This window comes from Palaemon carinicauda, chromosome 18, assembly GCF_036898095.1.
Source record: "Palaemon carinicauda isolate YSFRI2023 chromosome 18, ASM3689809v2, whole genome shotgun sequence".
In the NCBI taxonomy this organism is placed as follows: Eukaryota; Metazoa; Arthropoda; class Malacostraca; order Decapoda; family Palaemonidae; genus Palaemon; species Palaemon carinicauda.
Window position 1 is genome coordinate 64,505,062 of NC_090742.1, and position 71,770 is coordinate 64,576,831.

At 41.4% G+C, this 71,770-nt stretch overlaps 1 protein-coding gene and 1 long non-coding RNA gene across 4 annotated transcripts in view; one reads left to right on the forward strand and one right to left on the reverse strand.

The window, feature by feature from the left end:
* Window positions 1-11,304, reverse strand: part of LOC137657867 (uncharacterized) — a 23,104-nt gene extending 11,800 nt beyond the window's left edge. Inside the window, exon 1 of one of the 2 annotated variants that reach the window (XR_011047228.1) lies at window positions 1,081-1,120. This is a non-coding gene — a long non-coding RNA (uncharacterized lncRNA). Of the gene's footprint in view, window positions 1-1,080; window positions 1,121-11,218 lie in introns of those variants that run through there. The other variant, XR_011047227.1, reaches the window with a different exon arrangement.
* An 8,115-nt stretch (window positions 11,305-19,419) lies between these two features.
* LOC137657097 (ribosome biogenesis protein SLX9 homolog) lies at window positions 19,420-53,275 on the forward strand. 2 transcript variants are annotated; one of them, XM_068391461.1, is made up of 5 exons: window positions 19,420-19,494; window positions 22,052-22,231; window positions 23,198-23,373; window positions 34,281-34,482; window positions 53,114-53,275. In XM_068391461.1, exons 2-5 carry the CDS (start codon window positions 22,086-22,088, stop codon window positions 53,265-53,267), a joined length of 678 nt encoding a protein of 225 aa, XP_068247562.1. In that variant the 5' UTR covers window positions 19,420-19,494; window positions 22,052-22,085; the 3' UTR covers window positions 53,268-53,275. The 2 variants fall into 2 exon arrangements, with proteins under 2 accessions (XP_068247562.1, XP_068247563.1); XM_068391462.1 differs by lacking the exon at window positions 19,420-19,494 and adding an exon at window positions 19,598-19,665.
* Window positions 53,276-71,770: the final 18,495 nt, after the last annotated feature.

A 71,770-nucleotide genomic window follows, 5' to 3' on the forward strand; every position in this document is an offset into this window, starting at 1 on the left:
CAGACACTGAAACACTTTCCACAGTTCCGACAGGATCACGGTTTTTCAATACCTTTAACTCAGAAAAAATTGTATTTCTATCGGCTGCTAAGGACTCAACTTTCTCACCAAGAGTCAAAATAGCAGTAAACATGTCTTTCATAGTAGGTTCCTGATCTACCACCACAGGGGAAGGAATAGGATTAGGAACAGGTACATTAGGTAAGGCTCTATCCACAGATCGGGAAGAACTACGCCTAACTCTATCTCTCTCTAGTCTCCTAACATAACGATCGAAAGTAACAAAATCATCATCAGTTAAGGAAAGACACTCATTACACCTATCATCTAATGAACAAAATTTACCCCTACATTTCACACAAATATTATGAGGATCAATAGATCCTTTAGGAAGTCGAGTACGACAACCTTCACTAACACACCTACGCTGAGCAGGGGAGGAGTCGGCCATTTTGAATGGTAACGTGAGAGACCGACGAGCAAAAAGTAAGGGAAATATCAATAAAGAAAATCTCAAACAAAAAGATTTCAAGACAAGAAACAAGAGAAAATAATCAACGATAGCTTAAACTCAAAAAAGAACGTTGTACATCACCAAACAACTTCCCAAGAGAGTAAAACCACGAGAGCGAACTTCTATATGTCAGCCAACTATGACGGCAGAGAGAAGAACTGGAGATGGTGTGTGGTTCCACCTGTTCTACCGCTAGAGTGCGGTTGGTACACCTGCCGTATCTTCGATAGCGCGAGATTTGAATTTTCTGCCCTGGCGTCAGGGGACTTCAGCTCTTTTATATAACCAGCGGGTAAGTTTTATATTCAAAAATCCAGGTTAATCACGAGTGAATTCCTTCTATGTTGCCAGAATGGCGGCAGAAGAAAATCTGGTGCTAGATAGAATAGTTCGGCCTAGCTACCGTGGTGGCGCTAGTGTACACCTGGCATATCTATGCGATTGCCGCGAGTTTTGAATTTCTGCTGGACAGAAGAATAAAGCTATTGTTATATAACCAGCGGGTAAGTTTAAATGTTTAAAAAATAATGGCTTGGCACTCATCCTTGACGAACACCAAAACTCACCGGAACATTCCCGTGAAGGAGAAATTTGACGAGAAAAAGCTGAAACATGTTATTTTCATTAGTAAAATAAATTTTTGAATATACTTACCCGATAATCATGTAGCTGTCAACTCTGTTGCCCGACAGAATTCTATGGAGGGATACGCCAGCTATCACAATACTAGAAGGGGGTGTTCTTACCAGCGCCACCTGTGGCCAGGTACTCAAGTACTTCTTGTTGACACCTCCTCAATTATTCCTCGGTCCCACTGGTTCTCTATGGGGAGGAAGGGAGGGTCAATTAAATCATGATTATCGGGTAAGTATATTCAAAAATTTATTTTACTAATGAAAATAACATTTTTCAATATTAAACTTACCCGATAATCATGTAGCTGATTCACACCCAGGGGGGTGGGTGAAAACCAGTGTACAAGATTAAAGGATAGCTAAGTATCCCATATTTCATATAACAGTTATCTCAAATAACAATGAAATAATAAGTACCTGGTAAGGAAGTCGAATTGAACCGTTACTCTGTCTCTTTTTTAAGTTCGTCTTCCTTACTGAGCGCAGCGTTCCTCTTGGAGGCTGAATCAACCCAAAGGTGCTAAAGTATACAGGGCTGCAACCCATACTAAAGGACCTCATCACAACCTTTAACCTCGGCGCTTCTCAAGAAAGAATTGACCACCCGCCAAATCAACAAGGATGTGGAAGGCTTCTTAGCCGACCGAACAACCCATAAAAAGTATTCAAGAGAAAGGTTAAAAAGTTATGGAATTATGGGAATGTAGTGGCTGAGCCCTCGCCTACTACTGCATTCGTTGCTACGAATGGACCCAGGGTGTAGCAGTACTCGTAAAGAGACTGGACATCTTTGAGATAGAATGATGCGAACACTGACTTGCTTCTCCAATAGGTTGCATCCATAACACTCTGCAGAGAACGGTTCTGTTTGAAGGCCACTGAAGTAGCCACAGCTCTCACTTCATGTGTCCTTACCTTCAGCAAAGCAAGGTCTTCTTCCTTCAGATGAGAATTTGCTTCTCTAATCAGAAGCCTGATGTAGTAAGAAACTGAGTTCTTAGACATTGGTAGAGAAGGCTTCTTGATAGCACACCATAAGGCTTCTGATTGTCCTCGTAATGGTTTTGACCTTCTTAAATAGTACTTAAGAGCTCTAACAGGGCAAAGTACTCTCTCTAGTTCGTTCCCCACCATGTTGGACAGGCTTGGGATCTCGAACGACTTAGGGCAAGGACGGGAAGGAAGCTCGTTTTAGCCAAAAAAACCGAGCCGCAAGGAACATGTAGCCGTTTCAGATGTGAAACCTATGTTCCTGCTGAAGGCGTGGATCTCACTTACTCTTTTACCTGTTGCTAAGCACACGAGGAAAAGAGTTTCTAATGTGAGGTCCTTAAAAGAGGCTGATTGGAACGGTTCAAATCCTGATGACATTAGGAACCTTAGGACCACGTCTAGATTCCAGCCTGGAGTGGACAACCGACGTTCCTTTGAGGTCTCAAAAGACCTAAGGAGGTCCTGTAGATCTTTGTTGGAGGAAAGATCCAAGCGTCTGTGGCGGAAAACCGCTGCCAACATACTTCTGTAACCCTTGATCGTAGGAGCTGATAGGGATTTTACGTTCCTTAGATGTAACAGGAAGTCAGCAATCTGGGTTACAGTGGTACTGGTTGAGGAAAACTGCATTGGCCTTGCACCAGCTTCGGAAGACTTCCCATTAAGACTGATAGACTCTGAGAGTGGATGTCGTCCTTGCTCTGGCAATCGTTCTGGCTGCCTCCTTCGAAAAGCCTCTAGTTCTTGAGAGACTTTCGATAGTCTGAAGGCAGTCAGACGAAGAGCGTGGAGGTTTGGGTGTACCTTCTTTACGTGAGGTTGACGCAGAAGGTCCACTCTAGGAGGAAGAGTCCTGGGAACGTCGACCAGCCATTGCAGTACCTCGGTGAACCCTTCTCTCGCGGGTCAGAGGGGAGCAACCAACGTCAACCGTGTCCCTTTGTGAGAGGCGAACTTCTGAAGTACCCTGTTGACAATCTTGAACGGCGGGAATGCATACAGGTTGAGATGGGACCAATCCAGCAGAAAGGCATCCACGCGAACTGCTGCTGGGTCTGGAATCGGAGAACAATACAAGAGGAGCTTCTTGGTCATCGAGGTAGCGAATAGAACTATGGTTGGCAGACCCCACAGGGCCCAAAGTCTGCTGCAAACATTCTTGTGAAGGGTCCACTCTGTGGGGAAGACCTGACCCTTACGGCTGAGGCGATCTGCCATGACATTCATATCGCCCTGAATGAGCCTCGTTACCAGCGTGAGCTTTCGATCTTTGACCAAATGAGGAGGTCCCTTGCGATCTTGAACAACTTCCTCGAATGAGTCCCTCTCTGCTTGGAGATGTAAGCCAAGGCTGTGGTGTAGTCGGAGTTCACCTCCACCACCTTGTTAAGCTGGAGGGACTTGAAGTTTATCAAGGCCAGATGAACTGCCAACAACTCCTTGCAAAAGATGTGAAGTGTCCTTTGCTCCTGATTCCATGTTCCCGAGCATTCCTGTCCGTCCAGTGTCGCACCCCAGCCCGTGTCCGATGCGTCCGAGAAGAGACGGTGGTCGGGGTTCTGAACAGCCAAAGGTAGACCTTCCTTGAGAAGAATGCTGTTCTTCCACCACGTTAGAGTAGACCTCATCTCTTCGGAAACAGGAACTGAGCCCGTCTCTAGCGTCATGTCCTTTATCCAGTGAGCAGCTAGATGATACTGAAGGGGGCGGAGGTGGAGTCTCCCTAACTCGATGAACAGGGCCAGCGATGAAAGTGTCCCTGTTAGACTCATCCCCTGCCTGACTAAGCATCGGTTCCTTCTCAGCATGCTCTGGATGCATTCTAGGGCTTGGAAGATCCTTGGGGCCGACGGACAAGTCCGAAAAGCTCGACTCTGAAGATCCATACCCAAGGAAACAATGGTCTGGGATGGAACGAGCTGAGACTCCTCAAAATTGACCAGGAGGCCCAGTTCCTTGGTCAGATCCATAGTCCATTTGAAAATCTCCAGACAGCGACGACTTGTGGGAGCTCTTAAAAGCCAGTCGTCTGACGGAGCCGGACACAAGATCATGATACTGCTGCACAGTCTGTAAACTGACAATCATGGGCAAGCGAGGAAGTACAGTGACAACCCGAATCTGTCTAGACTATCTGGGTCGTACAGACAACTCCTTAACGGGTTGCTGAGGTTGCCGCACTGAGTCACAACAAGTCCCTTCTGTTGGTTGTTGAACGTCTTCCCCGTGACACATTGACTTCGTAAACAAAAATCCTCTAACAAGGACTAAGCTTGGACTGCATGTCATGCAACACAGCTCAAGGTCTATGGGAGCAGGTGTGGTAACAGACGGGATTAGCGGCTGAAGTGGAACCATTACCTTCCCTGTAAGCATGTTATGCTTAAATAAAAGTCCATAAGAGGTTATGCAGCTAAAGGCTCCCTCCAAATGACAGAGTCCTCAAGGGAATATCAGAAGGAGGGAGAAAAGAACTTTCTCATCTACAGGGACCTTATCCTAGAAAAGCTAAGTTCTCTGAGTGAGGGTTCACTGGTGCAAAAGCAGCAGACTAGAAGGCAACGTTATGAAACTGCTTGACAGTCTAGTGAGTTGGCAACAACCCAAGATATGTTGAGAAGCATGCGGTAAGGTATGCAGAGCATGATGAATGCAGAGTATGCTGTATGCAGAGCATGCTGTATGTAGAGCATGTGTTGTATGCAGAGCATGCTGAATGCAGAGCATGCTGAATGCTGAGCATGTAGTAAGCAGAGCCTGCTGTAAGCAGAGCCTGCTGTAAGGAAAGCAGAGCGTGTGCATGGCGTTTAACATTCCTCAGAAATTCCATGACCAGTGCTAGAGTGCTTTATGCATGCTTGCATGGGGTTTAAAAAATCAACATAATGTTTACCTTACATTCATAACTCATGATTCATATTTTTGCCATGGTTTGAAAATGGAGGTAAGGTATGCTGAACAGCAGAGTCAGAACGAGCTGGAACAACAACAGTGGAAGGTGCAGAAAGTTCCTGTTCCTGTGGTATGAGTGGAGCGTGAAGAGACCGAGGTTGCGCAGAACAAGGTAAAGTTCCCGCAAGCAGAGGTGTCTGAGGCGCAGGATCAGGGTGCACGGGTTGAGCTCGGTGCAGCAGCTGAGGAGACTGACTCACAGGTGGAAGAGGTTGTACCTCCACCGAGAGTTGCACCACCGGTGGAGCAGCCAGGGGAGGAGGAGGAAGAGTGGGGTAATCCTCCTGATCCCAAACCGAAGGTTGCCTTAAAGAAGGCTGAGGCTGAACAACACTGGGAACAGCGAACACAGAAAGAGGTTCAACATCGTACGCCTGGCAGATGGTGCTGCGACTGGGTGCAGCGAGTGCAGGCGGGTTGAGCACAGGCTGAACGGGTGCAGGGGAGGTGCAACACTCTCAGCCCGACACTCACACAACAGGTCCGAAAGCTGTGCTTGCATGGACTGTAGTAGAGTCCACAACATCGTACGCCTGGCAGATGGTGCTGCGACTGGGTGCAGCGAGTGCAGGCGGGTTGAGCACAGGCTGAAAGGGTGCAGGTGGAGGTGCAACACTCTCAGCCCGACACTCACGCAACAGGTCCGAAAGCTGTGCTTGCATGGACTGTAGTAGAGTCCACAACATCGTACGCCTGGCAGATGGTGTTGCGACTGGGTGCAGCGAGTGCAGGCGGGTGCAGCACAGGCTGAACGGGTGCAGCCGGTTGGTGCACCACCGGTGCAGGCGGGAGCAGCACAGGCTGAACGGGTGCAGGCGGTTGGTGCACCACCGGTGCAGGAGGAGGAGGAGGTGCAACACTCTCAGCACGACACTCACGCATCAGGTCCGAAAGCTGTGCTTGCATGGACTGTAGTAGAGTCCACAACATCGTACGCCTGGCAGGTGGTACTGCGATCAGGCGGAGCGAGCATAGGGGGGGGGGGGAGTGTAGGCGCACTCTCAGCCCGACAAACTGATGACTGAGGAGAGTCAGAGCTAACCCAATGACTGCATCCGGGTTGTTGAACTTTACTTCGTACGTCTGGCATAGGTCTGGACTTTACGTTTAAGAGGTCTTGAGACCTGAGACCAGCGTAACTCTGCCTTTATTTTCTCCTCTAAATCTCTTCTGCAGACGAGCAAAATAAGGGCTCAATCGTCTGCGGGTGGGAGTGACGGTCTCGGTAAGACACGCCCACAACCACCGAGGATACTTCTGTGCGCCGATCAAGGCCTGCCGAACCCTTTTGCCCTTCGACATTGCTTCTCCCCTGGGCTTGGGAGCTTGCAAGAGGTCCCGGACTGGGAGGACGACTGGCGCGCACAAAAGTACCCTCACGCATAACACTGACATACTTTGCACTAATCACTTATCACTTTGATTTCTGTTTGCACTTATTTCACTGAACTCGAAACTTTAAGTGGTTTGTACCTGAAACACGCAATTCTATCCTTCTCAAAAGTTAGTAATTGCGAAAACAGAATTACAATGTAACAGAAAAATCTAATGAAAGAAAATTCAGTGGCTGGAAAGAGACTAAACACTAGATCACTCTAGAAACGTTTAGTTTCTTCCCCTAAAGAGACTAGGGATAAGAGCAAAACGATAACGACGTTACTCGTACGCCTGGCAGGCTTGAGGGAAACGTTTATCCTCTTTCTCCCTCCGTCTCTATCTCTCTCTCTCTCTCTCTCTTGACTTAGAACCTGAGAGAAGAGCCCAATCATATATATCGTTAAAACATATTATTGTTAAAGGAAAAAACTGAAATATTTCCCAAAAAGAAAAGTTCCTTATTAGGATCAAAACCATTAAGTTAAGAAAGAATGAACAAAACGCTAGACACGGTTACTCTTACTGCAATGTGAAACCGTGAACATTCTTTCTCTATCGTAACGATAGAGTGCAAGTTGAAACGTTCTGAACGTCAACAACTGCCGAGACAAACAAAACGTTAGTTCAACTTTGAAAAAGTACGAGACTATCAAAGAAATTCTTTCAAAGACCTTAAAATAGCATAATATGTTAACAGGTAAAACCGAAATGACGGGCTCACGATAATTAACTTCGGTACCAAGAAAAGACCGCCTACTATTAGGAAGGTCGAATATAAACAAATATAAAAATTAATTTTAATAAGTTTATAATAAAAGGAAGTTAATCGAAGAGGCGGAGAGATATAAAATAAATCTATAACTTTTGTTAAGCAAAATTAAGAAAGAGAGTCTATACTCTCTTAGACACCAACACTTCCGTCTAAGGGAAGGGTCGGCCATTGAAAGGTGAACGAGAGTTCATACTCTCTTCGTCACCAAAATTAATCAAATTAATTCCAAAAGCTAACTAAGCTAAAATAGAAGTTTCCAGTAAAGCGACAGCCGAAATCAAAGAGAAATACTTCACCAAAGTCGTGAAAATACTCCAAGAACATAAGCGTATCCCAGAACGTCTTGTCAGAAGCACGACAGAGGAATAATTGAGGAGGTGTCAACAAGAAGTACTTGAGTACCTGGCCACAGGTGGCGCTGGTAAGAACACCCCCTTCTAGTATTGTGATAGCTGGCGTATCCCTCCATAGAATTCTGTCGGGCAACAGAGTTGACAGCTACATGATTATCGGGTAAGTTTAATATTGAAAAAAAGCAGATGGTAGAAGTTCAGGATCTATTTTCAAGCTTGAGAGATCATTCCTGTTTCACATGCTTTCATGAATTTGATAAACTGTAATTGGTTCTCTCCTGTACAGTACATCTTGACTTCAAACACGCGTCCTTTTTAGATGTTTCCCGCATACTGATTCTGCAACGCTTCATCTCCACCGTGACCTGAAATAAGACCAAAAAAGTCAGCCGTAAATCAGATTTACTAATAATGTTGAGAAATTAGCGTTAAAAGTACCTTGCATGCATACTAAGTAATGCTCCGAATCAAATACTGTACCTAATTTTTATCAAAGATTAGTATTCTGTGAGTAATTATTAATTATTCAATCTTCAGTTAATATTAATTAATCAATGTTTGCCTTTATAATCTCAGACACGAAATAATTGAAAATCAAAATCAAGATATTTTGTTGTAATTTGTATTTTTCCTAACAATACAAACTTGAGTTCTATAATAGGAGCTGAAACTTGACTGTCAATACTTATAAAACGGTGTGGGTAGTCACTGCAAGGAGGCGGGTGAGTTCCGCCCACCAGACAAGCTACTGAGAAGCAACTTTGACCTTAACCTAGGACTAGTAGGGTAGTTGAGGAAGAAATTTCAAGGTTTCAGGTTTGTGAACTTAAGAATCGTGATTTGTTCCTTCACAATTACAAATCTTCCTCATCTAACAAGAGACTTGAAATGAAGAAGCAGGCAGTCCCTATTACCAAACTGGTTGGTTTAGTTCATTGGATGCCAAAGCGTTTACATAGGTAAAGGAAGCCAAAGTTTGACCCCTGCCGCTCTTATAACAACCTAAGAAAAAGATGTCCCAGGTGATAAGCCTGGTTTCTGCCAAAACTTGACAAAAGGTTATGAAAAAATTCTATCCATACGGATATGGTCTGTTAATGCACAGTATGGATGAAAGAAACGGATTTGCGTATACCTCTATCAATACTCAAACTCGTAAGTTGCTTGGTTGGGAGGCTTAAATGTATCATAGTCCGATCCGGCAAGTAACAGCATGACCGCCACATTCCAAGGGAAGGGAAAGAAAAGAGGAAAAATACTCTGCCAAATCCGTCGTCCTATGCTTCGGTGACACCTTTCTGCTCTTCGAGCGAATCAGAGCGCTGAAAATGAACTGGTAACAAGAACAGATGAACTAGTTACCTAGTCACTCAAAGACAATGATACACTGAAGAACGAGCATAACTTCCTAATCATGTGGTTCTGACTATGTAGTTCTTGATTACATGGTTCCCGATCGGGGATGATCGTCGCAAAGATTCAGAGAAGACGAGACAAGGGAGAAGGAGGAAATTGAAGTTTTTCTTCTCTGGAGACATGCAGGCAAATGACGGCCCAGTCACTGGGAAGAGAACACAAAAGCCCCGTCATGTGATACGTCCTTAGCGCCTTCCGGGATTGGCAAACACTAAAGGAATGAATAATGCCAGCGTCTCTTCCATTACACTCAACAGTGGAGGGACTCCTAGAATAGCCACACTCTCGAGGGATAGAATAACGACAAACATGCCGCCCAACAGGAACAACTATGTTGGATGACAGCAGGTAGCACAGAAAACAAGTACATATATCATAAATCACTGTGTATATTTGGCTGCTTCTGTTAATATTCCTCGAAAAGCACTGTCTGCAAGATAATTTATTCAATCTTAAAGAAAACAAAAGACCAAAATAGCGAGATAAGAAAGCCAAGAAGTACAGAAAGTCCTCAACTTACAAACTTAATAGGTTCCAAGAAGCTATTTGAAGCTGAATGGTTTGCACGTCAAATTCTGTCCAATTTTGGCCTACGGTAGCCCTAACCTAACTCATATGCCAGTAATTTTCAGCTGGAAAATTTGCCAATTAGTCCCGTTTCATATTGAAAACGTCGTATTACTTACTGCATTAAATTATTATCATTATTACTTGCTAAGCTACAACCCTAGTTGGAAAAGCAGGATATGCTATAAGCCCAGGGGTTCCAACAGGGAAAGTAACCCAGTGAGAAAAGGAAACAAGAAAAAGTAAAATATTTAAAGAACTGTAACAACATTAAAATAAATACTTCCTATATAAACTAAAAAAACTTTAACAAAACAAGAGGAAGAGAAATACGATAGAATAGTGTGCCCGAGTGTACCCTCAAGCAAGAGATCTCTCATCCAAGACAGTGGAAGACCATGGTACAGAGGCTATGGCACTACCCAAGACCAATATTTCATTATGAGCTTTTGAAACAATATCTGAGATTAATGATTTCAATTGAATTTGCACTTGCATCTCCAAACGTATGTTTGTATTCTCCAACGGGCAGAAACATAGTGAAAGTTACACTACTTGGTGGGTGGGAGGGTCCTAAACAGACTTTCAAGCTTTGCTCATAATATCATCAATAATAAAAAGGTTGCATTATGTTAAGGAACAAACACAAAGATAACTTGGACCAATGCCAGGTTTACTATGAAAAGAAAAAAAAAAACCTATAACAGTATGCCTATTTCAGGCAGTTCCTCATCATTTTAGGAACCTCAATACAGTCAATCTGAGAACAACGAAACATCTTGTCAACACCCAATAGTTTTATATCTGTAATTCATTTAAGAATATATTCCGTTGCTATATGTATATTTCATTCCCTAAACTATAGATTGATTCACACAGTTAATTTCTTTATTTGTACTCCCCAAGTCAGGAGACCAGGGAGACTTTGTATATCAGAGGCCAGTTCCTCCCGTGTGGATTAAAAATGGACATCAACTAACCTAAACTTTACCCCCCAACCTAACGTACAAGCCGTGTCCTCTGCGACCCCCAGCACACTGCTATATTCTAAGTTAGCCATAATACTGTACAGTTGGCCGCTATCATACATACACCCCTAGACCAGTTCCTGACAAGAAAAAAGAATGGCCACCTTTCTTGTTTACGCATACACACACCAGTTACGCAAAGCTCTCCATGTTCCTCGGGTAGTAGGAGAGGAAGAAGCCATACCCTGGTGATAAGAGGGGTGGAAGTGTATGCATACCTACCTAAATATTAAGGTGTCGTTTTTGTCAGGTCGCATAACCTGTTACAGTAAATAACTACCCACATTTTCATTACTGACACAGTCTGGCCTTACGATCTGCAGTCATATTATAGTTACAGACGGGAAATGCTTTTCTACTATGGGGTTAAATTTACACCAAATAACAATGACTCCTTTAGGGCGGTGAGTGCCCTGTAACTTCAGGTAAGCCATGCAAATTGAAGGTTATTACTCGATAAAATATATATTCTGTAATTAGAACTTTTTGAGTTTTTCAAGTTTCGAAAAGATAAACCAAATTGGGGATATGCAGATTACGGTATATGCACTCAAGTCTATGTACCCCTATTATACAAACAAGGGATATTTAATAGTATATCAAGTACCTACCATATGATAATGTTCAACGACTTTTTTATATTACAATTTCACTGTCTATCAAAATATTTAAACACTTTTCTTTGTAGTTTTGACATAATGACATTAAGCGTGCCCTACTGCTTTTAAAGGGACAGTAGTAGTAGTAGTAGTAGTAGTACGAAAGATAACGTATACCTATGTAAAGGCTCTCCTTTCTTTGAGATGGATTATTTCAAAGATTATTTTATCTGCAAAATATAACTAAAATTATTTAATACTTAGAAATTGGGTGTAAAACCAGCTCTCGAAAGGTACCAAACTTAAAAGAACTACAATATATATTTAAAAATCCTACAAATAAGTATGAAATTTATCTATGTAAAATATTTGCATTTTATAAATCATTACTACTGGAAAATCGAATGCAAAGTCTAGCCACTAGACAAATGATATTATATCAAAGATTTTTCTTCCCAAATAAAGATATAAAATAGTGCTTTTTTATACGTTAATGTGGAAACTGATTTTCTGTAGTAGAAACAAAACAATGGATGGCCTTTGGTTTTTGGAAAAGCTGTATAACTATATTTTACATTATTTTTTTTTCATATTAACTAAGAATAATTGTCTTATACCTCAACTATTTGTACACACACACACACACACACACACACACACACACACACACACACACACACACACACACACACACACAGTTTACCATATGTTCAATGCTCACCAGGTTATCAAAATTGGACGTCCAAAACAATATCTAAGAGAATTGCTGCTACATATGGTGTCGACAAGAGAATATGTATGCAGATGGCTTTAAATTATTGGTTCTAAGTAAGATATATGTGTTTAATATAAGCTACAGAATATTCGAAGATATTAAGGCTTTCAAGTTTCGACAATTTCAACATTTTATATTTTAAAAAGTCTGTAATTGCTCGAACAATTTGATAATATGTAAATAAATGTATATGTAAGAAATTAGAAAATAGTCTTCCCAGGTTGCGTAATATAGGTAAAAAAATACTTACGTGAATTTGTTCCTTTGTCAACAGCAGCCCATAAACCAGAGGAACCTTCTCAAGTTCTCGCGTTATGCATTTTATACCGGGAAATATCTGCTGTCTCATTGGCTGGTTGTATGTGACGTCAGACCCTCGTATTTATGAATGAATGTTATGTATAAGGCAAAGGGGTGAAAAAAACTATACGTATTTTAGATTACCTAGAGCTTGAAAAAATAAATTTTACAAAAAAAAAGTCTTAGTAATACTATTAATTTTAAAACAAAATAAATAAAGAATCTTATTAAAGGCCGTAAATTAGAAAAATAAGTCATATTCGGAGGTATAATTGACTAACTTTCTGGCTACGATGATATATGTGTGTGTTCGTTTGTGCATAAACACGTAAAAAACCTATACGTATTTTAGATTAATTAGAGCTTAAAAAAATTGATGTTACAGAAAATAATCTTAATAATACTATTAATTTTGAAATAAAATAAATAAGGAATCTTATTAAAGACCGTAAGTTAGATAAAGAAGTCATATTCGAAGGAATAATTGACTAACTTTATGGCTACGATGTTTTATGCGTGTGTTCGTTTGTGCGTGAAACCGTAGTAAACGAAGGCAATAACCAATCAGAACTGGGGAAGATACAGCCAATCAGAAGACTAGAATGTACCACCAACAGTTACGAGACTTATGAGTTGCTGTTGGAGAAACCTGCCCAAATATCAGTAAATTTACATTAAAACGCTTAAACATATCAGAAATAGGATGAAAAACCCTCAGCTAGAGCGTTTGCGCGAAATGACTCCCCGTGAAGCTGACTTTTTTGTCAACAGCAGCCCATAAGTCGAAGGAACCCTCTCACCTTATACATTTTTTAGCGCGAAATATCTGTCGTCTCATTGGCTGAGACGTTCTCTGCTGTGATTGGTGGTTGTATGTGACGTCAGACAATAGTATTTTATGAATGAACTTGACTCGGTAGGAGTGAAATGTCTATACGTATTGCACATAAATTAGGTCTTATAAATTATATTTTTTCATAAAACCAAACTTGATGAAATCAATTCACTAAAAAAAATAGATAATGAAACTCGTTCAATTGTTTAAGCTGAATAAATACATCTTTTTTGAAGAAATAATTAACTAGGTTTTGGCTACGATGTTTAACTGGTATGTGGGAATTTGTAAACAAATGTAACAACCAATCACAGCTCAGAAGATACAGCCAATCAGAGGACAGGAATATCCCGCCAAGAGAGAAATCCTGCGATTTATGAGCTGTTGGAAAATACCTGTTACTTATTCCATTAAAAACTCAAAAAGCTTTACCAATATTTATTTGTTTGTCAACAGCAGCCCATAAACTAGAAGAACCCTCTTGCCTTACGTATATTTAGCGGGAAAATCTGTTGTCTCGTTAGCTGATTCGACCTCTTCTGTGATTGGTTTGTATGTGACGTCATACACCTGTATTTTTATGAATGAAATTACGTGTCAGACCTAGAGGGGGAAATACCTATACGTTCATCAGACGAGTTAAGACTTAGATAATTAGATTTTACAAAAATAAACTTATAAAAAGCTATTACTTCTTTAACTAAACAATTAAAGGCTCTTATTAAAGGCCGTAAGTTAAATAAATACGTTAAATTCGAAAGGATAATAGACTGTTTCTGGCTACGATGTCTAGTTATGAGAAGCGGGGCTGAAGATTTATTATTTTATGGGAAATTAAAGATATATATCAGCAAAATATATAGAGACAGTCCTTATAAGATGTTTATATAACATAATATATCAAAAGGATACATTTTAAAGACTAAATCAATCTTTTTTTTATTAAGAAAATACGTTTTAGTGACGTCATGAAGAGTAGGATGCATTTCACAGATTGCTTAAATGACTGAATAATTTTGTTTGCTGGTTTAAGGTGTTGAAAATCGCTAATGTTGAATATTCAATAGATAGGCCTATATATATATATATATATATATATATATATATATATATATATATATATATATATATATATATATATATATATATATATATATATATATATATATATATATATATATATATATATATATATATATATATATATATATATATATATATATATATATATATATATATATATATATATATATATATATATATATATATATATATATATATATATATATATATATATATATATATATATATATATATATATATATATTTCCTCTTAGTAAGGGTAAAAGAGACTCTTTATCTATGGTAATCATTAAGCAGTCTTCTAGGAGAAGAACACTCCAAAATCAAACCATTGTTCTCTGATCTTGGGTAGTGCCATAGCCTCTGTACCATGGCCTTCCATTGTCTTGGATTAGAGTTCTCCTGCTTGGGAGTACACTCGAGCATGCTGTTCTATCTTATTTCTCTTCCTCTTGTTTTTTAAAGTTTTTATAGTTTATATATGAAGGATCTAATTCAATGTTGTTACTGTTCTGGGAATATTTTATTTTTATTGTTTATTCTTCCCTTGTAATTTCCTTTGCTTCTCTTAAGTATTTTGGACGACTGGTTCTGATAACTTGGTGGGTTATTGTACATATTTTAAATTCAATTCTCGCTTTTATCGGCAGCCAGTGTAAATCGATTAGTATAGGGGTGATCCTTTTTCTAGGTGGGACACTTTTTATCAGTCTCGCTCATCTGTTTATTATGTTTAGTAATTTCTTAAGTTGCACTTTTGGTAAATTGTAATAGATGGAGTTGCAGTAGTCAATCCTGGTAATAACATCGCTTATCACAAGTTTCTTTACAGAATTTTCGTCCAGGTACATTTTTATAAACGCAATATTTCTTAGATGATAACCAACAGTTCTTATCAAATTATTTATTTGGGCATTTAGAGGAAAGAGTATAGAAATGAAAAAAAATAAACATTTTACAACTGATGTGAAGAAACGAACAAAATAATATAAAAGAAAGGTAAAATAAAATCTAAAATACACCGTAAGATTACTAGAAGCACCGTTGCAAAGGCTACACTTGGTTTGAACTGTCCTGAATCGGTGAAGTGTCTAAATATTTCATTCGGTCAGCAACTCCGGAAGATTACAAAGCACATGATTCTGCTACATGGAAACTGTTGAGTGTACGAGAAACGTTCTTATTTCGGGGCATAGGTGAGGTTCTTTTTCACTTCCTTCAAGTTGAACATAAAGAAAATGAGGTAAAATATTTGTTAAATTACTCTTTTGATAATACTCGACCCTCCTGCCCAACCTAAGGGCTCGGCCAGACCAAGCGCGGCTAGCGGCGAGGTTAGCGGCAAGAGGTTCCAGCTGATAATTGAAACCTTAGGTATCTTATGTAAGTGACCAGATAGGAGTCGCGAGGCTTCCCGCGACTCCTATCTGGCCACCTACATAAGATACCTAAGGTTTCAATTATCAGCTGGAACCTCTTGCCGCTAACCTCCCCGGTAGCCGCGCTTGGTCTGGCCGGGCCCTAAGATTCTCTTCATCCCGTGGTTATTGATGTCAACAGCTGTCAAAGTTGCATCATTCGAGGGTTGGTGTTAAAGTAGGATGTAAACCCATTTGGATATGGGTTAAAGTTACCTTAGGATATATATATATATATATATATATATATATATATATATATATATATATATATATATATATATATATATATATATATATATATATATATATATATTAAATTTGCTCTTAGATACGTGAAATCTTAAGTCTATCCTTGGTAAAGTCTAAATATTAAGAGAAATGTGTACTTCTAAGGCTATCTTTAGGTACCCACATTGCCCGTGAAATATTTTGAATTTCAATACCAAAAATTAAGCTTATTACCAAAGTCTTACCTCCAAGGTATTGGGAAACAGTAGATTTGCAGCGCAAAATTCCAGTTGATTTGCAACACAAAATTCTATATAAAAAATAGGTTACTGTTACCAAACAAGAAGAGAACTGGAATTTGGAAACATTTTCCAGTGTTGCCAGATGGGTTACTATAAAAAATCCCCAAAACTCAAGATAAAAAAATCCCCAAAACTCAAGATAAAAAATCCCGAAAACAACATAAAAATTCCAATTTCCACAAATATATTCTCTTCTGTCTTGATCATGTAGGCTTTACTTATACAGATATTACTCAATTTACTTCATATAAGCACAAGCAAACTAATTGCAGCAATATAAGGGTTTATTCATCTTTGTTTCTTCATAGAAAGTTGTACAGAATATCCCCATCACACCACCAAATTCTCCAAATCTAGGGATAAATTTCCATAGCTGGCAACACTCACATTATCCCTCTTCTTCTTCTGTTTTCAGTAGGATATCTTGCCCAATCTTGGAGCCAATGAATATGATACGAAATTAAACATCAAAATTTAGTACAGTTAAGAAAATTTAAATGCCAGTCCGTTAGTAAATGTTAAATCATTCACTGAATGGAATGAATGATAATTGTAACTACAACAACTGTTTCAAACTTATAGAAAAACAGCTTCCGTCACAAAAAAGGTTTCATACTGATTAGCTAAATTAAACTCTAATAACTCCAATAGTTTATATATATTTACCAAAATATTATGAACACTATGAAAAATACTTGTTTCCGTTAAATCAATATCATTAATATTTACTCTACATTTCGATTCAGAAATATCCAATAAGCTGGACTCTACTTCATTTCATGAAATGTTCTTCGTTCAATTATACTTACATATTTTATATTTCCATTAAATGATATATCATTGCTTATCCTTTCATTCACCAGTCTCCTTTTTATACTAAAAGTCATCCTTACTTCATAATTATTTAGATTTGAATTGGTTTAAGAATTTTAGCCATCAAAACCTGCTCTAAATTATCGGTATAACATGGAACTACATCTTGCAATAGTGAGGTTGATATATATATATATATATATATATATATATATATATATATATATATATATATATATATATATATATATATATATATATATATATATATATATATATATATGTGTGTGTGTGTGTTGTATATATGTGTTTATATATATATATATATATATATATATATATATATATATATATATATATATATATATATATATATATATATATATATATGTGTGTGTGTGTGTGTGTGTGTGTGTGTGTGTGTGTGTGTGTGTGTGTGTGTGTGTGTGTGTTAAATGTCGTTCATGAATGGCAGAGGTAAGGGACAGTGACAATACCCTATCAAACAGGACAATGTCCTAGATACTGACCATATATACATAGGATCAGCACCTAAGCCCTCTCTCCACCCAACCTAGGACCAAGAAGGGGCAGGCAATGGCTGCTGATGACTCAACAGATAGACCTATAGGCTCTCCCAAATCCTCCATACCTACGAAGAGATGGGGAATTCCATAGCCTACAATTTGTAACATTCCATGTTCCAGGTTCCAGGTTCCTCGTTCCTCTCTCCACAACACTGTGATTGTAGTTCACTTATTTCTTCATTTCCTTTCCTCACTGAGCTATTTTCCCTGTTGGAGCCCTAGGGCTTATAGCATCCAGCAGTTCTAACTAGGGTTGTAGCTTAGATGATAATAATAATAATAATAATAATAATAATAATAATAATAATAATAATAATAATAATATAAACGTTGCCAGGCCTTTACCGTTTTAAAAACGGATATATTGACGTAAAGAAGTGATATTACGGTCACCAACCCTTAAAAAATAATAACAAAGTAGGGTGAAATTACGGTCGTCTGTATTTTACTGAAATACGGCTGAGAACGGTATATTTTTTACCGAGAATTTCAGATTAAAATTAAGGGTTTTTAACAGTGTAGTATTACGAGGAGGGTAGTAATTTAAGATTTTTAAACGCGTGACAGTAAAGTAAAAAGAAATTCAACAATATCATTCAGATGTGGGTATAGTTATTTTTTTTTATTATCAATGACGCCCACAGGGACTGAGTCTATTATTATTATTATTATTATTATTATTATTATTATTATTATTATTATTATTATTATTATTATTATTATTAAATGCTAAGCTACAACCCTAGTTGGAAAAGCAGGATGCTATAAGCCCAGGGGTCCCAACAGGGAAAATAGCCCAGTGAGGAAAGGAAATCAGGAAAAATAAAATATTTCATGAATAGTAACAATATTGAAATAAATATTTCCTATTCAAACTATAAAAACTTTAACAAATTAAGAGGAAGCGAAACTAGATAGAAATATGTGCCCGAGTGTACCCTCAAGCAAGAGAACTCTAACCCAAGGCAGTGTAAGACCATGGTACAAAGGCTATGGCACTACCCAAGACTAGAGAATTGATGAGATAATGACTGAAATAAAAACATGGATGCAGAGGAAAAAGCTTAAATTAAATGATGATAAAACAATGTATGTGTTTTGACACAAAGGTGGCTTTGAAGAATTACCAGTTATTTCCAAGTATAAAAATTGGTGACGCTGATGTTAGGATTGTGCCTGTTGTGAAAAATTTGGGTGTACTGTTAGATTGTAATTTGTCAGTGAGGGATCAAATAGTGAACACAGTGAAAGTGTGAAACTATCACCTGAGAAACATAGCATTTATTAGAAAATATTTAACAGAGGGCAGTACAAAAATTTTAGTGACGAGTCACGTAATAACAAGGCTTGATTATTGCAATTCTCTGTACTATAAATTGCCCAATACACTACTAAGAAGTGATCTGAAAACTATTAAGCCTGAATACAAATGCTAGCGAATAACTGAAAAGATACAGAGCAAAATATTAACTGGAAAGAAATTATTTTCACACACCAAGGCCCGCCTGAACAGACTCTTAGTGTCTGGTGGAGGGCGAGAAATAAACCCCTAAAAGTAAAAAGTAAAAGTAATGGTTTGATTTTGGAGTGTCCTTCTCCTAGAAGAGCTTCTTACCATAGCTAAAGAGTCTCTTCTACCCTTACCAAGAGGAAAATAGCCACTGTTCTAGTTCTTGGTATGGAACTTATATTTTTTTAATTCAACAGGAGGATTTCAATGTTACACAATTCTTTATGTGAACTAGCAACTTGCAGAATTTGTGCTTCGTTGCTTAGAAAATAAAACAATTTGAAAAACGTGAAAACACAAAGGAATAAGAGGAAGAAAATGAAGATATATTTGGTGTGCCGTTACAAAGTAAATCTTATAAAAAACTAATACTGTATCGAAACAATATTAGTCCGTTATTATTTACAAAGGCTGTAACCTAGAACACGAGCAAGGTAACGTGCTATTTTAAGTAACACTGTTACTGTTATTACTTACGTTATTTATATGTTTATTTATTTATCTATCTATTTATATATTTAGTTGTTTGTTTGTTTTAAGAGCTGCTTTCCTGGTCACTACGCACTACAGGACCTACGAGATCAGTTCATCGTATACATTCTTGGGTATTTGTGTAATTAACATCCATTATACAGAATAATTGATGTTAATTACCAAATCCTCATTATCGAAAGACTTAGAGAACAAGAAAGTCTTAAGCTTCTTGTTGAAAGTCTTAATATATTCAGTCTTTTGGATGTCTAGAAGGAGCCTGTAGTATAGGCCTGGGGTCGGCTATTTACAGTTTATCGGTTCATTCTAAAACTGTTAGTATGACGTTATATATTTTTATATTTAATGTTTTTCTATGGTACTATTTTGCGTTTTAGTTCCATTTGTAATTTATTGTTAAACCACTGCAATTGCCTTAACCCCATACTGAATGATAATTGGTACGATTATAGTTATGGACAGAACAGTTTGAAACGAAAAAATACTTTTTCCTGTAGTAAATATGAGGTGTATGTATGATAGCGGCCACCTGCATGTACGCCTACGACTAACTTAGAATACGGCAGTGTAAGGGGGGTCACAGCGGGTATTAGCCCCCCTCATTAGGTAAGAAGGTAAGGACTTTGCTTGTAGGTTAGGTTAGGGGGAAAGTTGAGGTTAGTTGATGTCCATTTTTAGTTCACAAGGGGGGAACTGGCCGCTGATATACAAAGGCTCCGTAAATATTATGCTTTCAATGAATATGACCTTCATTTCAAGTGCTAATAAACCGAAAACTGTCTGAAAACGGGGATATTTTTTAGAAACCCAATGTTTTTTGCTCTGCCGTGCGCTCGCGGATAAAGAAAATCATCAAGGTCCTATGTACTGGCAAGCGATACGTGGTGAGCTGCGCATGCGAACCCCATTGATTATTATTTCTCAGATAATTAAGTTTTTCTCTGCAGTGAAAATAGGTATAATTTTAGAAAAAAAATGGACGTTTTTCTATGGTAAACACCTTTTCTTTACTAGGAAAGCTTTTTCTGTCCATAACTTTAATAAACCCTGATAATCAGCCTTCAGTAAGGACAATTTGGTTTTGTAGATATAATATTGACTTGTACTCTGTTCAGAGGTACTGTAATTTGATTAATAAGAGCATAGCTTCATAGGCCTTTGGTACATAGGCTGAACTACCTGTAGATGTGGCCCAGTTTCCCTATTGTCAGATGAGTAAGACATAACAGTTAAATTATAGATCGGGTCAGAATAAAATTTTGGAGTATATCTCACTAATTATTTATTAGTATAGAGAAGAGAAGATTTATTTTACTATTATTTACCATTTTTCCAATGTATTTTCCTCATCTTAAACCCCTGTTTCCCACTGGGTGTCCCCCAATAGCCGCAGATATATCATGGCATATCTCACTAATTATTCATCAGCTCCCAAAATAAACATCAATTTCGAATTAAACGGGAGATTTTCTATAGGAAAAACATCACTTTGTTAGAAAGTAATGTTCTGACCGGAACTATAGTAAAACCAGCATAACGTAGAATCGATTACTGTAGTTAGTAACATGATGTTTCAGTGTTTGGGGTGTACGTAGTTGGTTGGGACAGGTGTACACTTTCTTAATCTTTGACAAATTTATTTTCTTTATGGAGACAATGTTTATTTTGGTCTTAAATGCATATTATAATGCTAGTCTAATTTGTGAAATATGATTTAGTGTTACCTTACGAATACTTTCTAAGTTCCACCCGGTCCGCACACAAGTCCTGGGTAGCTCCTCCATGGTTTACAAGGTTCCCCATAGTTTGAGACTCCGTCATCATGAATTAAATTTGTAGTTGGTTGGAACATGTCATGTAAATGCGTAATTATTGCTCAATGTGTTGAAAAAGGTTAGGTTGCTATGAAACCTGTCTTAATGCATAGGTCGATAAAGCCGAACCAACTTGCATGTTTCTCGAACGTCAGGATTAGTCATTTACTGTATAAGCTTATAGTTTTTATTATTTTAAGTTTCAATCCTAGATTGATTACGGTATGAGACAATATCGCAATTACAATACTAAAGCCATGGCCAACTTAAGCATTCAAACATTGTTAAAGAGAGCGTGCTTGTATTTATTTGGACTTGCTCACTTTTTTAAATTTTTTTTTGGAAAATAAGTAAACAAGATTTTGAAGACATTTATAGTAAGTAAGGCTTTTGCGGGTATAACACCCACAATACAGTACTTGTAAGTTACCTTTCTGTACACATTTCCTGTTACTTTGATGTCTGGAAACCTCAGTTTAGATAAATTCTTTTATTAAATTAAGGCCTTACCTATATTGTTATGTAGGCTTAAGTGTTTGTTAGGCACTCGCATGTTTTAAAATGGTTATTTTATTAAAAAATTTGTATTTTTCTGTAAAGTTCTGTACTGTCACATCATCTTGTAAACTTTGTTATATCATGTCTTATTTTTCCTGCTTTATTATATGCTCTGTATTTCTTTCAGGTTCACATTTATTATTTGAAGAAAGATTTCAATCATGGGAAAGATTAAGCGAATCCGACAGAAGTACCACACTACTCTTAAGAAGGAAGGTGGAAGTGAGCATCAGCCCTCTGTTGAAGCTGCGAGTAAGCAACAGCTCAAGCCTGTGATAAAAGCAAATGATGCAGTCTCTCCCAAAAGGTAATTTATCATCCCTATTTTATGATTTTTTAATACAATACTGTACAAGCTTGTATTAGGAGTACAGTACTGTACAGTAGTTAGAAGTATTTTAAAACCTATGGATTGCTTTTTAAACCCTTGCTGCACTTTGCTGAAGAGATTTGGTTTTAAATGGGATGCACTGTATTGCTGTACAATATAATTTTGAATGTTGTTAGCGATTAAGAAATTTAAGATCTCTTTATATGTGAAATATTTTAGTTAAAAGGTACTATTATTTTTGGTACACAATATTTTTCTTATAAAAAAACCCACGTCATGTAGCTTAGATGGTGATGATGGTGGCAATCAATAAATTATTTAATTGGAGAAAGAAAGAAAAAGTCATGAAAAATTTGAAAAATAGGTGGAAGAATACTGTATAAAGCCTGATGACTTGTTAGAAAAAGGAACTCGGAGCATTCACGAAGCATGATACACATTTTAACGTTACATTAAATACTGAGTTATTAAGCATTAAAAAATAACCACAAATATTCAAATTTCAAACATGATAACATCAGAAAGGAAGGTACAAATTATAAAAATAGCTTTAGTCTCATTTTATTTTATGATGTAAAATGAGAAATGGAATTCTAATTTTAAAGTTTTTATAGTTTATATAGGAGATATATATTTTAATGTTACTGTTCTTAAAATATTTTATTTTTCCTTGTTTCCTTTCCTCACTGGGCTATTTTCCCTGTTGGAGCCCCTGGGCTTATAGCATCCTGCTTTTCCATCTGGGGTTGTACCTTAGCAAATGATAATAATATTGGTTTTTCACAAGTTCAAAATAAGGTTCTGTGTACATCATCAAAGTACTGGTCCGACTTACCAGTACAGTACTGTACTTAAAATTCTTTATTATGTAGCAGTATAGAATACCAGTAAATCATCAAATACGTAGGACGATATGTCTGAGTTGTTAATTCTTCTTTTCAGTGATAATTTGTTTGCCGGGATCCAGATTAATATGGAAGAGGTGAAGACGTCGTTTGATCCTGCTGCCGAGGATGATTTTGACAAAATGAGTATAGCCGGAGCCTTAGGAGCTACAAAACATGAAGGCACAACTAAAAAGGATCGGAGAAAGCAGAGGCGGAAGGAATTACTAAAAAGTACAGTATATTCTTCAAGTTATTAACTTAATTTATTTACTAGAAATTTGCCATATTATTATTCCCTGGTCCCAATGCCTGGCCTCTGTCCTAAAATTTATAATTCAGTCGTCTTGCAAATCATATTTGTATGATGGATCAGAATCCAGAAACTCAAACCTGAGGTTGAATATTATATCTATTTTTGTATGCTACAATCAATTATCTTTATACAGAATTCCGTATTGGCATGTGACGAATATTCTTGTAAATGCTTTCGATGAAAAAAGACCTTTTTCAATATTAAACTTACCCGATAATCATGTAGCTGTCAACTCCGTTGCCCGACAGAATTCTATGGAGGGATACGCCAGCTATCACAATACTAGAAGGGGGTGTATTTACCAGCGCCACCTGTGGCCAGGTACTCAAGTACTTCTTGTTGACACCTCCTCAATTATTCCTCTGTCGTGCTTCCGGCAAGACGTTCTGGGATACGCTTATGTTCTTGGAGTATTTTCACGACTTTGGTGAAGTATTTCTCTTTGATTTCGGCTGTCGCTTTACTGGAAACTTCTATATTAGCTTAGTTAGCTTTTGGAATTAATTTGATTAATTATGTTGACGAGAGAGTATGAACTCTCGTTCACCTTTCAATGGCCGACCCTTCCCTTAGACGGAAGTGTTGGTGTCTAAGAGAGTATAGACTCTCTTTCTTAATTTTGCTTAACAAAAGTTATAGATTTATTTTATATCTCTCCGCCTCTTATAGGCCTCTTCGATTAACTTCCTTTTATTATAAACTCATTAAAATTAATTTTTATATTTGTTTATATTCGACCTTCCTAATAGTAGGCGGTCTTTTACCGAAGTTAATAAATTTGAGCCCGTCATTTCGGTTTTACCTGTTAACATATTATGCTATTTTAATGTTTTTGAAAGAATTTCTTTGATAGTCTCGTACTGTTTCAAAGTTGAACTAACGTTTTGTTTTGTCTCTGCAGTTGTTGACGTTCAGAACGTTCAACTTGCACTCTATCGTTACGATAGAGAAAGAATGTTCACGGTTTCACGTTGCAGTAAGAGTAACCGTGTCTAGCGTTTTGTTCATTCTTTCTTAACTTAATGGTTTTGATCCTAATAAAGGAACTTTTCAGTTTTTTCCTTTAACAAAAATATGTTTTAACGATATATATGATTGGGCTCTTCTCTCAGGTTCTAAGTCAAGAGAGAGAGAGAGAGAGAGAGAGATAGAGACGGAGGGAGAAAGAGGATAAACGTTTCATTCAAGCCTGCCAGGCGTACGAGTAACGTCGTTATCGTTTTTGCTCTTCTCCCTAGTCTCTTTAGGGGAAGAAACTAAACGTTTCTAGAGTGATCTAGTGTTTAGTCTCTTTCCAGCCACTGAATTATCTTTCATTAGATTTTCCTGTTACATTGTAATTCTGTTTTCGCAATTACTAACTTTGAGAAAGGATAGAATTGCGTATTTCAGGTACAAACCACTTAAAGTTTCGAGTTCAGTGAAATAAGTGCAAACAGAAATCAAAGTGATAAGTGATTAGTGCGTGAGGGTACTTTTGTGCGCGCCAGTCGTTCTCCCAGTCCGGGACCTCTTGCAAGCTCCCAAGCCCAGGGGAGAAGCAATGTCGAAGGGCATAAGGGTTCAGCAGGCCTTGATCGGCGCACAGAAGTATCCTCGGTGGTTGTGGGCGTGTCTTACCGAGACCGTCACTCCCACCCGCAGACGATTGAGCCCTTATTTTGCTCGTCTGCAGAAGAGATTAGGGGAGAAAATAAAGGCAGAGTAACGCTGGTCTCAGGTCTCAAGACCTCTTAAACGTTAAGTCCAGACCTATGCCAGACGTACGAAGTTAAAGTTCACAACCCGAATGCAGTCATTGGGTTAGCTCTGACTCTCCTCAGTCATCAGTTGATTACACTCCGCCTAAGAGGAGTAAGGTTCTGCCGCAACAGATCTCTGCTGTTAAGGCTTTACCTCAGCAGACCTTAGTGTCTGCCGACCCCAAGTTGACTCTACTGCAGTCCATACAGTCACAACTTTCGGTCTTGATGCGTGAGTGTCGGGCTGAGAGTGTTGCGCCTCCGCCTCCGCCTACACTCCCCCCCGCCTATGATCGCTCCGCCTGATCGCAGTACCACCTGCCAGGCGTACGATGTTGTGAACTCTACTACAGTCCATGCAAGCACAGCTTTCGGACTTGATGCGTGAGTGTCGGGCTGAGAGTGTTGCTCCTCCGCCTCCGCCTACACTCCCTCCACCTACACTCGCTCCGCCTGATCGCAGTACCATCTGCCAGGCGTACGATGTTGTGGACTCTACTACAGTCCATGCAAGCACAGCTTTCGGACTTGATGCGTGAGTGTCGGGCTGAGAGTGTTGCTCCTCCGCCTCCGCCTACACTCCCTCCACCTACACTCGCTCCGCCTGATCGCAGTACCACCTGCCAGGCGTACGATTTTGTGGACTCTACTACAGTCCATACAAGCATAGCTTTCGGACTTATGCGTGAGTGTCGGGCTGAGAGTGTTACTCCTCCGCCTCCGCCTACACTCCCTCCGCCTACGCTCGCTCCGCCTGATCGCAGTACCACCTGCCAGGCGTACGATGTTGAGCCACGTGCTGAGTTTGCTGTTCCCTGTGGTGTTCAGCCTCCGCCTTCCTTAAGGCAACCTTTACAATGGGATCAGGAGGATTATACCTCTCTTCCTCCGCCTCCACTTGCTGCTCCACCAGTGATGCAACACTCGGTTGAGGTACAACAACCTCTCCCGTCCATGAGTCAGTCTCCTCAGCTCTCGCTGCAGCGAGCTCAACCCTCCACAAGGCAAGCACCACAACACCTTAGCCTTGCGCCTCAGGAGCCTCAGCTTGCGAGACATTTACCTTGTTCTGCGCAGCCTCTTCCTCATCGCGCTCCGCTCACACCACAGGAACTGGAACTTGCTACTCCGCTTCCGCCAACCGCTCAGCAAGCGCAACCCTTGGGTTCAACCACTCATGCTAGGAGTCAGCCTCCTCCACCCATGCGCCTTCCTTCTGCTTGTCTTTTATTCAGCCTTTGCAGACTGAGCCTCAGGTGTTCCCTCAACGGAGTCTTGAAGAGGAAACCACAACTATTGTTGTTCCAGCTCGTTCTGACTCTGCTGTTCAGCATACCTTACCTCCATTTTCATACCATGGTTTAAACCCCATGCAAGCATGCATAAAGCACTCTAGCACTGGTCATGGAATTTCTGAGAAATGTTAAACGCCATGCACACGCTCTGCTTTCCTTACAGCAGGCTCTGCTTACAGCAGGCTCTGCTTACAGCAGGCTCTGCTTACTACATGCTCAGCATACAGCATGCTCTGCATTCAGCATGCTCTGCATACAACATGCTCTGCATACAGCATGCTCTGCATTCAGCATGCTCTGCATACAACATGCTCTACATACAGCATGCTCTGCATACAGCATACTCTGCATACATCATGCTCTGCATACCTTACCGCATGCTTCTCAACACATCTTGGGTTGTTGCCAACTCACTAGACTGTCAAGCAGTTTCATAACGTTGCCTTCTAGTCTGCTGCTTTTGCACCAGTGAACCCTCACTCAGAGAACTTAGCTTTTCTAGGATAAGGTCCCTGTAGATGAGAAAGTTCTTTTCTCCCTCCTTCTGATATTCCCTTGAGGACTCTGTCATTTGGAGGGAGCCTTTAGCTGCATAACCTCTTATGGACTTTTATTTAAGCATAACATGCTTACAGGGAAGGTAATGGTTCCACTTCAGTCGCTAATCCCGTCTGTTACCACACCTGCTCCCATAGACCTTGAGCTGTGTTGCATGACATGCAGTCCAGCTTAGTCCGTGTTAGAGGATTTTTTGTTTACGGAGTCAATGTGTCACGGGGAAGACGTTCAACAAACAACAGAAGTGACTTGTTGTGACGCAGTGCGGCAAACTCAGCAACCCGTTAAGGAGTTGTCTGTACGACCCAGACAGTCTAGACAGATTCGGGTTGTCACTGTACTTCCTCGCTTGCCCATGATTGACAGTTTACAGACTGTGCAGCAGTATCATGATCTTGTGTCCGGCTCCGTCAGACGACTGGCTTTTAAGAGCTCCCACAAGTCGTCGCTGTCTGGAGATTTTCAAATGGACTATGGATCTGACCAAGGAACTGGGCCTCCTGGTCAATTTTGAGGAGTCTCAGCTCGTTCCATCCCAGACCATTGTCTCCTTGGGTATGGATCTTCAGAGTCGAGCTTTTCGGACTTGTCCGTCGGCCCCAAGGATCTTCCAAGCCCTAGAATGCATCCAGAGCATGCTGAGAAGGAACCGATGCTTAGTCAGGCAGTGGATGAGTCTAACAGGGACACTTTCATCGCTGGCCCTGTTCATCGAGTTAGGGAGACTCCACCTCCGCCCCCTTCAGTATCATCTAGCTGCTCACTGGATAAAGGACATGACGCTAGAGACGGTCTCAGTTCCTGTTTCCGAAGAGATGAGGTCTACTCTAACGTGGTGGAAGAACAGCATTCTTCTCAAGGAAGGTCTACCATTGGCTGTTCAGACCCCCGACCACCGTCTCTTCTCGGACGCATCGGACACGGGCTGGGGTGCGACACTGGACGGACAGGAATGCTCGGGAACATGGAATCAGGAGCAAAGGACACTTCACATCTATTGCAAGGAGTTGTTGGCAGTTCATCTGGCCTTGATAAACTTCAAGTCCCTCCAGCTAAACAAGGTGGTGGAGGTGAACTCCGACAACACCACAGCCTTGGCTTACATCTCCAAGCAGGGAGGGACTCATTCGAGGAAGTTGTTCGAGATCGCAAGGGACCTCCTCATTTGGTCAAAAGATCGAAAGCTCACGCTGGTAACGAGGCTCATTCAGGGCGATATGAATGTCATGGCAGATCGCCTCAGCCGGAAGGGTCAGGTCTTCCCCACAGAGTGGACCCTTCACAAGAATGTTTGCAGCAGACTTTGGGCCCTGTGGGGTCAGCCAACCATAGATCTATTCGCTACCTCGATGACCAAGAGGCTCCTCTTGTATTGTTCTCCGATTCCAGACCCAGCAGCAGTTCGCGTGGATGCCTTTCTGCTGGATTGGTCCCATCTCGACCTGTATGCATTCCCGCCGTTCAAGATTGTCAACAGGGTACTTCAGAAGTTCGCCTCTCACAAAGGGACACGGCTGACGTTGGTTGCTCCCCTCTGGCCCGCGAGAGAATGGTTCACCGAGGTACTGCAATGGCTGGTCGACGTTCCCAGGACTCTTCCTCTAAGAGTGGACCTTCTGCGTCAACCTCACGTAAAGAAGGTACACCCAAACCTCCACGCTCTTCGTCTGACTGCCTTCAGACTATCGAAAGACTCTCAAGAGCTAGAGGCTTTTCGAAGGAGGCAGCCAGAGCGATTGCCAGAGCAAGGACGACATCCACTCTCAGAGTCTATCAGTCTAAATGGGAAGTCTTCCGAAGCTGGTGCAAGGCCAATGCAGTTTCCTCAACCAGTACCACTGTAACCCAGATTGCTGACTTCCTGTTACATCTAAGGAACGTAAGATCCCTATCAGCTCCTACGATCAAGGGTTACAGAAGTATGTTGGCAGCGGTTTTCCGCCACAGAGGCTTGGATCTTTCCTCCAACAAAGATCTACAGGACCTCCTTAGGTCTTTTGAGACCTCAAAGGAACGTCGGTTGTCCACTCCAGGCTGGAATCTAGACGTGGTCCTAAGGTTCCTAATGTCATCAGGATTTGAACCGCTCCAATCAGCCTCTTTTAAGGACCTCACATTAAAAACTCTTTTCCTCGTGTGCTTAGCAACAGGTAAAAGAGTAAGTGAGATCCACGCCTTCAGCAGGAACATAGGTTTCACATCTGAAACGGCTACATGTTCCTTGCAGCTCGGTTTTTTGGCTAAAAACGAGCTTCCTTCCCGTCCTTGGCCTAAGTCGTTCGAGATCCCAAGCCTGTCCAACATGGTGGGGAACGAACTGGAGAGAGTACTTTGCCCAGTTAGAGCTCTTAAGTACTATCTAAGAAGGTCAAAACCATTACGAGGACAATCAGAAGCCTTATGGTGTGCTATCAAGAAGCCTTCTCTACCAATGTCTAAGAACTCAGTTTCTTACTACATCAGGCTTCTGATTAGAGAAGCAAATTCTCATCTGAAGGAAGAAGACCTTGCTTTGCTGAAGGTAAGGACACATGAAGTGAGAGCTGTGGCTACTTCAGTGGCCTTCAAACAGAACCGTTCTCTGCAGAGTGTTATGGATGCAACCTATTGGAGAAGCAAGTCAGTGTTCGCATCATTCTTTCTCAAAGATGTCCAGTCTCTTTACGAGTACTGCTACACCCTGGGACCATTCGTAGCAACGAATGCAGTAGTAGGCGAGGGCTCAGCCACTACATTCCCATATTCCCATAACTTTTTAACCTTTCTCTTGAATACTTTTTATGGGTTGTACGGTCGGCTAAGAAGCCTTCCACATCCTTGTTGATTTGGCGGGTGGTCAATTCTTTCTTGAGAAGCGCCGAGGTTAAAGGTTGTGATGAGGTCCTTTAGTATGGGTTGCAGCCCTGTATACTTTAGCACCTTTGAGTTGATTCAGCCTCCCAAGAGGAACGCTGCGCTCAGTAAGGAAGACGATCTTATTAAAGGCAGAGTAACGGTTCAAGTCGACTTCCTTACCAGGTACTTATTATTTCATTGTTATTGTGGATAACTGATTATATGAAATACGGGATACTTAGCTATCCTTTAGTCTTGTACACTGGTTTTTCACCCACCCCCCTGGGTGTGAATCAGCTACATGATTATCGGGTAAGTTTAATATTGAAAAATGTTATTTTTATTAATAAAATAAATTTTTGAATATACTTACCCGATAATCATGATTTAATCGACCCTCCCTTCCTCCCCATAGAGAACCAGTGGACCGAGGAATAATTGAGGAGGTGTCAACAAGAAGTACTTGAGTACCTGGCCACAGGTGGCGCTGGTAAATACACCCCCTTCTAGTATTGTGATAGCTGGCGTATCCCTCCATAGAATTCTGTCGGGCAACGGAGTTGACAGCTACATGATTATCGGGTAAGTATATTCAAAAATTTATTTTATTAATAAAAATAACATTTCTTGAATTCTCTCAAGCTTTTGAGGACTTCATCAGTTGCATTTTAAAATATGTTTACCCTTCATAGGGTTGTTTACATGTTTACCCTTCATAGGGTTGTTTACATGTTGACCCTTCATAGGGTTAAATGCATGATTAGTTCTCATCCTACTCCAAAGTCTTACTTTCTACCTGTGATCTTGTCTTCCATTGTTTGTATCTTTGTCAGTGCCAACTCTATATTTTCTACCTCCGGCTGCTTTCATACTGACTGTTTTTCTCACAGTACTTCCATTTTTATTGCTTGTCCAAACCACCTTATCTTTTTGAACACCTTTCTGCAACTTCATTTGTATTGTGATCATCTGAGTATGCTCCAATCATAAACCTCTCTTTTCTGCAGTTATTATTATCATTACTGGCTCAGCTAAAACCCTAGTTGGAAAAACAGGATGCTATAAGCCCATGGGCTCCAACAGGGAAAAATAGACCATTGAAGGAAAGGAAATATGGAAACATAAAGTAGTTTGTCGGAGTGTACCCTCAAGCAAGAGAACTCTAACTCAAGAAAATAGAAGACCATGGTACAGAGGCTATGGCACTATCAAAGACTAAGAGAAAAATGATTGGATTTTGGTGTCCTAGAAGAGCTGCTGAACATATCTAAAGTCACTTTTACCCTTAGCAAGTAAAGAGTAGCAACAGGATAATTAAAGTCCTGTTGTTAACCCCTTGAGTGAAGATTTTTTTGGTTATCTTAGTGTCGTCAGGTGTATGAGCAAAGAAGAGAATGTGTAAAGAATAGACCAGACAATACGATGTATATGCAAACAAAGGAAAAATTAGCGTAACCGGAGAGGGATCCAATGTAGTACTATCTAGCCAGTCAAAGGACCCAATAACTCTCTAGTGTTAGTATCTCAATGGGTGGTGCCTTGTCCAACCTATTACCTCTTCTGAATTTAATTATTTTTTTGTCTGTTTTCATCTGCATATTGAAATGTTGACTTTCAATTGATGTCTTGGGTATTTGCTGCTCTTTTTATTTTTATTATTCATCTGCTGTGTCAACAGGAATCGTCGATCTGATAAAAGAATACAGTGATGGTCCTTCCCTAGAAGAAAGGCTTTCCCACTTACATCAAGTTTGGGAAACCCTTCAGCTCGATCCCCGGGTCCTTTCCCGTGGTAGAGGAAGAGTATGAAATTCCTGTCCACTAACCTTTCCCTATCTAAGGAACCGTTTTCATTTCCAACTCATCTAAACAATTCATCCAAACTTCCAGAGAAAAATGTAAGAGGTTTTAAATCCATCCTTAGGATTTTACGACAGATTCTTCCTAGTACCTTAGATGTCAGGAGAGGCATGTAGGCCTGTTTTGGATGTCTTGCCTCTAAAGGGGTATACAGTTCTCTCTAAGTTCTCCATTTAATAGTCCTTGTAGAAGTGGGGAAAGGGAACAGGATGTTTTTTTTAGACCTGGCAGACACCTTCACATTCACATTTGTCCGGAGTTAATGAAACTCCTTTAGTTTTTTAACGAATGAAAAATTCACCTATTCAAGTGCCTATATTTTAGTCTGAGGATGGCTCCTATCTTCAAGTGGCTAAGGTTCCTGGGGACCAGAGTTCTGTTCTACCTGAATGATTAGATAATTTTGAAGGAATCTTTGGAAAAGATTCAGGTTCAACAACTTTGTTACTCAGGTTACTGAAAATTCTTTAGTGGTTTCTACCGTTAGTCTGTGATGTTTCATGCCATAAGCTCAAGTAAATTTGTGGCTTGTTCTAGAAGTTGGAGTTTATTACTAGAGACTACAGAGAGTTGGAGCTGGTATTCCAATTATTCCTGATAATTCCTTAAAATTCTGGAAATTTGGCCTCATTCAGCCATTAGATGTTGAGAGAATTGATAGTTGCTATAAGTTTTGCCACTATCAGAGCACCAACATGCTGTTAGTTTTTCTCTTCTGTTTTTAGCTTCAAGGGGAAGATTTTCTTCGGAATGAAATAAATTACTTGAGGGCATTGTCAGTCTTCAGCACGAGGGTTAAACACCGCGTAGGTTTGTATATATGTAGTAAAAATGACACGATATCCAATCTTTAGTCCATCCTTGGTACTGTCCTAATACAGTAACTAACTTTGAAAGGGTATTTGATGCATTTTCCATGCTAATTTCAACTTGAAAATATTTAACCTAAAGTTATATCATTATTATTTGTTATGCTGATGGTGATCAAACAGGTATTTCAAATTAATTGTCAACATGCCAGGTGAATTTTGCACCACCAAAGATTGATTTGACACAAATTCCTATTATGAAAAGTATGATGATGACCTTTGTGTTGGATATTGGTAAGATTATATCTTGTAGCTCTTAGTTAACAAGCTGAAGCCCAATGCGGAATGCATTGGGCTTCAGTTTTTATGTTGACTATTTTTATCTTAATGGCTGCTGTTTTCATGAAACCCTAGGTTAGGGATTGTCATTTGTAATGAGTATGATCCTTGGCTTCAGTACTAAGGATGTACTTTTAGACTGCATTGATTACTCATCTACAGAGTACAGTGGGAGGTAAGCATCTTTTACGTATGGAAGTCAAGATATTTTAAAACTCCTCTTTGTAGGGCCATTTCTTATTTTCTCTTTTTATTTTATTGGGCTTTGTATTGATACCCATGAAATTGACAAGAGTAACAGTAAACTTTCTGTGTATGAAGTTTGCCATTAAAGGTCTGCAATTCCAGCACTTGATGTCACAAGAAATGTTTTTAGGATAGGTCTTGTAATTATTTTACGTTTTCATCATCCTCTCCTCCTATGCCTGTTGAGACAAAGGGCCTCGATTAGATTTTGCCAGTCATTTCTATCTTGAGCTTTTAAATCAATACTTCTCCATTCATCATCTACTTCACAATTCATAGTCCTCAGCCATGTAGGCCTGAGTCTTCCAACTCTTCTATTGCCTTGTGGAACCCAGTTGAAAGTTTGGTAAGCTAATTTCTCTTGAGGAGTGGAAAGAGCATGCCCAAACCATCTCCATCTATCCCCTCACCATGATCTTATCCACATATGCTTTTCTAACTAGGGTTGTGGTTTAGCAAGTTATAGTAATAATAACACTTGACGACATCAAATGTTTTTCATATGGCTCTTGAAATTATATTTCTTTAGTTTCTTACCAATTATTCATACAAGCAATATGTAACGACACATTTAACTGTCTTAAAGCCGTAAGGACTCTGAAGAATTACTTCCTTAATGTGGCGCAAGGTTTTTGATATTGCAAATCTCGCCTCGACGTCTTCTTGTGTTGTAGGGAAGAGGATTTCTATTCATCTGAAATTTTATGAAATTTAGTCTTGTAATCATCAAGATTTTTTTGTTCTTTTTGTTTTTACATTTCTGATCCCACGAATTCTATATCCTTATTGGTATGGTATGACTTAGAATTTTTATTCTGCCACACTTACATTACCATTAAATCTTGCGACGGTACAGTTTGGTCATTACTGCACTGCAAGTGCAGTAAGTATAGATACTTGTAATAATGGTAATTTGGTTTATGTAATGCAGAAATTGACATTTTTTAAGATTATTTCCCTAGATTTGTTGTGTGATTCTTAAAAGATAGATGGTATATACAGTATGTACATACAGTATACAATATAGTACTGTACTTCAAAGAAGTATATAAATTGTACTAGTTGCTGAGAAAACTAGATTTAGTGAATATTTTCAAATGCTTATATTAAATACTGTATCTACATCATTTTCCCTTTTCAGCATTTGATACTATTAAGGCATGTGAAAGAGAAGCCAAGGAAAGGAAGAGGAGAGAGAAAACCGTTATTGTCGGAGATGTTCATCCATTGCTCGATGCCCTTCCATCGTTAGAGGAAGTTCTTGCTGCAACTAATCAAAACAAACGTCCCGTTTCTACTAAAGTGAGGTCGACTAAGAAGCAGAAAAAGGCAACCGAAGAAATGTGAGTAGTGTATCATTAATAGTGATGTGTTTTTCAATATTAATCTTACCCGATGATCATGTAGCTGTCAACTCTGTTGCCCGACAGAAATCTACGGTCGGGATACGCCAGCGATCGCTATACAGGTGGGGGTGTACACAACAGCGCCATCTGTGAGCAGGTACTCAAGTACTAATTGTCAACAAGAACTCAATTTTTCCTCTGTCGTGCCACCGGCTAGACCTACTTGGATACGCTGTTGATTCTGGAGTTATTGTTCACGATTTGGTGATGTATTTGCTCTAGAGTTTAGCCTTCGCTATTCAGGAAGCTTTATCATTAGCTTAGCTAGCTTTTGGAATTAATTTGATTTAATTATGGTGACGAAGAGAGTATGAACTCTCTTTCACTTTTAAATGGCCGACCCTTCCCTTAGACGGAAGTGTTGGTGTCGAAGAGAGTATAGACTCTCTTTCTTAATTTTGCTTAACAAAGTTATAGATTTATTTTATATCTCTCTGCCTTTTATAGGCCTCTTCAATTAACTTCCTTTTATTATAAACTTATAAAAATTAATTTTTATGTTTGTTTATATGCGACCTTTCCTAATAGTAGGCGGTCATTACTTGGAACCGAAGTTAATTAACATTGAGCCCGTCATATCGTTTTTCCTGTTAAGATTTTATGCTATTTTAATTTTAATGTTTTTGAAAGAATTTCTTTGATAGTCTCGTACTGTTTTCAAAGTTGAACTAACGTTTTGTTTTGTCTCCGCAGTTGTTGACGTTCAGAACGTTCAACTTGCGCTCTATCGTTACGATAGAGAGAGAGTATTCACGGTTTCACGTTGCAGTAAGAGTAAACCGATTCTAGCGTTTTGTTCATTCTTTCTTAGCTTAAATGGTTTTAATTCTAATAAAGGAACTTTTTATTTGGGAAATCTTTCAGTTTTTTTCCTTTAACAAATAATATGTTTTAACGATATATATAATTGGGCTCATCTCTCAGGTTCTAAGTCAAGAGAGAGAGAGAGAGAGAGAGATAGAGACGGAGGGAGAGAGAGGAGGATAAACGTTTCGTTCAAGCGGGTAACGTTGTTATCGTTTTTGCTCTTCTCCCTAGTCTCTTTAGGGGAAGAAGGTAAAACGTTTCTAGAGTTTTATTCTTGTTCCCAGGCTTTATGCGGTGAGAGATTTTAAACGTAGTTTATTTGATCTAGTGTTTCGTCTCTTTTCCAGCCACTGAATTCTTTATCTTTCATTATGTTTTTCTGTTACATTGTAATACTGTTTTCGCAATTACTAACTTTTAATGAAGGATAGGATTGCGTGTTTCAGGTACAAACCACTTAAAGTTTCGAGTTCAGTGAAATAAGTGCAAACAGAAAATCAAAAGTGATAAAGTGATAAGCGCAAAGTGTTACAGTGTTGCGTTCGAGGGTTCGTCTGTTCGTGCCAGTTGTTCGCCTAGTCTGGGACCTCTTACAAGCTCCCAAGCCCAGGGGAGAAGTAATGTCGAAGGACTTATGGGTTCATCAGGCCTTGATCGACGAACAGACGTTTCCCTCCGTGGTTTCGGGTGTATCTACACACGTTGCCGACGTGATCACCCCACCCACACAAAGACGAGAGAGCCCATTTATTCCTCGTCTGCGGAAGAGGTTTCTCGCAGAAACCATGGACCAAATCTTGCAGCTTTTAAGTGCAAGTCGGTCCCTTCCGCGCAAGTCCAACGGCCTAGGTGTAGCCACTGGGTCAGTTCGGACTTGCTGCAGTACGACAACTGCACACCTCTCAGAGAGGCAAGGTGGTACCGCAACAGGCAGTAACTCCGTCTGTTGCCGCACCAGCTGTTTTAGACCCTCAGTCACAACGGTCAGTAGCTCCGTTTGTTGTTGTCTTTCATAGACCCTAGTGGTCCATGCTGCAGACTATACAGTCTCAGCTTGCTCCTTCATACAGGAGTATCATGCTGGAAGGTTGACAATGCAGCCTGTTAACCTACAACCCGCCGAGGTTGTGCGCTCAGCAGATACTGCGGCTGCCTGCTCCCACCCTCCACCTGTGAGAGCTCCACCTCCGATGCGCAGTCCACCCTGCCAGACGCATGTTCTTGCTGCGCCTCCTGCTTTCATGCGTGAGCTGCCGCATCGGGAGTTGCCGGGTTCCAGCACTATGCGGCAACCTCCTCAACCCATGAGGCAGGAGCCTCATGCTATGCGGCATCCTCCTCAACCCATGAGGCAGGAGCCTCATGCTATGCGGCAACCTCCTCAACCCATGAGGCAGGAGCCTCATGCTATGCGGCATCCTCCTCAACCCATGAGGCAGGAGCCTCATGCTATGCGGCATCCTCCTCAACCCATGAGGCAGGAGCCTCATGCTATGAGGAGCCTCATGCTATGCGGCATCCTCCTCAACCCATGAGGCAGGAGCCTCATGCTATGCAGCAACCTCCTCAACCCATGAGGCAGGAGCCTCATGCTATGCGGCATCCTCCTCAACCCATGCGGCATGAGCCTCATCCCATGCAGCATGAGCCTCATCCCATGCAGCATGAGCCTCATACCATGCAGCATGAGCCTCATCCCATGCAGCATGAGCCTCATCCCATGCAGCATAAGCCGCATGCCATGCAACATGCTCTGCATACCTTACAGCATGCTCTGCATACCTTACAGCATGCTCTGCATACAGCATGCTCTGCATACCTTACAGCATGCTCTGCATACCTTACAGCATGCTCTGCATACAGCATGCTCTGCATTCCTTACAGCATGCTCTGCATACCTTACAACATGCTCTGCATTCCTTACAGCATGCTCTGCATACAGCATGCTCTGCATACCTTACAGCATGCTCTGCATACCTTACAGCATGCTCTGCATACCTTACCGCATGCTCCTCAATCACACATCTTTGATTGTTGCCAACTCACAAGACTGTCAAGCAGTTTCATAACGTTGCCTTCTGGTCTGCTGCTTTTGCACCAGTGAAACCCTCACTGAGAGAACTTAGCTTTTCTCGGATATGGTTCCTGTAGATGAGAAAGTGCTATTCTCCCTCCTTCTGATATTCCCTTGAGGACTCTGTCATTTGGAGAGGAGCTTAAGCTGCTTAGCCTCCTATGGACTTTTATTTAAGCATAACATGCTTCCAGGGAGGGTAATGGTTCCGCTTCAGTCGCTAACCCCGTCTGTTGCCACACCTGCTCCCATAGACCTTGAGCTTTGTTGCAAGACATGCAGTCCAAGCTTAGTCCTTGTTAGAGGATTTTTGTTTACGGAGTCAGTGTGTCACTTGGAAGACGTTCAACAACCAGCAGAGGTGACTTGTTGTGACGCAGTGCGGCAACCTCAGCAACCCGATAAGGAGTTGTCTGTACTACCCAGACAGTCTAGACAGTTTCGGGTTGTCGCTGTACTTCCTCGCTTCCCCATGGTTGACAGTTCACAGACTGTGCAGCAGTACCATGATCTTGTGTCCGGCTCCGTCAGACGACTGGCTTTTAAGAGCTCCCACAAGTCGTCGCTGTCTGGAGAATCTCAGATGGACTATGGATCTGACCAAGGAATTGGGCCTCCTGGTCAAATTAGAGGAGTCCCAGCTCGTCCCATCCCAGACCATTGTCTACCTGGGTATGGAGCTTCAGAGTCGAGCTTTTCGGGCTTTTCCGTCGGCCCCAAGGATCTACCAAGCCCTAGAATGCATCCAGAGCATGCTGAGAAGGAACCGATGCTCAGTCAGGTAGTGGATGAGTCTAACAGGGACACTTTCATCGCTGGCCCTGTTCATCGAGTTAGGGAGACTCCACCTCCGCCCCCTTCAGTATCATCTAGCTGCTCACTGGATAAAGGACATGACGCTAGAGACGGTCTCAGTTCCTGTTTCCGAAGAGATGAAGTCTACTCTAACGTGGTGAAAGAACAGCTTTCTTCTCAAGGAAGGTCTACCTTTGGCTGTTCAGAAACCCGACCGCCGTCTCTTCTCGGATGCATCAGACACGGGCTGGGGTGCGACTTTGGACGGACAGGAATGCTCGGGAACATGGAATCAGGAGCAAAGGACACTTCACATCAATTGCAAGGAGCTGTTGGCAGTTCATCTGGCCTTGATAAACTTCAAGTCCCTCCAGCTTAGCAAGGTGGTGGAGGTGGACTCCGACAACACCACAGCCTTGGCTTACATCTCCAAGCAGGGAGGGACTCATTCGAGGAAGTTGTTCTAGATCGCAAGGGACCTCCTCATCTGGTCAAAAGATCGAAAGCTCACGCTGGTAACGAGGTTCATTCAGGGCGATATGAATGTCATGGCAGATCGCCTCAGCCGGAAGGGTCAGGTCATCCCCACAGAGTGGACCCTTCACAAGAATGTTTGCAGCAGACTTTGGGCCCTGTGGGGTCAGCCAACCATAGATCTGTTCGCTACCTCGATAACCTAGAGGCTCCCGTTGTATTGTTCTCCGATTCCAGACCCAGCAGCAGTTCACGTGGATGCTTTTCTGCTGGATTGGTCCCATCTCGACCTGTATGCATTCCCGCCGTTCAAGATTGTCAACAGGGTACTTCAGAAGTTCGCCTCTCGCAAAGGGACACGGCTGACGTTGGTTGCTCCCCTCTGGCCCGCGAGAGAATGGTTCATAGAGGTACTGCAATGGCTGGTCGACATTCCCAGGACTCTTCCTCTAAGAGTGGACCTTCTACGTCAACCTCACGTAAAGAAGGTACACCCAAACCTCCACGCTCTTCGTCTGACTGCCTTCAGACTATCGAAAGACTCTCAAGAGCTAGAGGCTTTTCGAAGGAGGCAGCCAGAGCGATTGCCAGAGCAAGGAGGACATCCACTCTCAGAGTCTATCAGTCTAAATGGGAAGTCTTCCGAAGCTGGTACAAGGCAAATGCAGTTTCCTCAACCAGTACCACTGTAACCCAGATTGCTGACTTCCTGTTACATCTAAGGAACGTAAGATCCCTTTCAGCTCCTACGATCAAGGGTTACAGAAGTATGTTGGCAGCGGTTTTCCGCCACAGAGGCTTGGATCTTTCCACCAACAAAGATCTACAGGACCTCCTTAGGTCTTTTAAGACCTCAAAGGAACGTCGGTTGTCCACTCCAGGCTGGAATCTAGACGTGGTCCTAAGGTTCCTTATGTCATCAAGATTTGAACCTCTCCAATCAGCCTCTTTTAAGGACCTCACATTAAAAACTCTTTTCCTCGTGTGCTTGGCAACAGCTAAAAGAGTAAGTGAGATCCACGCCTTCAGCAGGAACATAGTTTTCACATCTGAAACGGCTACATGTTCCTTGCAGCTCGGTTTTTTGCTAAAACGAGCTTCCTTCACGTCCTTGCCCTAAGTCGTTCGAGATCCCAAGCCTGTCCAACTTGGTGGGGAACGAACTGGAGAGAGTACTTTGCCCAGTTAGAGCTCTTAGGTACTATCTAAAAAGGTCATAACCTTTACGAGGACAATCAGAAGCCTTATGGTGTGCTATCAAGAAGCCTTCTCTTCCAATGTCTAAGAACTCAGTTTCTTACTAAATCAGGCTTCTGATTAGGGAAGCACATTCTCATCTGAAGGAAGAAGACCTTGCTTTGCTGAAGGTAAGGACACATGAAGTGAGAGCTGTGGCTACTTCAGTGGCCTTCAAACAGAACCATTCTCTGCAGAGTGTTATGGATGCAACCTATTGGAGAAGCAAGTCAGTGTTCGCATCATTCTATCTCAAAGATGTCCAGTCTCTTTACGAGAACTGCTACACCCTGGGACCATTCGTAGCAACGAATGCAGTAGTAGGTGGGGGCTCAGCCACTACATTCCCATAATCCCTTTCTCTTGAATACTTTTTATGGGTTGTACGGTCGGCTAAGAAGCCTTCCACATCCTTGTTGATTTGGCGGGTGGTCAATTCTTTCTTGAGAAGCGCCGAGGTTAAAGGTTGTGATGAGGTCCTTTAGTATGGGTTGCAGCCCTTTATACCTCAGCACCTAAGAGTCGTTCAGCATCCTAAGAGGACCGCTACGCTCAGTAAGGAAGACGTACTTAATAAGGCAGAGTAATGGTTCAAGTCGTCTTCCTTACCAGGTACAGTGATACCTCGGTAGTCGAACGACTCTATACTCGAACAATTCGGAGTTCGACCAAAATTTTAGAGAAATTTTTGCTGCGGTGCTCGACCAAAAATTCGGTACTCGACCAGCCGAACACGTGACGACCGCATGGGCTTTGTGATGATCGCGCCATCTCGGCCACTCTCGCTTGTTCGGGAAGCATCAGTTCTCTCGAGAGCGTCACTCAGACAACGCGCGATCAGCATTCGTTGTGATTTAGTGATTTTCAGTGCTTTTAATTGCTTTTTTAGCTTTCATAATGAGTCCCAAGAAAGTAATGAGTGTTAAGGGGAAGGAGAAGAGGAAAACAGTGCGAACAACGATCGAGTTGAAGAAGGAAATTATAGCGAAATATGAGAATGGTGTACGAGTGTCCGATTTAGCGGTAGAATACGGAATGGCGAAGTCGACCATTTCTACGTTTTTAAAGCATAAAGAAATGATTAAGAAGGCGAATGTTGCAACGGGAGTTACGGCGGTAACTAAGCAAAGGCCACAAGTGATTGAGGAGATGGAAAAGTTGCTTTTAATATTTATTAAAGAAAAACAGTTGGCCGGGGAAAGTGTTAGTGAAGCGTTCATTTGTGAAAAAGCGTTGCATATCTATGAAGAATTAGTGAAGAAAAGTCCGAGTACCAGTGAAAGTGATTCATTTACATTTAAAGCGAGCAGGGGTTGGTTTGAAAAGTTTCGTAATAGAACAGGTATTCGTAATAGAACAGGTATTCATCATTTTCGAAGAATACTGCAGAGGAGGAAGAAACAATTAACAATAGACCAGTTTTTCACAAAAGAAAAGAAAGCTGCTACATCAAAGCCTGTTTCTCCTCCAAAGAAGAGACAAAGAAGAGAAGAAACCCCTGAAATAGATCTGCCCACCCTTTCATTGGAGAGAGAAACAACTCCTGAAGGAGAACTACCCCGCCACATCATGGAAGGGGACTCTCCTTCCAAGCAGTAACCTCCCCCTTCCATCCTCTCCACATCCATCCCTGTATGCCATCGAACCGCTGCTCAAAGGTATGTTCACTACAGTACAGAAAATGGTTTAAAATTGTTTTATTTTAGTACAGTAAATGGTTTAAAATTGTTTTATAGGATTTTCTGACCAATTTCATACACATTTAGATAATTATTGTTGTTTAGGTACACGTTTTATTAATATTTTGGGCCTGTTCGAGTGCTTGGGAACGGAATAGAATATATACCATTATTTCTTATGGGGAAAAAAAAATTCGGTACTCGAACAAATCGGAGGTCGAACACGGATCTCGAACGGATTATGGTCGAGTACCGAGGTATCACTGTACTTATTTATTTTATGTTATTTTTGAATAACTAATAAAATGAAATACGGGATACTTAGCTTCTTTGTTAACATGTATGCGGGTCTCCACCCACCACCCTGGGTGTGAATCAGCTACATGATCATCGGGTAAGATTAATATTGAAAAATGTTATTTTCATTAGTAAAATAAATTTTTGAATATACTTACCCGATGATCATGAATTTAAGGACCCACCCTTCCTCCCCATAGAGAACCAGTGGACCGAGGAGAAAATTGAGTTCTTGTTGACAAGAAGTACTTGAGTACCTGCTCACAGATGGCGCTGTTGTGTACACCCCCACCTGTATAGCGATCGCTGGCGTATCCTGACCGTAGATTTCTGTCGGGCAACAGAGTTGACAGCTACATGATCATCGGGTAAGTATATTCAAAAATTTATTTTACTAATGAAAATAACATTTTTCTTACAATATTGGGACATGATTGTTCATATTGCCGAGATGAATTTTGTTTTATATATAACTTCTGTTTTAGATTTTGTTCAAAATGTACAGTTTTTAAGGAAATTTCATGACACATTTATCAGTGTAGGAGTTGAGATAATTTCAAAAAGCTCATAGGATTGTCTCAACCTATGAAAACATTTTGTATGAGGCCAATGAAATTAAATATGGAAACAAATAAAATTTTGGTGTACCAGAAAATTACCGCATACTGTATTAGTAAAGTACGGTAATTCCTTTTGGTGGGCGAGAACTCAAAACAGCTTTTCCGCTTTTATTTTTCACGTTCTTAACCTTGACTTCTTGTAGGGTTTGTGAGGACTTTGGTTGAGCTTCGTTCTTTATAATGGTCTTGTCTTATTTATGGAGTAAGGAGATTTTTCTAAATTATTTCATTCTGGTTTATTGATATTTACCCTTTAGTCTGGGACTTTTATTTTCATTTATACAAAGCAGTTCTCTGTTTGAATTTTTTAAATTGATTAAGTTAGCTGTGCTTGGCTTCTTGTTTCATATTCCATCTCTGATGGTATTTTGTCTCATGTCTAAAAGATCTTGGCTAAAAATAGTAATCATCTAAAAGAGGTCTTGATTGGAATCGACAATCTGCATACTACTAGAATAGGTCTTTGTTGGATGCACCAATCTATTTGAAAAGATCTAGACTGGAAGCAGCAATCCTCTAGAAAAAGTATTTTTTCAATATTAAACTTACCCGATAATCATGTAGCTGTCAACTCCGTTGCCCGACAGAATTCTATGGAGGGATACGCCAGCTATCACAATACTAGAAGGGGGTGTATTTACCAGCGCCACCTGTGGCCAGGTACTCAAGTACTTCTTGTTGACACCTCCTCAATTATTCCTCTGTCGTGCTTCCGGCAAGACGTTCTGGGATACGCTTATGTTCTTGGAGTATTTTCACGACTTTGGTGAAGTATTTCTCTTTGATTTCGGCTGTCGCTTTACTGGAAACTTCTATATTAGCTTAGTTAGCTTTTGGAATTAATTTGATTAATTATGGTGACGAAGAGAGTATGAACTCTCGTTCACCTTTCAATGGCCGACCCTTCCCTTAGACGGAAGTGTTGGTGTCTAAGAGAGTATAGACTCTCTTTCTTAATTTTGCTTAACAAAAGTTATAGATTTATTTTATATCTCTCCGCCTCTTATAGGCCTCTTCGATTAACTTCCTTTTATTATAAACTTATTAAAATTAATTTTTATATTTGTTTATATTCGACCTTCCTAATAGTAGGCGGTCTTTTCTTGGTACCGAAGTTAATTAACATTGAGCCCGTCATTTCGGTTTTACCTGTTAACATATTATGCTATTTCCGCCACAGAGTTTGAAAGAATTTCTTTGATAGTCTCGTACTGTTTTCAAAGTTGAACTAACGTTTTGTTTTGTCTCTGCAGTTGTTGACGTTCAGAACGTTCAACTTGCACTCTATCGTTACGATAGAGAAAGAATGTTCACGGTTTCACGTTGCAGTAAGAGTAACCGTGTCTAGCGTTTTGTTCATTCTTTCTTAACTTAATGGTTTTGATCCTAATAAAGGAACTTTTCAGTTTTTTCCTTTAACAATAATATGTTTTAACGATATATATGATTGGGCTCTTCTCTCAGGTTCTAAGTCAAGAGAGAGAGAGAGAGAGAGAGATGGAGACGGAGGGAGAAAGAGGATAAACGTTTCATTCAAGCCTGCCAGGCGTACGAGTAACGTCGTTATCGTTTTTGCTCTTCTCCCTAGTCTCTTTAGGGGAAGAAACTAAACGTTTCTAGAGTGATCTAGTGTTTAGTCTCTTTCCAGCCACTGAATTATCTTTCATTAGATTTTTCTGTTACATTGTAATTCTGTTTTCGCAATTACTAACTTTTGAGAAAGGATAGAATTGCGTGTTTCAGGTACAAACCACTTAAAGTTTCGAGTTCAGTGAAATAAGTGCAAACAGAAATCAAAGTGATAAGTGATTAGCGCAAAGTATGTCAGTGTTGTGCGTGAGGGTACTTTTGTGCGCGCCAGTCGTCCTCCCAGTCCGGGACCTCTTGCAAGCTCCCAAGCCCAGGGGAGAAGCAATGTCGAAGGGCAGAAGGGTTCAGCAGGCCTTGATCGGCGCACAGAAGTATCCTCGGTGGTTGTGGGCGTGTCTTACCGAGACCGTCACTCCCACCCGCAGACGATTGAGCCCTTATTTTGCTCGTCTGCAGAAGAAATTTAGGGGAGAAAACGCTGGTCTCAGGTCTCAAGACCTTTTTAACGTAAAGTCCAGACCTATGCCAGACGTACGAAGTTAGAGTTCACAGTCATTGGGTTAGCTCTGACTCTCCTCAGTCATCAGTTGAATGCACTCCGCCTAAGAGGAGTAAGGTTCTGCCACAACAGAGCTCGACTGTTAAGGCTTTACCTCAGCCTACTGTAGTTTCTGCCGACCCCAAGTGGACTCTACTACAGTCCATGCAAGCACTGCTTTCGGACTTGATGTGTGAGTGTCGGGCTGAGAGTGTTGCGCCTCTGCCTCCGCCTCCGCCTACACTCCCTCCGCCTATGCTCGCTCCGCCTGATCGCAGTGCCACCTGCCAGGCGTACGATGTTGTGGACTCTACTACAGTCCATGCAAGCACAGCTTTCGGACTTGATGCGTGAGTGTCGGGCTGAGAGTGTTGCTCCTCCGCCTCCGCCTACACTCCCTCCGCCTACACTCGCTCCGCCTGATCGCAGTACCACCTGCCAGGCGTACGATGTTGTGGACTCTACTACAGTCCATGCAAGCACAGCTTTCGGACTTGATGCGTGAGTGTCGGGCTGAGAGTGTTGCTCCTCCGCCTCCGCCTACACTCCCTCCGCCTACGCTCGCTCCGCCTGATCGCAGTACCACCTGCCAGGCGTACGATGTTGAGCCACGTGCTGAGTTTGCTGTTCCCAGTGGTGTTCAGCCTCCGCCTTCCTTAAGGCAACCTTTACAATGGGATCAGGAGGATTATACCTCTCTTCCTCCGCCTCTACTTGCTGCTCCACCAGTGATGCAACACTCGGTTGAGGTACAACAACCTCTCCCGTCCATGAGTCAGTCTCCTCAGCTCTCGCTGCAGCGAGCTCAACCCTCCACAAGGCAAGCACCACAACACCTTAGCCTTGCGCCTCAGGAGCCTCAGCTTGCGAGACATTTACCTTGTTCTGCGCAGCCTCTTCCTCATCGCGCTCCGCTCACACCACAGGAACTGGAACTTGCTACTCCGCTTCCGCCAACCGCTCAGCAAGCGCAACCCTTGGGTTCAACCACTCATGCTAGGAGTCAGCCTCCTCCACCCATGCGCCTTCCTTCTGCTTGTCTTTTATTCAGCCTTTGCAGACTGAGCCTCAGGTGTTCCCTCAACAGAGTCTTGAAGAGGAAACCACAACTATTGTTGTTCCAGCTCGTTCTGACTCTGCTGTTCAGCATACCTTACCTCCATTTTCAAACCATGGCAAAAATATGAATCATGAGTTATGAATGTAAGGTAAACATTATGTTGATTTTTAAACCCCATGCAAGCATGCATAAAGCACTCTAGCACTGGTCATGGAATTTCTGAGAAATGTTAAACGCCATGCACACGCTCTGCTTTCCTTACAGCAGGCTCTGCTTACTACATGCTCAGCATACAGCATGCTCTGCATACAACATGCTCTGCATACAGCATGCTCTGCTTTCAGCATGCTCTGCATACAACATGCTCTACATACAGCATGCTCTGCATACAGCATACTCTGCATACATCATGCTCTGCATACCTTACCGCATGCTTCTCAGTCACACATCTTGGGTTGTTGCCAACTCACTAGACTGTCAAGCAGTTTCATAACGTTGCCTTCTAGTCTGCTGCTTTTGCACCAGTGAACCCTCACTCAGAGAACTTAGCTTTTCTAGGATAAGGTCCCTGTAGATGAGAAAGTTCTTTTCTCCCTCCTTCTGATATTCCCTTGAGGACTCTGTCATTTGGAGGGAGCCTTTAGCTGCATAACCTCTTATGGACTTTTATTTAAGCATAACATGCTTCCAGGGAAGGTTATGGTTCCACTTCAGTCGCTAATCCCGTCTGTTACCACACCTGCTCCCATAGACCTTGAGCTGTGTTGCATGACATGCAGTCCAAGCTTAGTCCTTGTTAGAGGATTTTTTGTTTACGGAGTCAATGTGTCACGGGGAAGACGTTCAACAACCAACAGAAGTGACTTGTTGTGACGCAGTGCGGCAACCTCAGCAACCCGTTAAGGAGTTGTCTGTACGACCCGGACAGTCTAGACAGATTCGGGTTGTCACTGTACTTCCTCGCTTGCCCATGATTGACAGTTCACAGACTGTGCAGCAGTATCATGATCTTGTGTCCGGCTCCGTCAGACGACTGGCTTTTAAGAGCTCCCACAAGTCGTCGCTGTCTGGAGATTTTCAAATGGACTATGGATCTGACCAAGGAACTGGGCCTCCTGGTCAATTTTGAGGAGTCTCAGCTCGTTCCATCCCAGACCATTGTCTCCTTGGGTATGGATCTTCAGAGTCGAGCTTTTCGGACTTTTCCGTCGGCCCCAAGGATCTTCCAAGCCCTAGAATGCATCCAGAGCATGCTGAGAAGGAACCGATGCTCAGTCAGGTAGTGGATGAGTCTAACAGGGACACTTTCATCGCTGGCCCTGTTCATCGTGTTAGGGAGACTCCACCTCCCCTCCCTTCAGTATCTTCTAGCTGCTCACTGGATAAAGGACATGACGCTAGAGACGGTCTCAGTTCCTGTTTCCGAAGAGAGGAGGTCTTCTCTCGCGTGGTGTAAGAACAGCTTTCTTCTCAAGGAAGGCTACCTTTGGCTGTTCAGAAACACGACCGCCGTCTCCTCTCGGACGCATCAGACACGGGCTGGGGTGCGACTTTGGACGGACAAGAATGCTCGGGAACATGGAATCAGGAGCAAAGGACACTTCACATCATTTGCAAGAAGTTGTTGGCGGTTATTCTGGCCTTGATAAACTTCAAGTCCCTCCAGCTTAACAAAGTGGTGGAGGTGGACTCTGACAACACCACAGCCCTGGCTTACATCTTCAAGCAGGGAGGGACTCTTTCGTGGAAGTTGTTCTAGATCGCAAGGGACCTACTCATCTGGTCTTTAGATCGAAAGCTAACGGGTAACGAGGTTCATTCAGGGCGGTATGAATGTCATGGCAGATCACCTCAGACGGAAGGGTCAGGTCATCCCCACAGAGTGGACCCTTCTCAAGAATGTTTGCAACAGACTTTGGGCCCTGTGGGGTCAGCCAACCATAGATCTGTTCACTACCTCGATAACCTAGAGACTCCTGTTGTATTGTTCTCCGATTCCAGACCCAGCAGCAGTTCACGTGGATGCTTTTCTGCTGGATTGGTTCCATCTCGACCTGTATGCATTCCCGCCGTTCAAGATTGTCAACAGAGTACTTCAGAAGTTCTCCTCTCACTAAGGGACACGGCTGACGTTGGTTGGCTCCGCTCTGGTCCGCGAGAGAATGGTTCTTAGAGGTACTGCAATGGCTGGTCGACATTCCCAGGACTCTTCCTCTAGGAGTGAACCTTCTAAGTCTACCTCACGTAAAGAAGGTACACCCAATCCTCCACGCTCTTCGTCTGACTGCCTTCAGACTTTCGAAAGACTCTCAAGAGCTAGGGGCTTTTCGAAGGAGGCAGCCAGAGCGATTGCCAAAGCAAGGAGAACATCCACTCTCAGAATCTATCAGTCTCAAGGGGAAGTCTTCCGTAGCTGGTACAAGACCAATGCAGTTTCCTCAACCAGTACCACTGTAACCCAGATTGCTGACTTCCTGTTATATCTAAGGAAAGTAAGATCCCTTTCAGCTCCTACGATCAAGGGTTACAGAAGTATGTTGGCAGCGGTTTTCCGCCACAGAGGCTTGGATCTTTCCACCAACAAAGATCTACAGGACCTCCCTAGGTCTTTTGAGACCTCAAAGGAACGTCGGTTGTCCACTCCAGGCTGGAATCTAGACGTGGTCCTAAGGTTCCTTATGTCATCAAGATTTGAACCTCTCCAATCAGCCTCTTTTTAGGACCTCACATTAAAAACTCTTTTCCTCGTGTGCTTGAACACAGCTAAAAGAGTAAGTGAGATCCACGCCTTCAGCAGGATCATTGTTTTCACATCTGAAACGGCTACATGTTCCTTGCAGCTCGGTTTTTGCTAAACGAGCTTCCTTCACGTCCTTGGCCTAAGTCGTTCGAGATCCCAAGCCTGTCCAACTTGGTGGGGAATGATCTGAAAAGAGTACTTTGCCCAGTTAGAGCTCTTAGGTACTATCTAAAAAGGTCTTAACCTTTACAAGGACAATCAGAAGCCTTATAGTGTGCTATCAAGAAACCTTCTTTTCCAAGTTCTAAGAACTCAGTTTCTTACTATTCAGGCTTCTGATTAGAGAACCACATTCTCGTCTGAAGGAAGAAGACCTTGCTTTGCTGAAGGTAAGGACACATGAAGTGGGAGCTGTGGCTACTTCAGTGGCCTTCAAACAGAACCATTCTCTGCAGAGTGTTATGGATGCAACCTATTGGAGAAGCAAGTCAGTGTTCGCATCATTCTATCTCAAAGATGTCCAGTCTCTTTACGAGTACTGCTACACCCTGGGACCATTCGTAGCAACGAATGCAGTAGTAGGCGAGGGCTCAGCCACTACATTTCCATAATCCCATAACCTTTTAACCTTTCTCTTGAATACTTTTTATGGGTTGTACGGTCGGCTAAGAAGCCTTCCACATCCTTGTTGATTTGGCGGGTGGTCAATTCTTTCTTGAGAAGCGCCGAGGTTAAAGGTTGTGATGAGGTCCTTTAGTATGGGTTGCAGCCCTGTATACTTTAGCACCTTTGAGTTGATTCAGCCTCCCAAGAGGAACGCTGCGCTCAGTAAGGAAGACGATCTTATTAAAGGCAGAGTAACGGTTCAAGTCGACTTCCTTACCAGGTACTTATTATTTCATTGTTATTGTGGATAACTGATTATATGAAATACGGGATACTTAGCTATCCTTTAGTCTTGTACACTGGTTTTTCACCCACCCCCCTGGGTGTGAATCAGCTACATGATTATCGGGTAAGTTTAATATTGAAAAATGTTATTTTTATTAGTAAAATAAATTTTTGAATATACTTACCCGATAATCATGATTTAATCGACCCTCCCTTCCTCCCCATAGAGAACCAGTGGACCGAGGAATAATTGAGGAGGTGTCAACAAGAAGTACTTGAGTACCTGGCCACAGGTGGCGCTGGTAAATACACCCCCTTCTAGTATTGTGATAGCTGGCGTATCCCTCCATAGAATTCTGTCGGGCAACGGAGTTGACAGCTACATGATTATCGGGTAAGTATATTCAAAAATTTATTTTACTAATAAAAATAACATATTTAGAAGCAGCATAAATCTTCTAGAAGGGGTTCTAGTTGGTTAAAGTAATCATCTTGAAGAGTTCTTGCTTGTGAACAACAATCTTCTTGAAGAGATCTCATTGAAAGCAGCAATATGTAATTAGAGATTATGGCTGGGAGCGGCAATGTTCTAGTGGAGGTCTTTCCAATCAAGAGATATCTTGATTGTAAGCAGTAATCTACTTTGATATGTTGATTGGAAGGAGGCTTTGACTGGAAGCAGCATCTATTTTCTAGAAGAGGTCTGGGCTCGAAACTGCTTCAGTATTCTCGAAGACTTCTTGATTGTTGCTTGCTGTCCTCTAGAAGTGGTCTTGATTGGAAGGAGTAGTTATCTTAAAAAAGACTTGTTGAATGTCGCATTAGATCTTGTAGAAGAAATCTTGCATAGGAGCTACATTTATCGTCTTGAAAAGATTTTTATTTTCTTCCCTTTTTGACTCAATCTTGAATGAAAGCGGTAATCTTTTAGAAGAGAAATTGTTTAAAAGCTGTTATCTTAAAAATATTTTGATTGGAAGCAATGGGTCTTAGTTGGAATGTTGGGAGTAGTAATCTTCAAGAAGAGTTTTTGATTATAAGTACCAGTCTTCTTGAAGAGATCCTCATTCATTGAAAGCAGTGATTACTGAAAGAGATTTTGATTGATAGCTGCATTGATCTTCTTTAAGAGATTTTGATTGGAAGGAGCAATGTTTTTCATTGTAAGCAACAGTCCTCTTGAAGGAATTTCGTTCATTGAGACCAGTAATCTTCTTGACTAGAAGTATCGATCCTCCAAGGAAGGTATTAATCTTATGGAACAATCTTCTAGAAAAGGTATTAATGAAAAGGAGCAATCTTCTCAGCGGTACCAGCAAGAGGTTTTGGTTGAAAGCAGTAATTTCTCAAGAGATCTTAAATGCAAGGAGCAAGAAGCAGCCTTCTAGATGAAGTTTTGTCTTGAAGCAGCATCAATATTTTACCTGAAATCTTGATTGGAAGCAGTTATCTTCGAGAAAATTACTTGATTTGATACAGCAAACTTCAAGAAGATTTTTGGCTGGAAACAGAATGACTGGAAGCAGCAGTCTTCAAGGATTAATCTTCATATGAGGTCTTAGATTGGACAGTAACTTTCTAAACGAATTTTCGGTTGGAAGTGGCATTCTTCTTGACTCGCACCTGGTTGAAAGGAGTAATATTCTAGAAGAGGCCTTGGCTGGACACAATCTTCTAGAATTAGTTTTAGCTAGAAGCATCATCATTCTTCTAGAAATGGTCTTGATTGAGAGGCATTTGAGCAGATTTTGATTGGAAGCAGCATTAATCACGTAGAAAAGATTTTAGCTGAAGGCAGCGATCTTCTAGAGAAAGTCTGGCCTGAATTTTCAAGAAGAGGTCTTGGCTATGAGCAGCCATAAATTTCATGATGCAATCTGATTAGAAGTATCTATCTTCTAAAAAGGTATAGACTGCAAGCAACATCAATCTTCTAGTGGTAGTTTTGGTTGAAAGTAGTATCAGTCTTCTAGAAAAGATCATGGTTGGGATCAGCAGTCTTCTAGAAAAGATCATGGTTGGGATCAGCAATCTTCTAGAAGATGTCTGGGTTAGGAGAGATAATGGCTGGGAGCTCCAATCTTCTAGGAGTAGTCTGGACTGGAAGCAGCTGTAATCATATAAAAAAGATCTTGGTTGGTGATTTCAATCTTCTAGAAAAGGTCTTGAAATTAATCTTCCAGCCAAGATCTTGTTTGGAAGCTGTAATCTTATAGAAAGTAACTTTATTGAAAGCAGAAATCTTCTAGAAGAGATTTTAGATGGAAGCAGTCAATATTCTAGATGATATCTTGGCTTGTGGCAACGAGATGTGATAATGATTGGTAGCAGTAATTTTTGAGAAATTGGGTCTGAATTGGAAGAAACAATCCTTTAGAAGAGATCTTGGTTGGAAGCACCGTATTCTTGAACCTATCTTGATGGGAGGTAGCAGTTTTCTAGCAGAAGTCTAGATTGGAAGAAATTATCTTCCTGACATGGTCTCGATTAGGAGTGGTAATATTCTGGAAATCTTGATTGGAAGCATCAATCTTCTAGAAAAGGTCCTGATTTTGTAGAGGAGGTTTTGGCTCGAAGCATAAGAGATCCTGATTAGAAATAGCAATTTTGTATAAGCAGCTTGGCTTGGAAGCCGTAATCTTCAAATCGATCTTGACTGTGAGCATTATTCTGATAAGAATTTCCTTTGGTAGACGTAACCTTCAAGATGAAATCTAAGAGCAGGAATTTTACTGAAGAGTCCTTGATTAGATGTAGCATCAGTCATCTAGAATATGTTTTAGTTGCGTGCAGCTATCTTCTTGGAACAACGTTTTAGCTGTGTGCAGCAATCTTCTTGGAACAACGTTTTAGCTGTGTGCAGCAATCTTCTTGGAACAACGTTTTAGCTGTGTGCAGCAATCTTCTTGGAACAACGTTTTAGCTGTGTGCAGCACTCTTTTTGGGACAACATTTTAGCTGTGTGTAGCACTCTTTTTGGGACAACATTTTAGCTGTGTGCAGCACTCTTCTTGGGACAACATTTTAGCTGTGTGCAACACTCTTCTTGGGACAACATTTTAGCTGTGTGCAGCTATCTTCTTGGAACAATGTTTTAGGTGTGTGCAGCAATCTTCTTGGAACAATGTTTTAGGTGTGTGCAGCAATCTTCTTGGAACAGTGTTTTAGGTGTGTGCAGCAGTCTTCTTGGAACAATGTTTTAGGTGTGTGCAGCAATCTTCTTGGAACAATGTTTTAGGTGTGTGCAGCAATCTTCTTGGAACAATGTTTTAGGTGTATGCAGCAATCTTCTTGGAACAATGTTTTAGGTGTATGCAGCAATCTTCTTGGAACAATGTTTTAGGTGTGTGCAGCAATCTTCAGTGTTCTATCAAGGGGTTGATTAGAAGCAACAATCTTCTTGAAGAATTGTAGGCTGGGATCAGAAGTTATGTAGAATTTTGAAACTACGATCTGATAACCTTGTTCACTTCTCAGGCTGAGTTTTCTTCCGTGGGAATGAAAAGTGCATGGTAGACTATTTATTGAAACTGATATTGTATAAAAAAAGTGAAATTGTCAAAGAAAACCTACTTATAAAATAATCAAGTTAATTCAAAATTATCTGGGAGTATAAGAGATCCTGCAAAATAAAGAAAAGCCTATTTTTTAATCACTTTCTTTTGTTTGACCATTGGAAGTAAACAACTACTGTAGGTGTTACGTACCGAGTACCTACTAATAATTCTTTTAGTTTTTATGTGCTTATGCTTATTCTATCATTCCAGGATGGCTGACATAAACATGTTTGTTGCAATCAATAAAGACCAAGAATTCATTAAAGATCCGTGTGCCGCAGCCTCCAGAGCAGTAAAAACCAGAGTTTTATATGAGGACGAATCAAATAATGAATCAAATAATGAATCAAATAATAAAAAGTAGGAATATTTTACCATTTTTTAATTCAGCTTGTCCTTAAATATCAATACCGTATTCACATTTTTTCTCTTTGTTGAACCTGAAAGTGTTTTAAGCAGATGATGCTATCTTTCTTAAAACTGCTTTGAAGTAACAATAATTTATTGTGGAAAACTTGAGCTTAGACATTAAGTGGGTTTCTTTGAGAACTTGAGTATTGAGGAATCATTCACGAAATAGTGTACAGTACTTACAAAATGTTGTACAGAATGTACCAATACTGCACGGATAAAATGGTGTATAGAATAGTCCATAATTTTGCATTGAATATTCATGAAATGTTGCTTGGATTGATTACAATAATCCAGACTAGATGAAATGTTGCATAGAATGAATCTAGGATAATACTGTATTGCAAATCAGTAGGTACACTATTCTAGAGTAGTTTTAAGACTTGCTGCTAGGAGGGTTTGAAATGCTACAGTTCAGTTGATGTTCATGTATCACCTCGGAAGTGTAAAGGAGCATCATGTATATTGTGTAGGCAAAGGGAAAATGAGCCGTAACAAGAGGGAAGGATCCAACGTACTACCCTGGCCAGACAAAGGACCCAATAACTCTAGCGGTAGTATCAACGGATGGCTGGTGCCCTGGCCAACCTACTACCTACTATCCATAGGATTTCTGTCCAGTGTATAGACATTATATAATTAATGAATGTATATAAGACAGGTCCATCGTTCCTATTGCTTGGAGGATTGAGAAATATTTTAATGCAGTACCAATTATAAGTAATGTAGTCACTTGATTGGATAGCTTAACTGCTTTTAGCATCTGGTTCAACACATAATGGCACGACTGCTTTACCCCAAGAGAATGAAAGAAGAAACAAAACTTCCAGACATTCCTAGCTTTCAATCAAGACTTTAATTGCAATTGCTATATTAACATAATGCCACTTGCCCTGCTAGGGAGCTGGGTTCATTATTATTATTACTTGATAAGCTAAAAACCTGGTTGGAAAAGCAGAATGCTATAAGCCCAAGGGCTCCAACAGGGAAAATAGCCCAAAGGGGAAAGGAATTAAGGAAATTACAAGAGAAGAGCGGCTACCACTGGTTCCAGCAGGAAGGTATCCAGGGACCTGTGCATATGTCTCTGAAGGTAATGGTCAGTGAAGTTAGTCTAATTTCCAGACTCCTGCCTTCATGGCCTATGCCACGGATAGATACTCTTGACATTGTGCGCCTTCAAACTCGAGAATCCTAAAGGCCCAAGGCATGCCTGATGGTTTTCCAAAGCCAGGAGGAATTGTGTCCTTGGAAATCAGTGTCTCAACCATTCCAGAGCTAAGAAAAAGACTGTTGCTCATGTCTGAAGCACTCAGTTCTTTTGAGGTAGTATCTTGACGCCCTCACAGGACAAAGTAGCAGATTATCTTGATTGCTAGTCACTTCTTTGAGAGGTAACTGAGAAGGTCTCGAACCTAGGATCTGGGATCTACGGCTTCTGAGTTTTTGCCATGAACTGTGGAAAGAAAGAAAAAGAAACCTTCCAACAGCATACGAGATGCCGTATAAATTCTCCAATTCTCTTGGTCGAGGCTAGCGTAAGCAGGAATACAGTCTTGAAGTCAAGTTGAGTGTAGAAGACAGGAAACCCATCTTACACAACTTCCAGCTTGTGTTTGTCCAGGATTACCGAAACCACCATTTAAAACACTTCCGGAGGACAAGGCAGAGACTGACTTCATTAAAATTCCCATGGAGGACCCAGCCACGGAGGAACCTGATGGTGACACAGTAAGCTTAGTTCCTGAAAAGGGAAAAGGCGCTACAGAATTTAATCATCATCAGCTTGAGTGTTGCCAAGTTAGATGCTGATGAGGGTATGTTAGAATACTACTTCTTTGTAAACTCTACCCTCTGCAAGGGTAACACCCCTCTTGAGGGAATGCCTACAAACAGACATGCCCCTTGTAAAAAGAGGAGTTGATGGGGATATACCTCCAGCTTTCTCAGGCTTTACCTGGGTAAAGCTGCATGTCTACCCTTGAGGTAGCTATCCAAAAAAAAAAGGATCACAAGAATAAGGATGCCATGATGTTCGTGTACAGAGCTACAGCTGAAGTCTAAATGAGGTTTACTCTACCTATCAGGAGGGAAGGACCTACTTTAAACTCTACAGTAAACCATTGTTTACCTTGTTAAAAGTTTAAGAGTTGATGCCATACTCTTATTAAATGTCAATAGTTTGTATTAGGTGTAGGAACAAGCATAATATAATTGGTTATTGGAGACAGAGCTTTGTGATAAACAGCCACAAGTGAATGATTACACAAGATACACTCCCCTGGGATGCATAACTATCAGTAATAGGTAACAGAGGTATGACACTGAGATAACCTGTCACTTACGAAAGGTTAGGTAAGACACAATGCTTTGGGATACAAAATCATATCCGACAGGTTATGAAGACAGAGAATTATGATTTACTGTCACATATAAAAGGTTAGATAAAACATAATGACCTAGGATGCAATTCCACCTAGACAACAGATTATGCAGACAGGGCACTGATAAACTGTCATTTGTGAAAGGTTACGTAAGAGATATAAAATCACATATACAGGTTATGGAGACAGGGCATTGTGATAAACTGTCATTTGTGAAAGGTTAGGTAAGACTCAATGCCATGAAATGCAAAACCACCAGTGGCAGGTAAAGGAGACATGCCACTGTGATAAACTGTCATTTGTGGAAGGTTGGGTAAGACACAATGCCCTGGTACATAAACAGAAAAATTATATTTTCATTATAAAATAAATTTTTGAACATACTAAGACGGTAGTTATATATATAGCTATACGTCCCTGACGTCCGGCAGAAATTTCAAAACTCGTGGCAATCGCAGATTGGGTAGCCAGGTGTACCACCTGTGCGCCCCTAGTGAGGTACCTGGAACCATTCCATGATTGCTCAGATCTTCCATGCCTCTAGTTTCTAGAGGGGAGGAGGGTGGGAATTTAATTATATATAACTACCGGGTATGTTCAAAATTTTATTTTATAATGAAAATATCATTTTTAAACATAAGACTTACCCGGTAGTTATGTATATAGCTGATTAACACCTTTGGTGGAGGGTTAGAGACAGCCAACATTATTGGAATTTTACTTAAGAGTTAATAAACAAGCTTAAGGGTTCGTACCTGATAAGGAAGCTGACTTCAATGAATTCTTTATTATGACCACTTTCCTTATGAGATCCAGCGATCCACCCAGGGGGGCTGAAGACCTCTAGGAGCTGTCAAACCGGTCTAAAAACCTCTGTGACAGGACCTCCTCTAATACCCTTGTTCCGGGGTGCTCTCAAGGAACAAAATGACCACCTGACTAAAGTCAATGATTGTGGAAGACTATCGCAATCTCCACGAACAACCATAAAAACACAAAAGTTCCAAGAGAAGAAAAGGGTATTAGAATTATTGGAATGTAGTGGTGGATCCTTCCCCCACTACTGCACTCATTGCTACGAATGGTCCCAGAGTGAAGCAGTCCTCATACAGAGTCTGGACACGTTTTAAATAATGTGAAGTGAACACAGATTTACTCCTCCAAAAGGTTGTGTCCATAATACTCTGCAACGATTTATTCTGCCTGAAGGCCACCAAAGTTGCTACAGTTCTAACTTCATGCGTCTGACTCACTGCAACGTGCATGAGTTTCTCTTATTAAGAGCCTGATGAAGAATGAAGTGCATTTTTCAACCTCTGTAACGAGGGCTTCTAGACCGAGCACCAAAGAGCTTCTGTCTTGCCTCGCAACTTTTCCGTTCAGTCCAGGAAGAACTTTAGGGCTCTTACTGGACACAGGACCCTTCTCCAACTCCTCGCCAACCACATCCGAAAGGTGCGGAAACTCAAAAGCCATGGGCCAAGGTTGAGAAGAGCGTTTATTCTTGGCAAGAAAGCCTAACTGCAATGAGCCAATAGCTTTGTATCTTGAGAAAACCAAAGTTTTAACTAAAAGCATGAATCCCACTGACTCTTAGCTGTCACCAGACTGACCAAAAATAGAGTCTTCATCGTGAGGTCCTTAAATGAAGCTGAATGCAAGGGCTCAAACCTGTCATTCTTAACGAACTTCAGGACTAAATCCAGATTCCAAGCTGGTGAATCCTGGAACTATTTCTTTGATGTTTCAAACGATTTCAGAAGTTCCTGTAGGTATTTAACATTAGAAAGGTCTAAGTGTTGGCCTGAATACGGTTGCTAACATACTCTAGTATCCCTTGATGGTAGAGGATGAACAAATTACGTTTCCTTCGAAGATATAACAGGAAGTTAGCAATCTAAGATATAGAGGTACTGGATGAGGAAACAGAGTTGACTCTGCACCACTCTCTAAAAAATTCCCACTTGGATTGGTAAACCTAGACGGTACACGTCCTTCTTGCTCTTGCAATAGCCCTAGCTGCTTCCTTCGAAAAAACCTCTAGCTCCTGTGAATTTTCCGATAATCTGAAGACAGTTAGATGAAGAGCTTGGAGATTGTTGATGGTATCTTTCCAGTGGGGTTGTTTTAGTAGAACTACTCTTAATGAAAAGCTTCTTGGAGTGTTTACCATCCATTCCAGAACCTCTGTGAAGTGGGCCACTAGAGTCAATCTGGTCCCTTCGTGTGACCCAAACTTTTTGCATTACTTTGTAATGAATTTTTAACGATGGAATGCATACACGTCCATGTCACGAGCCGTTCGACGCTTGACGTCGCGTTCTGCTTGATGCTCAACGTCGCGTCCCGCTTGACGCTCGACGTCACGTCCCGCTTGACGCTCGACGTCACGTCCCGCTTGACGCTCGACGTCACGTCTTGCAGGACGCTCAACGTCACGTCTTGCAGGACACTCGACGTCACGTCTTGCAGGACGCTCGACGTCACGTCTTGCAGGACGCTCAACGTCACGTCTTGCAGGACGCTCGACGTCACGTCTTGCAGGACGCTCAACGTCACGTCTTGCAGGACACTCGACGTCACGTCTTGCAGGACGCTCGACGTCACGTCTTGCAGGACGCTCAACGTCACGTCTTGCAGGACGCTCGACGTCACGTCTTGCAGGACGCTCAACGTCACGTCCTGCTGGACGCTCAAAGTCACGTTAAAGCAGGACGCTCGACGTCATGTTAGCTGGACGTTCGACATCACGTCTGGCTGCTTGACTCCTTTGGTTAAAGCGGCTGAAACACGCCATTTAACAATGGAGTTGTAAAGACGTTCGTCGTCAAGAACCTCTCGACTAGAAGCCTTACGACGCTTGGCGTCCAGGTGTGAAGCTTCCTGACGCTCAAGGTCCAGGCCTGCTACTCTCTTGTTGTCCGCAGGCTGTTAAACTTACACGAACGAAGAGAGTTTCTGTTCTATATCTTGCAGCATATTAAAATTAGAGTCCACTTGTTGTGGTACAGGAGACGTCACATCTACTACAAGCTCGCTTTCTACGCCGTTTAAAGAGCGCGCAGAGCGTCAAGAGGACAATAACCAGACTGATGGTGGAGGAGGAGCATGAACCGAGGTCAAGCCTGGCTCAGACATCTGTCCTGAAACTTGGTGAGTTGGACATTTCTTGACAGTTGCTGACATCCTTAAAGGACGCTTGGCAAGAGGGCTTTCTTCGGTAGGATGAAAACACTCAGGACTGCTCCAAAGCCTACAACCAGTAGCTTGCGGTGCCATGATAGGACGCTGATTGACTGTGACCATCTTCCTTTTCAGAGGTCTGGAAACTTGACACCAGCCTTGTCTGGGCACTATTGGAGTTACTACTAAAGGAGGTTTCACTAGCAAAAAGAATTCGCATCCCTTCAGGCTCGCCAGAAGTTATTTAGTCTGGCTCCTACTGTTGTCTGAGCGGTTTAGAGACAAAAAGTATGCAGAACCTTTCTTGGTGATTTAGACACTAAATCCTGTGTGACCTTTAGGGCTAAAGTGAAAGAGACCTCTTTGACCAACTCTTGAGGAAGAAGAGAGGAAGAAAAAAGGGGGGTTGCATACCTCAATTATGGCTTCTGAATGGGTGTAACCCCAATGGACAGAAAAGAACAGATTTGACCTCTTTCCTTAAAGACCCCCGCTGAGAAAAGGGCTGCTAATTCATTGGAACCGTTCTTTAAGGCTTTATCCATGCTTGACATAATGAGGCTGAGACTATCAGTGTCCACATCCTCAAGGCAGAAACCTTCTTCCCCAAGGCTCCCAGAGTCCAGTCAAGGAAAAAGAATAATTCGAAAGCTTTGAAGACGCCTTTAAGAGGATGATCAAGCTCTGACATTGACCAGAGAATTTGGTCCTTCTTATGGCCATCCGACGCAGAGTATCTACTAGACTCAAAAAATCTCCTTGGGCAGAGGTAGGAACTCCCAAGCTGAGAACTTCTCCCGTCTCAAACCAAACACTAGATCTGGAGGCCAATATAGCCGAGGGAAAAAGGGAAAATGTTATTTTTATTAGTAAAATAAATTTTTGAATATACTTACCCGATAATCATGTAGCTGTCAACTCCGTTGCCCGACAGAATTCTATGGAGGGATACGCCAGCTATCACAATACTAGAAGGGGGTGTACTTACCAGCGCCACCTGTGGCCAGGTACTCAAGTACTTCTTGTTGACACCTCCTCAATTATTCCTCGGTCCACTGGTTCTCTATGGGGAGGAAGGGAGGGTCGATTAAATCATGATTATCGGGTAAGTATATTCAAAAATTTATTTTACTAATAAAAATAACATTTTTCAATATTAAACTTACCCGATAATCATGTAGCTGATTCACACCCAGGGGGGTGGGTGAAAAAACCAGTGTACAAGACTAAAGGATAGCTAAGTATCCCGTATTTCATATAATCAGTTATCCACAATAACAATGAAATAATAAGTACCTGGTAAGGAAGTCGACTTGAACCGTTACTCTGCCTTTAATAAGATCGTCTTCCTTACTGAGCGCAGCGTTCCTCTTGGGAGGCTGAATCAACTCAAAGGTGCTAAAGTATACAGGGCTGCAACCCATACTAAAGGACCTCATCACAACCTTTAACCTCGGCGCTTCTCAAGAAAGAATTGACCACCCGCCAAATCAACAAGGATGTGGAAGGCTTCTTAGCCGACCGTACAACCCATAAAAAGTATTCAAGAGAAAGGTTAAAAGGTTATGGGATTATGGGAATGTAGTGGCTGAGCCCTCGCCTACTACTGCATTCGTTGCCACGAATGGTCCCAGGGTGTAGCAGTACTCGTAAAGAGACTGGACATCTTTGAGATAGAATGATGCGAACACTGACTTGCTTCTCCAATAGGTTGCATCCATAACACTCTGCAGAGAATGGTTCTGTTTGAAGGCCACTGAAGTAGCCACAGCTCCCACTTCATGTGTCCTTACCTTCAGCAAAGCAAGGTCTTCTTCCTTCAGATGAGAATGTGTTTCTCTAATCAGAAGCCTGAATAGTAAGAAACTGAGTTCTTAGAACTTGGAAAAGAAGGTTTCTTGATAGCACACTATAAGGCTTCTGATTGTCCTTGTAAAGGTTAAGACCTTTTTAGATAGTACCTAAGAGCTCTAACTGGGCAAAGTACTCTCTTCAGATCATTCCCCACCAAGTTGGACAGGCTTGGGATCTCGAACGACTTAGGCCAAGGACGTGAAGGAAGCTCGTTTAGCAAAAACCGAGCTGCAAGGAACATGTAGCCGTTTCAGATGTGAAAACAATGATCCTGCTGAAGGCGTGGATCTCACTTACTCTTTTAGCTGTTGTCAAGCACACGAGGAAAAGAGTTTTTAATGTGAGGTCCTAAAAAGAGGCTGATTGGAGAGGTTCAAATCTTGATGACATAAGGAACCTTAGGACCACGTCTAGATTCCAGCCTGGAGTGGACAACCGACGTTCCTTTGAGGTCTCAAAAGACCTAGGGAGGTCCTGTAGATCTTTGTTGGTGGAAAGATCCAAGCCTCTGTGGCGGAAAACCGCTGCCAACATACTTCTGTAACCCTTGATCGTAGGAGCTGAAAGGGATCTTACTTTCCTTAGATATAACAGGAAGTCAGCAATCTGGGTTACAGTGGTACTGGTTGAGGAAACTGCATTGGTCTTGTACCAGCTACGGAAGACTTCCCCTTGAGACTGATAGATTCTGAGAGTGGATGTTCTCCTTGCTTTGGCAATCGCTCTGGCTGCCTCCTTCGAAAAGCCCCTAGCTCTTGAGAGTCTTTCGAAAGTCTGAAGGCAGTCAGACGAAGAGCGTGGAGGATTGGGTGTACCTTCTTTACGTGAGGTAGACTTAGAAGGTTCACTCCTAGAGGAAGAGTCCTGGGAATGTCGACCAGCCATTGCAGTACCTCTAAGAACCATTCTCTCGCGGACCAGAGCGGAGCCAACCAACGTCAGCCGTGTCCCTTTGTGAGAGGAGAACTTCTGAAGTACCCTGTTGACAATCTTGAACGGCGGGAATGCATACAGGTCGAGATGGAACCAATCCAGCAGAAAAGCATCCACGTGAACTGCTGCTGGGTCTGGAATCGGAGAACAATACAACAGGAGTCTCTAGGTTATCGAGGTAGTGAACAGATCTATGGTTGGCTGACCCCACAGGGCCCAAAGTCTGTTGCAAACATTCTTGAGAAGGGTCCACTCTGTGGGGATGACCTGACCCTTCTGTCTGAGGTGATCTGCCATGACATTCATACCGCCCTGAATGAACCTCGTTACCAGTTAGCTTTCGATCTTTAGACCAGATGAGTAGGTCCCTTGCGATCTAGAACAACTTCCACGAAAGAGTCCCTCCCTGCTTGAAGATGTAAGCCAGGGCTGTGGTGTTGTCAGAGTCCACCTCCACCACTTTGTTAAGCTGGAGGGACTTGAAGTTTATCAAGGCCAGAATAACCGCCAACAACTCCTTGCAATTGATGTGAAGTGTCCTTTGCTCCTGATTCCATTTTCCCGAGCATTCTTGTCCGTCCAAAGTCGCACCCCAGCCCGTGTCTGATGCGTCCGAGAGGAGACGGCGGTCGTGTTTCTGAACAGCCAAAGGTAGACTTCCTTGAGAAGAAAGCTGTTCTTACACCACGCGAGAGAAGACCTCCTCTCTTCGGAAACAGGAACTGAGACCGTCTCTAGCGTCATGTCCTTTATCCAGTGAGCAGCTAGATGATACTGAAGGGGGGGAGGTGGAGTCTCCCTAACACGATGAACAGGGCCAGCGATGAAAGTGTCCCTGTTAGACTCATCCACTACCTGACTGAGCATCGGTTCCTTCTCAGCATGCTCTGGATGCATTCTAGGGCTTGGAAGATCCTTGGGGCCGACGGAAAAGTCCGAAAAGCTCGACTCTGAAGATCCATACCCAAGGAGACAATGGTCTGGGATGGAACGAGCTGAGACTTCTCAAAATTGACCAGGAGGCCCAGTTCCTTGGTCAGATCCATAGTCCATTTGAAAATCTCCAGACAGCGACGACTTGTGGGAGCTCTTAAAAGCCAGTCGTCTGACGGAGCCGGACACAAGATCATGGTACTGCTGCACAGTCTGTGAACTGTCAATCATGGGCAAGCGAGGAAGTACAGTGACAACCCGAATCTGTCTAGACTGTCTGGGTCGTACAGACAACTCCTTATCGGGTTGCTGAGGTTGCCGCACTGCGTCACAACAAGTCACTTCTGTTGGTTGTTGAACGTCTTCCCCGTGACACATTGACTCCGTAAACAAAAAATCCTCTAACAAGGACTAAGCTTGGACTGCATGTCTTGCAACACAGCTCAAGGTCTATGGGAGCAGGTGTGGTAACAGACGGGATTAGCGACTGAAGTGGAACCATTACCTTCCCTGGAAGCATGTTACGCTTAAATAAAAGTCCATAGGAGGCTATGCAGCTAAAGGCTCCCTCCAAATGACAGAGTCCTCAAGGGAATATCAGAAGGAGGGAGAAAAGAACTTTCTCATCTACAGGGACCAAATCCTAGAAAAGCTAAGTTCTCTCAGTGAGGGTTCACTGGTGCAAAAGCAGCAGACTAGAAGGCAACGTTATGAAACTGCTTGACAGTCTAGTGAGTTGGCAACAACCAAAGATGTGTGACTGAGAAGCATGCGGTAAGGTATGCAGAGCATGTTGTATGCAGAGTATGCTGTATGCAGAGCATGCTGAATGTAGAGCATGTTGTATGCAGAGCATGCTGAATGCAGAGCATGCTGTATGCAGAGCATGTTGTATGCAGAGCATGCTGAATGCAGAGCATGCTGTATGCAGAGCATGTTGTATGCAGAGCATGCTGTATGCAGAGCATGCTGTATGTAGAGCATGTTGTATGCAGAGCATGCTGAATGCAGAGCATGCTGTATGCAGAGCATGTAGTATGCAGAGCATGCTGTAAGCAGAGCATGCTGTATGTAGAGCATGCTGTAAGGTAAGCAGAGCGTGTGCATGGCGTTTAACATTTCTCAGAAATTCCATGACCAGTGCTAGAGTGCTTTATGCATGCTTGCATGGGGTTTAAATATCAACATAATATTTACCTTACATTCATAACTCATGATTCATATTTTTTGCCATATTCTGCGATATTGTTAAAAATATATTGCAAGGAATACAAATATATTTTTATAAGTAATACAAATAACCTCCATTATCATAAGGTTTGAAAATGGAGGTAAGGTATGCTGAACAGCAGAGTCAGAACGAGCTGGAACAACAATAGTTGTGGTTTCCTCTTCAAGACTCTGTTGAGGGAACACCTGAGGCTCAGTCTGCAAAGGCTGATCAAAGGAAGTAGCAGAAGGTAGGCGCATGGGTGGAGGAGGCTGACTCCTGGCATGAGTGGCTGAACCCAAGGGTTGCGCTTGCTGAGCGGTTGGCGGAAGCGGAGTAGCAAGTTCCTGTTCCAGTGGTGTGAGCGGAGCGCGATGAGGTAGAGGCTGCGCAAAACAAGGTAAATGTCTCGCAAGCTGAGGCTCCTGAGGCGCAAGGCTAAGGTGTAGTGGTGCTTGCCTTGTGGAGGGTTGAGCTCGCTGCAGCGAGAGCTGAGGAGACTGACTCAAGGACGGGAGAGGTTGTTGTACCTCAACCGAGTGTTGCATCACTGGTGGAGCAGCAAGTGGAGGCGGAGGAAGAGAGGTATAATCCTCCTGAACCCATTGTAAAGGTTGCCTTAAAGAAGGCGGAGGCTGAGCACCACTGGGAACAGCCAACTCAGAACGTGGCTCAACATCGTACGCCTGGCAGGTGGTACTGCGATCAGGCGGAGCGAGCGCAGGCGGAGGGAGTGTAGGCGGAGGCGGAGGCGCAACACTCTCAGCCCGACACTCACGCATCAAGACCGAAAGTTGTGACTGCATGGACTGCAGTAGAGTCAACTTGGGGTCGGCAGACACTAAGGTCTGCTGAGGTAAAGCCTTAACAGCAGAGATCTGTTGCGGCAGAACCTTACTCCTCTTAGGCGGAGTGCATTCAACTGATGACTGAGGAGAGTCAGAGCTAACCCAATGACTGCATCCGGGTTGTTGAACTCTAACTTCGTAGGTCTGGCATAGGTCTGGACTTTATGTTTAAGAGGTCTTGAGACCTGAGACCAGCGTTTTCTCCCCTAAATTTCTTCTGCAGACGAGCAAAATAAGGGCTCAATCGTCTGCGGGTGGGAGTGACGGTCTCGGTAAGACACGCCCACAACCACCGAGGATACTTCTGTGCGCCGATCAAGGCCTGCTGAACCCTTTTGTCCTTCGACATTGCTTCTCCCCTGGGCTTGGGAGCTTGCAAGAGGTCCCGGACTGGGAGAACGACTGGCGCGCACAGAAGTACCCTCACGCACAACACTGACACTTTGCGCTAATCACTTATCACTTTGATTTTCTGTTTGCACTTATTCACTGAACTCGAAACTTTAAGTGGTTTGTACCTGAAACACGCAATTCTATCCTTTCTCAAAAGTTAGTAATTGCGAAAACAGAATTACAATGTAACAGAAAAATCTAATGAAAGATAAATAATTCAGTGGCTGGAAAGAGACTAAACACTAGATCACTCTAGAAACGTTTACTTTCTTCCCCTAAAGAGACTAGGGAGAAGAGCAAAAACGATAACAACGTTACTCGTACGCCTGGCAGGCTTGAATGAAACGTTTATCCTCCTCTTTCTCCCTCCGTCTCTATCTCTCTCTCTCTCTCTCTCTCTCTCTCTCTCTCTCTCTCTCTCTCTCTCTCTCTCTCTCTCTCTCTCTTGACTTAGAACCTGAGAGAAGAGCCCAATCATATATATCGTTAAAACATATTATTGTTAAAGGAAAAAACTGAAATATTTCCCAAAATAAAAAGTTCCTTTATTAGGATTAAAACCATTAAGTTAAGAAAGAATGAACAAAACGCTAGACACGGTTACTCTTACTGCAATGTGAAACCGTGAAAATTCTTTCTCTATCGTAACGATAGAGTGCAAGTTGAACGTTCTGAACGTCAACAACTGCAGAGACAAAACAAAACGTTAGTTCAACTTTGAAAACAGTACTAGACTATCAAAGACATTAAAATAGCATAATATGTTAACAGGTAAAACCGAAATGACGGGCTCATGTTAATTAACTTCGGTACCAAGAAAAGACCGCCTACTATTAGGAAGGTCGAATATAAACAAATATAAAAATTAATTTTAATAAGTTTATAAAAAAAGGAAGTTAATCGAAGAGGCCTATAAGAGGCGGAGAGATATAAAATAAATCTATAACTTTTGTTAAGCATAGTAAAGCGACAGCCGAAATCAAAGAGAAATACTTCACCAAAGTCGTGAAAATACTCCAAGAACATAAGCGTATCCCAGAACGTCTTGCCGGAAGCACGACAGAGGAATAATTGAGGAGGTGTCAACAAGAAGTACTTGAGTACCTGGCCACAGGTGGCGCTGGTAAGTACACCCCCTTCTAGTATTGTGATAGCTGGCGTATCCCTCCATAGAATTCTGTCGGGCAACGGAGTTGACAGCTACATGATTATCGGGTAAGTTTAATATTGAAAAAACAGTATTACCCTGGATATTCTTGGATTGTATCCAGTCTCCCATCATCCTCAAAAGCTCTATTTAGATGATCGGGACAGCACCATCTTTGTAAACAGTGACTCCTTCGACACCTTCCCTAGCATAAACTCTGAAGGCGGGGAACGAGGAGCAGCAGGCACAAAATAAATCGGAAACCCTCATGAGTTTCTATAAGTCAACCAAAGGATGAAGGATCCTAGGATCTTCTCCTACGAGAATTCCTCTAAAAGATCAATAAGGGAAAGGAGATCATCGATCCCTTCTTCCTACAAGACTCTAACCGAGGTAGAGACATCTTGTTTCCTAGGAGTTAACTCCTTAAGGTCCTGTAATTCTGGCCTCTATGGGTCCAAGATCATTACTTACTTTTACTTACTTTTAGGGGTTTATTTCTCGCCCTCCATCAGACACCAAGAGTCTGTACAGGCGGGCCTTGGTGTGTGAAAATAATCCTTCCAATTATTTTTCTGTGTATCTTTTCAGTTATAGTGCCTGGCGTAACCATGTTCCAACGTTAGACACTCGCGGTCATTACGATCAGAACCAAGACGTTCACGATCTCGACGTTCGGCTCGACTAGTGTAATCACAACATCCGAGTCCTGATGCTCGACGTCACGTCTAACTGCTTGACGTTCGGCATCACGTCTAACTCCTTGATGCTCGGCGTCAAGTTTGACACCCGACATCAAGTCCAACTGCTGGACGCTTGACGTCATGCAACTGCTTGACTCTCGACGTCACAACTAACTGCTGGACGCTAGATGCCAAGCAACTGCTTGACGCTCGGCCCCACGTGACTCCCGGAACAATGACGTTCGCGGTTTAGACGCTCGCGATTAAACGCTAGCGATTTAGATGCTTGGAACTATGCTTGACACTCGGCGTCACGTCCAACTGCTTGACGCTCGACGTCACATAACTGCTTGACGCTCGACGTCATGTCTAACTGCTTGACACTCGACGTCAAGTCCAACTGCTAGACGCTTGATGCCGTGCAACTGCTTGTTGCAACAAGGATACTCACGATTCAGACGCTCGGAACTATGACGTTCGCGACTAGAACATTCGCTCATCCAACAACAGAGACAAAGAAGTTGCACTCAGTTCCAAACATAATGTCAAACTCTTACAGCATCGTAGAAGAGCTGGATGCTCGACTTCCTGCTGGACGCTCGACGCCCTGCTGGAAGCTCGATGACGTCACGCTAGACGTTCAATGACGTCTTGCTGGAAGCTCGATGACATCACACTTGCCTTCCAATGTAACGTGTCATGACTTTCAGCTACTCGACGCTTGGCGTGATGTAGACTTTCACCTCGCCTTTCCTATGGCGAGGGCGAGCGTCCTGAGAAGCGACAACAGGAATGCTTGAGGGGACGTCTGCTCGAGCGCTAACGCCTCTCGTTTCCTTTCGCCGATCGACATTCCTTCTCCCAGGGGTTGGGGAGCTTGGAAGAAGTCTAAGGCTAGGATAACAACAGGTTCGAGCAGACGCACCCTCCACTGACTGCTTAAATTCACTGCACTAATTTAGCACTGAAAATTGCACTTTTTAATACTCTTTCACATAAGACCAAAGGAAAGACCTGTAAGCCTTTTACCTTGTAAAAAGAAAGTACATTAAATGTGTAATATATTAATTAGACCTGCCCACTGCAAGAGGTATTAATCTTCCACCAAGGGCTTGAATGAGAATTCAATAGGTTATTTGATTAATATTAGAAATCCCAATATCGAAAACAAAAATAAATAACGATGCAAATAAATAATGATGCAAAGTAATTTGTGAGACTGTATCGATTGTCTGAGAACAACGTAGCGTAACTTTAACTGTACGCTAGTTTTATTTGAACTCTGAAAATAGATCGATGATTCTCTAAATAAAGTATACTAATAGGACAAATATATTCCTAAAAATAATATATTCCTTTAATATTATAAGAACCTAAATAGGCTACTTGGTTTTTAAGTAGAATTTTACTTTTCATAAATAACGATACAAAGTAATTTGTGATGCTGTATCGATTGACTGAGAACTGCGTAGCGTAACTTTAACTGTATGCTAGTTTATTTAAACTCTGAAAATAATCGATGATTATCTAAATAAAGTATACTAATAGGACAAATATATTCTTAAAAATAATATATTCCTTTTATAAGATAAAATCTTAAATACTTTTGGTTGTAAATAGAATATTACTTTTCATTCTCTGTATAGAAAAAGAAATATATAAGCAAGTCATACTACGTAGTAACTACGTAGATTACGTCATATAATAGTGACGTCATAGTGTTGGCGGAGTGTTTACGTACCGCCATCATGTTTTTAAGAGTAGGTTCGTTGTTTTGACAGCGGGTGGAAAAAACTCCTAAACCTACCCCTTTCAAGTTATGAACATATCAATCATAACCCAACCACTACTCTCAGTTGAAATAAAACCAAACTAGCGAAAACCTAACATTAAATTGTACATCACCAAGATGACTGCAATTATACAGGTTACATCGAGTGAAAAACCAACGATGTTGCCTACGTGCGCGGCAGGGAAGATCTGAGGAATCATGGAATGGTTCCAGGTACCTTGCTAGGGGCGCGCAGGTGGTACAATCTGCGATTGCCGAGAGTTTTGAAATTTATGCCGGACGTCAGGGACGTATAGCTATATATATAACTACCGGGTAAGTCTTATGTTTAAAAATACAAGGTTATGGAGACAGGTACTGCTATAAACTATCACCCATGAAAGGTTAGATAAGGCGACGCCCAGTGATATAAACCAACATCTGACTGGCCATGGAGTCAGGGTAATGTGATAAACTGTCATTTATGAAAGGTTAGGCAAGATATCTTGCCTTGTCATATAAAACTATATTTGGCAGGTTATGGCGATTGTGCCCTGTGATAAATTGCCATTGTAGAAGGTTAAGAAGACAGGACTACCCGTGACATAGGTTAGGTAAGACACAAAGACCCGAGATACACAATCAGAAATAAAAGGTTATGGAAAAGGTTTCATAAATACTATTCATTAAATCAATGTAGAATAAGCTCCGATACGACCCTTTAATTGCTAGTCAAACAAAATTAAACAACACTGCTTGGGTCATTTTCTTCATATGTAGTACCGTACCTAAAACAATGTTCAATCTTGGCTACTAAAGTACCAAAAACAAGATTCAATCTTGGCTACTAAATTACCAAAAACAATGTTCAATCTTGGCTACTGAATTACCAAAACAATGTTCAATCTTAGCTACTAAATTACCAAAAACAATGTTTAATCTTAGCTACTAAATTACCAAAAACAATGTTTAATCTTGGCTACGGAATTACCAAAACAATGTTCAATCTTGGCTACTAAAGTACCAAAAACAAGATTCAATCTTGGCTACTAAATTACCAAAAACAATGTTCAATCTTGGCTACTGAATTACCAAAACAATGTTCAATCTTAGCTACTAAATTACCAAAAACAATGTTCAATCTTGGCTACTGAATTACCAAAACAATGTTCAATCTTAGCTACTAAATTACCAAAAACAATGTTTAATCTTGGCTACTGAAGTACCAAAAGCAATGTTCAATCTTGCCAACTAAAGTGCCAAAAACAATGTTCAACCTTGCCTACTAAAGTACCAAAAATAATGTTCAACCTTGCCTACTGAAGTACCAAAAACAATGTTCAACCTTGCCTACAAATGTGACAAAAACAATGCTCAATCTTGGCTACTAAAGTACCAAAATCAATGTTCAACCTTGCCTACAAAAGTACCAAAAACAATGTTCAATCTTAGCTATTAAAGTACCTAAAACAATGTTCAAACTTGCTTACTAAGGTAACATAAACAATGCTTAATCTTGGCTATTAAAGTACCAAAAACAATGTTCAATCTTGGCTACTAAAGTACCAAAAACAATGTTCAATCTTGACTACTAAAGTACCAAAAACAATGTTCAATCTTGGCTACTAAAGTACTAAAAACAATGTTCAGTCCTGGCTACTAAAGTACCAAAAAACAATGTTCAATCTTGGCTACTAAAGTACCAAAAACAATGTTCAATCTTGGCTACTAAAATACCAAAAAAAAAACAATGTTCAATCTTGGCTACTGAAGTACCAAAAACAATGTTCAACCTTGGCTACTGAAGTACCAAAAACAATGTTCAATCTTGGCTACTAAAGTACCAAAAACAATGTTCAATCTAGACCATTAAAGTACCAAAAACAATGTTCACACCTGTCTACTAAAGTAACAAAAAATAATGTTCAATCTTGGCTACTGAAGTACCAAAAACAATGTTCAATCTTGGCTACTAAAATACCAAAAAACAATGTTCAATCTTGGCTACTAAAGTACCAAAAAAATGTCCAATCTTGGCTACTAAAGTACCAAAAACAATGTTCAATCTTGGCTACTAAAGTACCAAAAAACAATGTTCAATCTTGGCTACTAAAGTACCAAAAAAATGTCCAATCTTGGCTACTAAAGTACCAAAAACAATGTTCAATCTTGGCTACTAAAATACCAAAAAACAATGTTCAATCTTGGCTACTAAATTACCAAAAAAAAATGTCCAATCTTGGCTACTAAAGTACCAAAAAAATGTCCAATCTTGGCTACTTAAGTACCAAAAACAATGTTCAATCTTGGCTACTAAAGTACCAAAAAACAATGTTCAATCTTGGCTACTAAAGTACCAAAAACAATGTTCAATCTTGGCTACTAAAGTACCAAAAACAATGTTCAATCTTGGCTACTAAAGTACCAAAAAACAATGTTCAATCTTGGCTACTAAAGTACCAAAAAAACAATGTTCAATCTTGGCTACTAAAGTACCAAAAACAATGTGCAGTCCTGGCTACTAAAGTACCAAAAAACAATGTTCAATCTTGGCTACTAAAGTACCAAAAACAATGTTCAATCTTGGCTACTAAAGTACTAAAAACAATGTTCAATCTTGGCTATTAAAGTACCCAAAACAATTTTCAATCTTGGCTACTAAAGTACTAAAAACAATGTTCAATCTTGGCTACTAAAGTACCAAAAAACAATGTTCAATCTTGGCTACTAAAATACCAAAAAACAATGTTCAATCTTGGCTACTAAAGTACCAAAAACAATGTTAAATCTTGGCTACTAAAGTACCAAAAACAATGTTCAATCTTGGCTACTAAAGTACTAAAAACAATGTTCAAGCTTGGCTACTAAAATACCAAAAACAATGTTCAATCTTGGCTACTAAAGTACCAAAAACAATGTTAAATATTGGCTACTAAAGTACCAAAAACAATGTTCAATCTTGGCTACTAAAGTACTAAAAACAATGTTCAATCTTGGCTACTAAAGTACTAAAAACAATGTTAAATATTGGCTACTAAAGTACAATAAAACAATTTTTAAACTTTTCTACTAAAGTAACCGGTTCTGAATTATAATAACTAGCCTATATTTTCAAGT

Coding starts and splice junctions, on each gene's coding strand:
- LOC137657097 (XM_068391461.1), top strand. CDS start 22,086: ATGGGAAAGATTAAGCGAATCCGACAGAAGTACCACACTACTCTTAAG. Junction 22,232..23,197: donor GATGCAGTCTCTCCCAAAAG/GTAATTTATCAT, acceptor TCTTCTTTTCAG/TGATAATTTGTTTGCCGGGA. Junction 23,374..34,280: donor GCGGAAGGAATTACTAAAAA/GTACAGTATATT, acceptor TTCCCTTTTCAG/CATTTGATACTATTAAGGCA.